At 36.9% G+C, this 62312-nt stretch overlaps 1 protein-coding gene across 1 annotated transcript; it reads left to right on the top strand.

Annotated features, from left to right (window-relative positions):
* The first annotated feature begins 10446 nt into the window (after positions 1 to 10446).
* On the top strand, positions 10447 to 46585 carry LOC103594293 (39S ribosomal protein L3, mitochondrial). The gene is made up of 10 exons (XM_008577504.1): positions 10447 to 10681; positions 11811 to 11995; positions 12994 to 13085; positions 15243 to 15341; positions 20698 to 20797; positions 22948 to 23008; positions 35428 to 35536; positions 40919 to 40996; positions 42390 to 42467; positions 46408 to 46585. The coding sequence occupies exons 1-10, from the start codon at positions 10590 to 10592 to the stop codon at positions 46558 to 46560; spliced, it is 1047 nt and encodes a 348-aa protein (XP_008575726.1). The 5' UTR covers positions 10447 to 10589; the 3' UTR covers positions 46561 to 46585.
* The last annotated feature ends 15727 nt before the right edge of the window (positions 46586 to 62312 follow it).

Below are 62312 nucleotides of genomic sequence, written 5' to 3'. Positions count from 1 at the left end.
CTCTCCCCCACCCCCACCCCCCCGTACTCTCTGTTGACCACCCCTTACTATTTCCTTCAGTGTCCATTATATGATGGCACATTACATTTTTTTTTCAAGATTTAGAATAGCATAATTCACACTTACATGCATGAAACAATGGAAACATTAAAATTAAATCTCTCATATTTTTAGAAGCAGGAAGGATATAGTGATTAAGGCATTTTCTAAATTTGCTGGAAGTTTGAGGGAGAACGGCTTTGGCTTTTTGTCCCACAGACTGGCTTCTATTTCCTCTTCAGGAAAGGCCACTCTGCTTTAGAGTCCAAGAAAGTATCCATTGTGACCAGCTCTTTCTACTGCTTGACACCTCCCAAATGTCCAGTGCTAGGACTCCCCTGTGCTCATGGAGAAAGTGCCAAGTTCAGAGGACAGGTCAATTTCCCTAAGAATCAGTTCTGATATATTTTATTTTCTTCTCTGACCAAGTCCTAAGCTTCCTTTGCAGAAGGATTTGCCTACTCACAATGACATTTTACATTTGGATATTTCCAATCTAGTTGATATTTTATTTTAAAGATCATTTTCCCCCTTTCCTGCTGGTCATAACTTAAGCAAGGAGGTATTTTATAAATAACTCCTGCTTTTATTCTTCCAAAACAGCAAACTGAAAGGCTGAGCATCATAGGAAATGAAAAAAATAAGAACAGGAATTATGGGACCTGGGTTCTAAATCAGGTCGTACTAGGTATATGGCTTTACTAGAGATGTTTACTAGATATATGGTCTTGGACAATTTACCTAACTTCTCCAGCTGCATTACTTTCCTCATAGGTTGATGTGGCAATCAAATGAAATAATATTTGCAAAACATGTAGCATAGCACCAGACACTATATAAATGGCTCAAAAAATAAATTTATTGTGAGTTTTTTCATTACCGTTATTACTACTGTTATGGTATAACAGTTGTTTCTTTGCCAGAGAACACACTTTCTCTTTCTCTCAAAAAATTACCATCATGATAGATTCACTTGAAGGAATCTGTTTTCTTTCAAGGCAAGGTCTGCAGACTCATACGTGGCATTCTCTGCGATGCTCCTGGACTGGGGATTGTGAATTCCAAAGAACAAAAAAGAGATAGAAGGAAGAGAGGGGAGTGGGCTTAGCATACTGCACCTTGTCCAAAAAAGAGTTCTGACTCCCTGGTGGTGGTGTGGACGATGATGAGGTTTTTAAACAATAGAAACACTCCTTTTGCATATTTTGTACTTTTAGAATATTAAACAGAAGTCAGCAAACAGAAATAAAAAACACTAGAGGCAAAAAGATTGACAAACGGCTCTCCTAATATCTTGTGAGGAATCTTGCATGAATGCACCAAGACAAAATGATTCATGCCAAAAATACTAATGAGAAAGTTAGAAAAGAATGAATCAAAATGTTTCATAATTATTGTAATGTCGAACAGAAAGTGAATACAAATATTTATAATAGTAGTCAGCAGTTTTTTATTTCTAAGTACCAAGTACTGTGTTAAGCACTTTAAATGCATCGTTTCATTTAATCTGTACTGCTACCTTGTGAAGGAGGTATTTTTTGATCATATTTTAAAGATGAGAAAGCTCAGAGAAACTGATTCACCGAGATGCATGGAAGGGAAGTAGTAGCAGAAACAGGATGAGAACCCAGACCTGCCCTTTTCTTTCCAATGTTCTCACACATAACCGGGAGCTGAATCCATGAACAATAAAGAGAGACAGAGAGAAAGGAAGGAAGGAAGGAAGGAAGGAAGGAAGGAAGGAAGGAAGGAAGGAAGAACAATCACAGTAACATGTTGAACTTTTAGAAAACTAGAGGTGGAAAAGGGGACACAAAGAATGATTGCATATTGTAATGCTGAATGTGCTAACTATACTGATCTAGCCACCACACATTGTACACGATTATTGAAAATCAGCATTGTACTCCACAGGTATGTATAATAAAATAAAAATAAAATTTAAAAAAAAAAAGATTGTTCCTAGCTATTACATGAGTATATCATCCTTTTAACAGGCATAGTTCAGTGATTTTTAGTATTTTCATGAAGTCGGGCAAGTATCACCACTAAGATTTCCAAGTATTTCTGAAGTTCTTATAAATGTGAGGTTTCTGGGAGAGCAGCAGAAAGATATTATATAACCCTGTTTTTAAAGAGTTTGCAGATTTATTGAGAAAACATGATTTACAAACTTGAAGCTTCTCACTACTTATAATTAAAGAGAATGTTACCATGCACAAACACATATGGTGAGTGCTAAGAGAAGACAGGAACTAACAGCCAGGACAATCCATTACAAGGGAGTCGTCGTGGAGGGGCAACCAAGGCAGGCCTTGCAGATGAGGGCAAATCGGAAGGGTGGTGTGAGCCGGGAGGGCCATCGGATGCAAGGAACTGTCAAGCCAAATGGCCCAAGTGTTAAACTCTTGCCAAGCATAACTATTTGCCTTGCTGAGAGACTGGCTGGGAATTTAGTCGGAAATAGAAAAGAGATTAGATAAAGCCCAGCGATTTCAGCTAGAGATTGCATGGTCTATTGGAAGGTAATTTATATAATAGTGATCAGCATCTTCTCTCAGAAACTCCAATGTGATGCTCACTGGCTTCAGCAGAATGCGTGCTCTGTGGAGCAAGGACACCATTTGGCCCTTGGTTGGAAATTCCTGCTTTAAAAAGCCATTTTGTTCCATTTTGAAATAAAGTGAGAGTGAAAGCCATGCCCCATGATGCTTCATGGTTAATAAAACTGCAAAGGCATTTCTGTCTGGGCATAAAAGATTATTTTAAGCATCATCTCCTGGGCTCCTCGGTTACTAAGGGAATCCTGCATCAGCTTAGCAGCGCAGACAGGCGAGTTGCCATGACGATCCTGCTAGGCTTGGTTGGAGTCTAAATACCACAGATGGAGGAACCACTGTCACCACATGACTCCTGAGCAGCCTGGCAGTGCCCTCCCTCTCCTGGCAGTCTTCCCACTTCTCCTCAGCTGTCCAGTCCTTGCCAGTGGGTGGTGCAGGCACAGTTGGAAGGGCACTTAAGGTCAGCAGCTCACCCTGTTTGATAGCAAGTCTCCCCTTCTGCCCCAGACTGTGTTTTTCATGCTGGCTCATAGGCAAGCCCCCATGTCCTCTTAGGCATGTATAGTCCTTCAAGCCTGATTTTTGTCTCTCTGAATGGTAAGGACACTAGATATATATCCAGAAGCTGCACTGGGAACAGAAGAAAATATTAAATAAATCTTATTTTCTCTCTTGTAAATCAGCCAGACATAATCTGAAGTGTGTTCACGGGGTAATTCAGCCATGGTAGTCAGCAATTGTTCAATCCCTGCAACTACCTAGATGCACCTTCATTCTTTCACATAGACATACACATGATGTTTGTGGTTCTAAAGATGGCTGCACCAAGGTCTTCTATCCTACATGCTCTATTTACAAATGTGCCTTTGCCATGTTCACATTCAGGGCTGGGTGGGTGTTTCTTCCCCTTAAATCTGGGTCCACCTGTGACTGAAATGACAGGATACTATGTAACTTCCAAGGCTAGGTTGTAAAAAGTAATACAGCTTACATCTGTTTCTCTTGAGATGCTTGCTCTTGGAACCCAACCATCACATTGTGGAGAAGCCCAAACAGCCACATGGAGAGACCACATACAGATGTTCCAGCTGACAGCCTAGCTGAAGTTCTGGTTGACAACCAGCATCTACCACCAGACATGGAGTAAATGACCATGCATACGGTTTCAGCCCCCAGCTGACATCACCCTCAGTCTTTGAGTCATCCCAGCTGAGGTCGCAGACATCATGAAGCAGAGACAAGCCATTCCCACTGTGTCCTTCCTGAATTCCTGGCCAAGAGATGCCAAGCACATAATAAAATGGTGGTTATTCTATGCCAGAAAATTTGAGGTCGTTTATTGCCTAGCAGTAGTTGCTGGAACCATGTTCCCTCTTTTTGCAATGCCCTTTCTCTACACTACTCCTGGACAATCTTACTCTTCCCTCAAGGAATAATTCAGATGTTACTTCCTCTGTGCATTTCCTTTCCAAGTCTTTGTACATACACATCTACTTTGGCACTTACCATTTTGACTGTTTACCTTCTCTGTCTTCCCCACTACACGGTGAGCTCCTCAGGAACTGAGGTTTTCTGTCTTGCTGTTTTAGAGTAGAAGCAAAATGGCAGAATAATTGGAGTTTTTAGAGCCAGACAGACCTAGTTTTGAATTCCAGCTGGGCTACCTATTAACTACGTGAGCAAGTTACTTTCTCTCTGAATTAAAAGCAATTACATATGTAAAATGGTGAACATATGAATCATTAGTGTCAGGAGCAACTATGGTGGTGTCTGTCATGAGCCAAGTATACCTGGCATAGAGAATCCCAATAAATATCAGGTATTATCATCATTGTTGTATTATTCCCTACATTTAGTACAGAATGATTCAAATTCACTTGATTATTAAACCAACATTTGATGAATACCTACTAAGAACTGTATATTTCATTGTTGATATGGATGTATAGAATAATACAACTGGCAATGCGTCTGGATTTTTAGTGGATATGAGCCTTCCTGCCAAGAATTATTCTTCTCAGAACTCAAAAAGAAACTTGAAAACAGGATAGTTTTTATTTGCTTGTTTGTTTGTTTTTAATGTCATGTCTCAAAATGTTCCAAAATCAAGGTCTGCCTGTGAGTTACCAGTATTTTGAATTTTAGGCTTGAAGGTGTATATTAGTTTTCTATTTCATCTATAACAAATTACCAAAACCTTTAAGTGGCTTAAACAGCACAAGTTTATGATAGTACAATTCTCGAGGTCAGGAGTTTGGCACAAGTCTCACTGGGCTACTATAAAGGTATCAGCAGCGTTGCATTCCTTTCTGGAGCCCTAGGGGAGAATTTATTTCCTTGCCTTTTCCTGTTTCTAGAACACACTGCATTCCTTGGCCTGTAGCCTCTTCCCTCCATCTTCCAAGCCAACAATGACAGATTGATCTTTTTACACTGCATCTATCTTACCCTTCTTCCATTGCCGCATGTCTCTCTCACTGCAGCTAGGAAGATTCTCTGATTTTAAAGACTCATGTGATTAGATTGGGCCCACCCAGATAATCCAGTATAATCTTCACATTTCAATGTCCTTAACCTTAATCACATCTGCAATGTCCCTTTTGTCATGTAATAAAGCACATTTACAGGTTCCAAGGATTAGGACATGAACATTTAGAATAATGGGACTATTACTCTACCTTCCGTAAGGAATTTCACTAAAAAGACCAGAAGGGGCTTCGGCTGGACAAACCTTACTTCTTGCTATCTCACAGATGAAGAGGCAGAGAGGTGAAGTTATAACTCAGGGTCATACTACTAGTTAAGTTTAGAGCTGAGACTGAATCCCAGATTCTTGATTCTGAGTCTATGACTCTTTCTAGAATGTTTCTACTCAAAGTATGGCCAGCATCGACGGCACCGTGAGCATGGTGGAAACATAGACTCTCAGGCCCCACCTCAGACCCAGTGAATCATGCTCTGCATTTTAGCAAGATTCCCAGGCAAGTCTTAAGCACACTTACGCTTCACACTTAGGCTTGAGAGGCACTGGCCTAGGATATCACAAGGCCTTTTGTTTCTTTCCTGAAAAGAGGTTGTATAGGAATTAAATCAGTGAATAGCTCAAGCAGTTTGATCTCATCTCTCTCTCTCTCTCTCTCTCTCTCTCTCTCTCTCTCTCTCTCTTTCTCTCTCTCTCTCGGCTCGCCAGTACAGGGATTGAACCCTGGATCTTGGCGTTATCAGCTCCACACCCTAACCAACTGAGCTGAGCTAACTGGCCAGCCCCCCTCAGTGCTCTCTCTTGAGAGCAACTGATTCTGATGTAGACTGATCAGATCCCTGAAAATACAAACTTAACAAGACAATCCTCAGTCCGTGCTTGTCTTGGCTACCTATGGATGTCAAGCTCAGTGTTTCAATATTGTGCCATTCAGGTTTCTTTTCTGGGGAGAGAGGCAGTACAGCAGAGCAGGTAAGCACTTGGACTCTGGAGCCAGCCTGCCTGGGCTCAACTTAACAAATTTAAGGTTTGTGACCTTGGATGAGCTGCTTATCCTCTCTGTGCCTCAGGTTACACATCTGTAAAATGGGGATGAGAATAAAAGTAGTTGAGTATTAAGAGAGCTAATATATGGAAAGCACTTAAAACAATGTCTATACGTAGCAAGAGCAACCAAAGTGTTATTTATTTATTATTGTTCTGGGACCTCCTAGACCTCCTCAAGTGAAATCAAAATCACAAACTCAGTCTCTAGGAATTTCTTTAGACTTTGTATCTGCAAGTCTGGAAGGCGACACCCTGACTACGGTTTCAGGTGACCAGTTTTCACTGGTCTGGAGATACACTGTAGCTGTCAAAACCACATTGACATTGGGAGGGAGACCAAGGAGGAGATGTCCTTGGCTGAGAGCATTTGAATCCCTGGCATGTGATGCCCCACTGTCTGTTGCTAACATTTTTGTTCAGTAATCAAAGAACTTTAAAGAAATGCACAGTGGTATAATTAAATTAAGTTTTAGAACCACGCTGAATTCAACAGAGGGAGGCAGGGTGCTGAGAAACTTTAAACCCACATCACTGTATGTGGGCCATGCTGCCTTTATTTTTATTTATTTATTTTTTTAATTTAGGCTTTCTCCAAGTCATATGTATTTTCATTCTGGTCATCTTTTGGAACCTTAAAGTCTGTAAGCTGACTTAGGAATTTATAAATAAAAATCGTGTTTTTGAAAGCATTATAATTAAAGTTGAAAATTGTGATTTGTTCTTGCAGAAGGACATTGAAGCAAAATTTTTCTTACTAAATGAGTATCTATGGATTTTGCAATATGGTCTTCTAGGTTTTCTATTCCAGCAAGCAATGAAATCTCAAAATTCAAAGTTTCTTAATTTCATCTATGCCCTCACTGGATGCTTGACACACCTTCATAACATCTCTACTGACTTTAAATTATGCCAAATTTTAACAACTTTGAAAAAATGAAAACAGGCCAAGGATCATTTAGTGAAAAGTCTGAACTCATTTAAAAACAGATTTTTAGTTTCAAGTATAAGACATGTTATTAACTAAAAGACAACATAAATGACTACTAAAATGCAAATTACCCAACAATGAAAAATGTATTATTCTGCAGTAAGCCAACCATAAAGGACATATCAGAAACATTATAAGAATTAGTGGTAGAGCCCAAAGGCAGGAGCACATAGAAAAAATATTTCCAATGAATCCTTGGCTTAAAACTTATTCCTTTTATTATGATTCTTTAGTTGGATATGGCTTTAGTAATTAAAAAAATTAAACTATTGCACTTATTTTATATAATACGGAGGTTTATTATATCAGCTTTTGGTCTGAATTAGTGGAGAAAGAATTATAGAATTGTGGTACTAAAAAGAGACTGTGAAGGTTACCTTTGTTCCAATGAGGAATTGATGTCCTAGAGAGGGAAACTGGTATCAGGGTTCCAGGGTCTGGAAAAGTTTCTGAAAGATGTCATCAGAAGTGATGGGAAGCTCAAGGTCAGTGCCTGAGTGCCCTCAAGGAGCCTGGGCTGGGTCCCTCGAGAACTGGGCCTGGTACTTGTCAATTAGCAGCACACTGCAGTGACTAAATCAAGTATGATAACACCTCTCAGCCCGGGCTGGCAATCAAGAGATGTGTGCTTTATGACAGCAGATAAAGCATGTTTTTCTTTGACTCAGTATAGCAGCAATGCCTGCTGAGAGTTTCATTGACTCAGGGTCCTCATTCTGGATGAGGGGAGACTTGGCACCAGGAGCAATGGTTACACTAAGTGGCTGCCCCCTCAATCCTCACAGACCACTGTGTGTGCTTTGTTTACTTACCAATTTTCTTCTCTAGCCTTAGAGGAATTCCAAGACAAGGGTGGTAAAGTATTTGCCACTGAGAGACAAAGAAACAAGATGTCTAAGGGCATAAGCTCTATGGTCACACTGCCGAGATTTAAATCTTGGCTCTACCACTTACCAGTTAGGTGACCTTATTTGAGTTATGAAATCTCTCTGTGCCTATTTTCTCAACTGTAAAATTGAGATAATTATAGTATCATCGCATGAGGTTGTTATAAGAATTAAGTGAGAAAATATACTGAGAGAGCAAAAATGAATCTTGTTAAGTGATCACACTGCAGTGTTTTTAAGAGAACATCAATATGATATTTCTAACAGACCACACTGTAGGCCACACCATTGCTAAAAAATGAATAACAATTTCTTCTTCAGTGTGATTGCTGCTTTCTTACCAACACCATCCCCAATCCCACTTTGTTCTTATTATTGAGATGCCTAATTGCTGAACTGTCCTTGCTTCTGAATAGCATCCATTCAAAAACAGGTACCTGCTTCCCTGATGCCACCTTAAAATCACCCAGCATAAGTCCAAATCTTATAACAAGCTCCTCCCAACTCACTCTTACAGAGATTTCCTCAGATATATGCTCTTTCTTACTGCATCAAGCTAATTAAACTTAACTTTGTATGAGTTAAGGTTTTCTCCTGGTGGTCTTTGGCTGATGGGCTTCCACAATACTGAGCACATATTGTAGCAAACCATATGCACAAGAAATGCTAGCTATTGGCTGTAGCAGGGAAGTCTTTTTATTTTCAGCTTCTTGCATGTAGCATACTTCAAGACATGTTTCTTCAACAAAGCATCATTCTTAAGTAACAAGAAAGCCAGGCAGCATGAAGATTCTCCTCCAAGGCCCAGTGTTACTGAGAAGTGTCAGACGTAATTGTAACAGCAATGAGTAAAATGGAAGGGCAAGCAAAGCAAAAATTTTGAGTCTACTGAAGCCCAAGTAGCAGCCATGAATTGACTATTGCCTGGACCTTTTAAGCTAAGCTAGCCAGATCTCTAATAAAAAAAAAATTTAAAAGAGGGAGGGGGTGAAATAGCTAAACTTTTAAGTTCTTATTTCTGAATTTCTACAAACACCCATCTGACAAACAACTAAGTGAACTTGTGGAGTAGTTGAATAAATATCCAAGACACATACTCATACATGGTGATGAGGCTAGATCTAGAACACAGGACAGGGTTTTGTTTGTACAGAAGGTATATTAGCTATCTGTTGCTGCATTACGAATCACCCTAAAACTTAGTGACTCAAAACAACATTAATTATTTACTTTTTCTGGCAATTGCTAACTACCAGTTAGGAATCCATGAGCTGCTTGTCTGGGTGTTTCAGGCTTAAGGTCTTTCACAAGTTGCAGTCATCTGAAGAGTTGCCTGGGGCTGGCGAACCCACTTCCTAGATGGCTCCTTCATAGCTGGCAAATTGGTTCTTCTTTATATGGACCACTCTACAGAGCTTTCTGAGCATCCACGTACATGACCGCTGGCTTTCTCCATAGGGAGCAATCCATGAGACCAAGACAGAAGCAGCAATACATTTTATGACCCAGCCCTGGAAGTCACACATATCACTTTGCCATTTTCTATTCTTAACACATGCTAGCCCTGTTTCAGTGCCAACTCTGCCAATCTACCAGATGTGTTGTTTTGGACCAGCCCCTAAACTCTGAGTCTGTGGTCCCTCATTTATAGCATAAAAATAACACTCTCCTTTCAGTACACTTTTGAGGATTAACCAATGTAATAAGATTATCAAGCCCTGCTTAGTATGATGAATTGCCCCACAGCAGGCACTATTTAGAAGTAATTTCCCTTTCCTTAGCATTAGTCCATTTTTGTTGCTTATAACAGAATGCCTGAAATTGGGTAACTTATAAGAAAACAAAATTTATTTCTTATGATTCAGAGGCTGGGGAGTCCCCAGTCCAGGGGATGCGCCTATTGAGGGCCTTCTTCTTAGTGGGAACTCTCCACAGGGTCCTATAGTGAGCAGGGTGTCACATGGCGAGAATGGGCTAAGCAAGAATGCTACCCCCATTTGCTCTCCTTTTAAAGCCATCAGAACCATGCCCATTATTCCACGAAAGGATCAATCCATTCAGGTGGCCACAGTGCTCCCAATCTAATTTCCTGTTACAAGCCCCACCTTTCAAATACCATAATTGGATTTCCCACCCTCTTAACATTGTTACAGTGGAGATTAAGTTGCCAACACATGAATTTTAGGGGGACACATCTGACAGTAGCACTTAGCTTCGGCAGGAAGCCTGTTCCTGGTTTGCCTCATTCTTCTAAAGGTTAAAAGCCGAACATCCCTTTTTTTTTTTTCCATCCCTGGTGAGGCGAGTTAGTCTCTACCCACCCTACCCCAACTCGGATTCAAAAGTAGGACCATACTGGAGGCGGAACTCTAGTTCCGGAGGGTTGACCGAAGCCGGAGCGCATTGCAAAACGGACCGGAAGTGGCTGCATCGGTTGTCCGCGTCGCGGAGGGCATTGGCAAGCCTCCAGAGCGACAGTTTCCACAGGGCTGCTGCGAGCTCCTGGCGGTGGTGTGAGGACGCTCTGAAAGCAGAGCGGCGGGGCGCCCGTAGGTGTCGCGAGCCGAGGCTTCCCTAACCACTCCATGCCTGGTTGGAGGCTGCTGGCGCAAGCCGGCCCCCATGTGCTGGGTGGAGGTGCGGGCGGCCTGGGTGCTGCCCTGAGCTCGGGGAACAGGTAGGTATGGGCAAGAGGCAGGGTGTGGGGGTGTGCCACCTGCGCAGCCGCGACCTTGAGCACCGCATAACCCGGCGCTGGGGGCCTTCCCTGCGTGGAAGAGGAAGGGGCTCTGTCCAGAGTGGGGTACAGAAGAATAAGGAGCGTTAACCTAAGGAAACAACTTCTAAAGGATTGAAAGGGTGATTTTTTTTTTTTTTTTTTTTTAATGCTTATAAGCTAGCGACTAGCAGCGAACATTATCAACAGCGATAACATCTTCCAATTAGTGAGCGTGTACTGTGTACTAACGCTCTGGTAAGTGTATTGGTGGCCTTCTTTCGTGTAGACACACGTGCGCAAACTGCTATCGTACATTTACAGATAAAACTGACGCTTAGAGAGGGGAAGTAACTTGCCCACAGTCACTCAACTAATAAATGGAAAATTGGGACTTTAGCCTGGATCTACCTGAGTACAAAAGAGGAATAGACTGCAGAAAGCCTTATTTCTATTCTGACCTTCTGTGCAAAAATCACACACTTCTTTTCCCACCTCCACCAACTAAGGTCTTTCTTGGTGTGCTCACCTGGTCAGAGGTCATGTATTTTAATGAATCTTTTGACTTTGCACACCTAGTTACTTCTCTTCTCCGAGCCTAGGCCATGTCACTACAGGGAGGAGGTGAGCTTGTCAGAAAAAGATCAGCATGTCACGTTCTGCCACCTTCACTGGATATAAAACTATTAAGGTAAACATGCAAGTGTGTTGGTGGCTTCTCATGTGGCTAGGTAGGACTACTTTGATTGGAATCTGTTTATCCCGGAGGAGAAGATGAAGAACTGTTCCTCCAGGGTAACCATTGACAATTCAAATGAGGGTCTAGCCGGTTAGCTCATTTGGTTGGAACGCAGTGCTGTAATACCAAAATCAAGGGATCAGATCCCAGTACTGGCCAGCCACCAAAAAATAAATAAATAAAATGTGAGCCCCATCATCTATCATAAGGAATGTCAGGAAAAAAACTTGTACAGAATTCAAACTCTTTCTTAGGGTCCTAGCTACACTTTCCAACACATGTATTTCCCTTTCTTACACTAAATGGGGGAAACTTTGGAATTGTGCTTTGGTTTGTTTTTTATTTTTATAGGACAAACGTCTGGCTTTTCGTTAGAAGTCTCCATGGCAAGAGTGGTACTTGGTGGGATGAGCATCTTTCTGAAGAAAGTGTCCCATTTGTTAAGCAGTTGGTGTCTGACGAAAATAAAGCCCAATTAGCAAGTAAATTATTTCCTCTGAAAGATGAACCGTGGCCTATACATCCTTGGGAACCAGGTAATTATTTTGTATTTGATGAGTTCTTATCTCCTAATTACTGTGTGGCTGGACATATTCAAAATCATAGTGACTGCTTGATAAATTTATCATCTCTTGAATTTATTTCTCATGTCTTAAATTTGTCTGTTTCATTGTGGTTTGGTTTACAAGTTTATTTCCAGCCTCCTAGTCTACTATTAGTGAACATCTGATGATAATAAAGACCTCCTTGAGAAGCTGTTTTGTAGGTGCATACATTCTCTTGATTCTTTCAGATAAGAAGAGTATAGGATAAATCAGGGAAGAAAAGCTGGAAGAGTATGATGTAAATTGTAATTTTTTGAACACATGTTTTCGGTTGGGATGCTCTATTGCTCTAGATTTGTGAAGCATAACCCTAGAATCAGCTCTTGTGTCTAGTAGGATGCTAAACCATGTGTGGCCAGACTAAGAAGAATAGCCTTTCCTATTGATTGTGTGGTCTCTGATTGGGTTTTATTGTGACATCTGAATTGTATTGTGGCCCAAAGTTCCTCGTGGAGCAACATCACCCATTTATGCAACAAACCTAGGTGTCATTTTGGAGACAGCATATTTTAACAATATGACTGCTTGTGGCATCTCTGTAGCACTAGCTGGCTTCTTAAGAGTTTGAATGGTAGATGTCTGCTAATTAATAAAGTTGGATATGAATTGATAATTATGGATTCATGCCTTCTATTACTATCATTATTTTAAAATCAGAATATATCAACTTACCTATTTTCTTTATTCTGTACAATTCTGTTATATTTGTCATTTTGCAGGTATTTATTGAGTACCAATATATTATGCCAGGCTTGGTTGAAGGTACTCACTTCTGTAAGGAACAGTCCTGTTTCACTCCGTGAATATATTAGCATATTACTCATATTCTTACTCCTTATATTGAAACCTAATTTTAGGAAAGGCTGTTGCATCATATTAACAAATATTGAAAAAGCTTTTATTAGTATTGATTTGGTTTTAATTGCCAGGTTCCTCTAGAGTTGGCCTTATTGCCCTGAAGCTGGGCATGATGCCTTTATGGACGAAGGATGGTCAAAGGCATGTGGTCACATTACTTCAGGTAAGAAAGAAACAGAAGATGTGAGGGATCTGTATATGTGCGTGATCTTTTTGTAAAAGTCTTCATGGACAATATTAGTATCCTGAAACACGTAACTGTATGGTGAAGAAAAGTTAATGTACATAAATAATATAAAGAACTTTATTTCTGATGGTTTCAGGAATGTTCTGACTCTTGTGTGAGCAGTGGCCTTCTGACACTGGTATTGGGATAACTGGGGCAATGAATTAAAAAAAAGAAAAAAGTGTACCTAGCTTCTCACAGATCTACCAGTTTAATTCATAATCGGAAAAAAATCTCAATCCCATTTTATTTTCATTTTTAGAGTTCTTTAAACTCCAAACTTATAATTTCTATCTTTTTGCTAACTATCATAATATAATACTCTCTTGTCTGGGGAGGCTGCATTATGTTCACTGGGATGAGGCATACTCTAATGGTTAAGAATGTGGGCCCTGAGATCAGAATAATTAAGTTCAAATCCTGGTTCTGCTACTTGCTAGCTGTGTTCCTTGGGGCACCGTGCCGCGTATGTAAAAGATATGAGTCTGTTCTGTAAAAGAAATAATTATGACCTACTTCCAAAGTTATTGTGAGGACTGCACATGATAAATGTCAGGTACTTAAAAACAATGTTAAATGTCCAATAAATGTTAGTTTCTGTTGTCTTTATCATTTATTATAGAAAGCTCACTAATGAAGTTAGGAGAGCATCACTCTCCAAATCACTTTGGACAACTAATCTTTGGGGCCTAATCTTAGACAAGTGACTAGATGGTGACGATGATTAAAATAAGAGCTCATGCACATAAGTGCTTAGAGTGCTGATAAGGCACAGAGAGTCTACAAACCCTTAGTAATATTTGTATTGGCTCTGAATGATCAAGTATAGGACAGTAGTTTCAAGAACTCTGAGGAACTTTGGGAGCTTTGGGGAATGGCTGTTGGGATTATAAATTGGTACGACTATTTCAGAAAACAACTTAGCAGTATGTGGTAGAATTGAGATGGGTAAGGTTCAGTTCCACTCCTGAATATTACTAGAAAATTTGAACAGGTATGCACCAGGATTCCTGTACAACAACGTTTAGAGCAGCATCACACTTAATACCCCCAAACTGGAAATAACCCAGGTGTCCCTCAATAGTAGATTGGGTAAATAAATCATAGTATATTCGGGCCGGCCCGGTGGCGCACTGCTACAGTGTGCCGCCTGGGAAGTGCGGCGGCACTCCCGCCGAGGGTTCGGATCCCATGTGCAGACCGGCGGCTCACTGGCTGAGCGAGGAGTGGGGGCAACACCGAGGGTTGCGATCCCGTTGCCGGTCCCGGTCCGGTACGGGCCCGACACTGAGGGTTGCGATCCGTTGCCGGTCACGAAAAAAGACAAAAAGACAAAAATAAAATAAAAATAAAAATAAAATAAATCATAGTATATTCACATAATGAAATGCTGTACAGCGATGAGAATAAACAGAGTAGAGCTACACACAACAGTATAGATGAATCTTACACATACAATGTTGAATGAAAGAAGTAAGACATGGAAGAGTGCATATAATCTGATTCCATTTATATAAAGTTTAAAGCAGGCAACACTAAATATATTATTAAGCAGTACTTTCAAAGGTAATAATTTTAAAGAAAAGTAAGTAAGGGCAGTGTTTCTCAAACTTTAGTGAGCCTCAGAATCAGCTGGAGGGCTTATAAAACACAGATTCTGATTCAGTAGGTGTGGATTGGGGCCTGAGAATCTTCATTTTTATCACCTTCCCAGGGGATGCTGCTGTTGCTTATCTGTGGATTACACTTTAAAAACCCCTGTTGGAGGGTAAAAAGGTGGCGAGGTGACTGGGAAGAGACACACAGGTTTTGGGGATTCTCCTTCTTGGCTGGGTAGTGGTTACATGCATATTTTCTTAATAAGTGCTCATTTTGTTGTATATTTTTGTTTTATGCACTTTTCTGTATGTTGTATTTGACAATTTTTTTAAAAGATTTATTTATATATTTTAAGATTATGGTTAGTGTTAGAGGCATGATGAGATAAGTAGTTTTAGGGAATTCCTAATTATCCTAGGGCCTCAGTGTGGTTGGTGTGTAATGTTAAAATCTCTCTTGGCACATGCTTAGTTTTTTTATTTTTTTATTTTTTAGGTACAAGACTGTCATGTCCTAAAATATACTTCAAAGGAAAACCATAATGGAAAAATGGCAGCACTAACTGTAGGAGGAAAAACTGTATCACGTTTTCGTGTAAGAATGTATTTTCATTCCTAGAATAGGTCTAAATGCTTTCATGTTTTGAGAATTTTCCATAGCCACAAACTTTCATTCATCCATGAGGTAAATTGTGTATTTGGGGGGAGGCAGTCTAGCAGATCCATTTTACCCAGGAGTCTAAGAGATTTTGAGTTTGTTTCGGTATCTCCCCCTACATCTGGAACAAGTAACTCTACCTCTCTAAACTATAGTGTTTGTATATCTGTAAAATGGGAACAAAAATACTACTTACCTAATAGGTTTGTCTTGAGGATTAATGAGGTTTTTCAAATGTGTCTGGAATGTAACAGACACTCAATAGATTTGGTTATTTTGTCATTGTTTCATGTTTTATTTCACTTTCTTTTTATGAAAAATTGTCTCAATACTTTAAATCAATAGCATATGAGGATTAATTTTGTGTATTCTAGAAGGGTGTTTCACATCAGATTTTTTTTAAGTAAAGCATTTTTTTCCTAAGTAGAATATTAATAGAATGCCGACTTCATGGTATAAATTAGAAAAATCTGCCCAATGACTGTCCTCTGTTGGATGACTAAAAACCAGGGAAAAGCTTTCTGGAAATAGTGATGGCTTTCACTAAAGGATAAGAAAACATCTTTAGGATTACTAGAACATATTGCTTATCTCTAAGAAGTTTTTCTCATTATAAATTGTTTATGAAATGAACTTGGACAGAAATTAGTATATAACCTGTGCTATCCAACTGTCAAAACTAGCAAATTTTTACCCTATGCCTACTTACTCCATTTCCTTGTCATAGTTAACTTTTATTGGACACTTATTACATGCCAGATACGTTAGTCTTTTACATTTGATATCTTATGTAACCTTTTTAGCCTCAGAGACTAAAGCAGTTAATTAATGCACTCAGAGCCATCCACTGGAAAGAGAGTGACGGACTCCAGGGCCTTATTTTCTTAACTGTGTCTTGATATCCACCCTCTGGGAATTTGCAGGCTAGTAAGGAAGATGGACAAATAAATCTGCCATCCCAATACAATATTATAAATCCAGAAAGCACAGAACTGGAGACAGCCAGTTTTGCTTGGGGAAATCCCGTGAAGATTCACAGGTAGCAGACCAGAAAGGAAAATGGGTGTTAAAGGCATGGCAGAGGGAATGAGCCATGGAAGAGCATGTGTACTTGGAAAGAGAAATGTGATATGTATGGGCATAGGCTGGTGGGTAGGGTGGTGAAGGTACAGCTATCAAGATAGAGTGCAAAGGAGTTTAGACTTCATCCTATAGACTTTGAGGAGCTTTCTGAATCCTTTACTATGGTAGTAACGTGATCAAATTGTTAATCTTGGTTAATTTAAATTAGAAGAATCTGGTTGCAGGGAGGACTTTTAGGAGGTTATTTTTTAAGTAACTAGGGGAGAGTTGATAAAAGCTTTTGAACCAAGACAGTTGCATTGGTATTGTAAAGGGCAGGGATTTATGAAGGACTGGGTGGATGTGAGTGTGTGGTGAGCGGATGCAAGCATGGAGCAGTTTCTAAGCAACTGGGTCAGTGCTGATTCCATAAACTGGAATAGGAACAAGAGAAGGGAAGTTTTAGAGGGAAGATGTGTTTGAGGTGTTCACAGAAAATCCAGGTGTAGTTGTCCTATAGATAGTGACAAATACTGATCAGTCAGTAGATGGTGGTTGAAATCATTGGAGTCCTATTGAACTGGCCTGTTTTCATAAGTATAAGAAAAGTTAACTATTTTGTGTATTATGATAGCATAGTCCATTTATTTTTGATTAAAGCTTTGTAGTAATATCTGTTCTGCTGTTCTTGACAGTTTATTGACAAACTCAGGTTCCAAATAATTATATAGTAATTAAAAACACAGTGATATATTTATGGAAACTTTTAAAAGACTATCAAGTGTTTGAATTTTTTTAATGTAGAAATATGTACCAGCCTTCATGTGAATTCTTTGGTTTGACAGATGCCTCTGTTTTCTAATTGATTGTACTTCTGTGTTTTTGTAATGACTAGCGCCGTCATCTTTATTTTCATTACTTGTAAATTCATGACTTTACGGCCTTGATATTTGTAAATCAAGCATCATGTCGGGATAATCCATTCTGCTCCAACAGATTTGTGAACATTGCTTTCTCAGAAATATGAGATAGTGGGTGTATTAGGGTTCTCCAGAAAGACAGCATTAATAGGATATGTTACAAATATATGAGAGGGGATTTATTAGGAGAATTAGCTCACACAGTTGTGAGGAAAAGTCCCACAATAGGCCATCTGCAAACCAGATGCTGATAGTATGACTCAGTTCAAGTCCAAAGGCCTCCAAGCCAGGGAAGCCAATGGTGTTCTTGATGTAAGTCCTGGAACTCAAAGTGAAGAGTCTTGAGCTCTGATGTCCACAGACAGAAGAGAAGAGTATATCTCAGCTCCAGCAGATAGAGAGCTTCATCTTTTTTCTCTGTCTTTTGTTTTCTCTGGGCCCCCAGTGGATTGGATGGTTCCTGCCCACGTTGAGGGTGGGTCTTTCCCACCCAGTCCACTCAGACTTTCATACTAATTTCTGCTGAAAACACCCTCATGGACACACCTAAAAAGATAGCTTTACCAGGTTTCTCGGCATTCCTTGATTCAATCAAGTTGACACCTAGAATTAATCTTCACAGTGGGGAAACGAGTGGATGTGGGCCAGAAGAGCTAAGTTCCAATCCCGATTTCTACCATTAGCTTCCCTTCACTCACCTTTTGAACATCCTTTTTCTTACCCACAAAAACAGGGAATAGGACTTGATGGTCCCTAAATTCTCTTCCAGTTCTGAAAGTCTCATGTTGGTTCTCTGAATATTCTGTTCTCAAGAAAAAATAAAAGTTGAAAAAAAATGAACTTGAGCTCAATTTATTCTATTTTACTTAGTGATGAAGATGTGTTACACTCATAGATAAAACTTCATGAACATAATAGTAGTAATATTAGCATAACTAACATAGTACTAATAATTAAAATATTATAGAAATGAGAGTACTGCACTTTCATACTCGAGACTGGTCCACATATTTTTTCTTATTCATACAGCTGTATTCTCTTCAATGAATATAAAATGCAGCAGGATGATTTAGATGTCATATTCTGGTGTTGCAGTGGATTTTGACCCATAGAATTTATGTAAATTTTAAAAACTATTCACTTCTCTAGCATAGGAAGCACTACAACGGCCCTTCTTATGTGATTTCTTCACAATGTGAATTTTCTAGGTCCAGAGGACATTTATTACAACATTAAGAAAAAGCTTTTTCTATAAATGATCTTTCTTCATAATGGGATGTGAAAATGAAGTTTTAGAATTTTTTATAAGTAAAGAATTTTTGTTTGAAAAGGAAAAAGATTTTGAAAACTAGAAGTATACAGACTTCCTCTCTCACATAATAGACCTCAGGGAAATTGCAAACAGATTGATTACAGAGGTGTTTTTTGTTTGTTTGTTTATTTGTTTGTTTGTTTGTTTGTTTTTAGATGAGACCTATGAATACAAAATATCAAATAGTTAAGCATCTGGAAATAAATTGATTAAATCAGTTTTATTTATGATGGGGCTTTATTTTTTTTAATCTGTAAGGAATTTATGCCTCCAAGAAGATAGACTACTTTGCCTTTGCTATTTTTGTGCCTTATTATAAATAAAAACTGATGTGGTACATAGTGTTTTTGAATAAGGAAGTTAAGTGGCCTTAAAAGTTGATTAAATCAATTCATCTTAGGAGCAGAGAAGCATTTCATTGTGGAAAGGATAATTGCAGAGAACTTTGAAGAGGGGGAAAAATTCAACCTCATAGATGGAATTATCCAAGTGTGACAATGCTGTCAGTCTTTTAAATTGCCTTTTGAAGTTATTTATTTGTAAGTTTTAAAAAGAAAAAGAAAACACGTTACACTGCTTCTGGTTTCAGCTCAACTTCAACATTTGGTTTTTCTTATGACTGAGACATAACTAGTTTTATACTATTTTGATTTTAAAAGAAAAAAATTATTCAATCTTAGTGAAGTTGGAAGATAATCAAGAAGTATGTGTTACCTTAGTTCTTTTTATGTTTTAGTCTACAGTTACTCAGGTCGAGGTGTTTATCTTGTCTATTTTGTATTACTAAAAAAGAGGATTTTTCTCAAAAGTGTAGTGTATTTCACCATGTGGAGATTGTTGGTGATCTTGACGAGCACTTTCTATTGATTGTTAGGGGCTGAAAGCACCTGATTAAAGTGGGTTCAGAGAATGGGAAGAGAAAGTAGACCCAGCAAGTCTTTCAAGGAGCTTTGCTGTAAGAACAGAATAATTAGCTAAAGCATATGTGGTCAAGGAAAAGTTTTGTTTTAACATGTGAGTTATTGTGACATGTTTATATACTGATAGGAAAGTTCATTAGAAAGGGAGAAATCGATGATTTAGAAGAGAGTAGGGACAATTTCAGGAGTAAAGCCATTGAATAGATGAGAGCGGGGGTAGGAACCAATGCTTTTAATAAAAGCATGAACAATTCATCTATCAATGTGATTCCCAGCTCTAGTTTGACGTTGGAATCATCTGGGATACTTTAAAAAATTGCTAATGCCTGGGTTCCACCCTCAACCAGGGAAGTTACAATCTCAAAGCAGAGGGCCGTTGGCATTGGCATTTTGTAGAAGCTCCCCATGTGCATCTCATATGCAACATGGAGCGGGATGGCAGGATAAGAGTATATGAGTGCGGGTACCAGCAGTTTGATTTGTTGATAAGATCGTGGAGTAGTTCTTTTGACTCTTTTTGATCAGCTCAAAGGGAAGTGGAAACAGTGCTGGAGGTATTAGAAGAGGCTGCAACAGAGTTGCCTCAGAGAGCATGAGGATTTAACCAGAGAAATGTAGGTTAGCCAGGCCATATTTGAGACTCATTTTGAAGTTTGTGGTCCTAACATTTAATTGTGACTCATCATGTTTTCTTCAGTCTCTTCAGAATAGGTGCAAAGTAGGCAGGGAGTTGATTTCCTGGGGTTGGGGTTCTTGATACAGTCTGCAGTCAGAATTCAAATATGAGCACAGCTCTGTTTCTTTTCCTACGGAATAAAGATCTTTCCCAGTATGCTGTATTTGAAACACTATGCACACAGTTGGATCCTAAGCAGTAAGGTTATTTATTCATAAAAATGTAATAGATAGGGATGTAAATCTCACCTCACTAAAGTAAGGGGAATTGGATGCTCTTAGTTCAATAGGTGAATAGGGCACACCTTGATTTGTTTTCTGCGTTGTTAATAACTTGGTTTAGATCTGTATGCATTCAACTCTAGTATTTAATGTTCTTCTTATATATGCTGCTTTTCCTCTAGAAACCTACATCTGTGTTGGAATTTTACCGAGAACTTGGATTGCCGCCAAAACAGAAAGTTAAAATCTTTCATGTAACAGATAATGCTGTAATTAAGCCAGGTAATGTGAGGTCTGGGAGAAGAGGGAGGTAAAAATACCCAAATATGTGATTTGTTTAATGTCAGCCCTTTCAATAAAGCTGAATCCAAAATACAAAGGCCCAAACACTTATTTTTAAATATAAAACTGTATCTGATTAATCACTAGGTACAAATAAGTCTTTGTCTTTTTTAAGTGGAAAAAGCTGTAGGGAACTCTTTGTTTGCTGTAAGAGAAGGAGGAAACCTTTTGTTTTTAATGTAGAAAGAGTTTCACATTTGAAAAACCTACTCCAAATAAATACACTAACTTTTAAATTTTGAGTTTATTGTTTGCAGGCTGGCATTCTGTTAAGTGGAGAATAGCTAGACTCTCACAAGAACTTGAGAAACTATAAAGCCTGAAACGGGAGAGTGACTAACCATAGCACCTCAATGTGAAGATTCTTACTTTACCAAATACAGCATTTTGATGTCTTTGAACTTCAGACAAGCTCCCTGATCTTTTGAACTTGAGTTCAAACAAGACACTAGAATGATGTTTTAAAACTTAGTATTTTAATATCTGTACTGAATTTCTTGAAGTAAAATACAATTGCAGTAGGCCTTATTAGTTGGGTGACAGAGGGTCACCTTAATATAAGCTAAAATTAAAAGTATTTTCTGAAGTTTAAGTTTTGCAACTTTAAGGCAAACTAAATGGAATTAGACTATCAAGTATAAAAATTTGTAGAGGTGCTTGGATTGTATATTAGGATGGTTTATAATGATATATTCCACTTTAAATATAAAAGGATACTTTGAAAATATTTGGTTGTGTGGACAGTTTGTTCTGAAGCAATTTTAAATATTCTGTTTGGTATTAACATATCTAACTTTCTTAATCCCTTTGTTCATGCTTAGGATAGAGATAAAAATTGAGTCCACATTAATATTTGCTGTAGCTCAACCATAAGAAATTGTTTTTGTGGGTTAAAATGGTCATGCATCAGCAGTTCAAGACGTTCAACCTCATGGAAGTGCAGTCACTTTTAATCTCCCCTATTTTTCCTTTTTTTATTAATATTTTTGATTGACAAATCATAATCGCATATATTTATGGGGTACATTGTGATGTTTTTATATATGTAGGCAGTGTGGAAAAAATTCCCATTTTTTCTGAATTCAAGGTTTTTCTCTGCCATACAAATCCAAGTTGGGTTCTATCTTAAAGGAAACTACCCTCTGAAATCTCACCCCACTTTACTGCCTGGGTTAAATACACTAGCTAAAATCAGCTTTCATGTTTAAATGTGATGCATCGTGTTGTCTTTACTCTCTTCAAAATAGGTGCAGAATAAGCAGGGAGTTGATTTTCCTTCACAGAATATTATGAAGGGGTTTGATTTATCATGAAATTTTAAATGTTTTAAATAACATGTTTCCCAAGTATATTTAAAGTAAGACTTTATTTACATGAAACTAGTTTTATAAATGTTTATATAAAATTAGGGGTATCTATAATGGCAGTTTTTTGCTATTCCAAATATCTGGGCACATACTAGAACTATATGTTATTGGTACAGTGACTAGTCCACCAAAAATCTGATATGTGTGGCGGGGCTTTATATGGATATCATACCATAATCATTACCCAGCATATGAGGGACCTGCGTTCAAGTAATTAAATTTCCTGTTTCTCTCCAATGGGTGAAAAATGATTTGATCAGTCCTCAGCATTTTTTGGTTTTTCTTTTGCTTTTGTTTTCTTTATGTGAAATAGGAAATAAATACTAATTCTGTATATTGTTAATTACCAAAAAGCAAGCAAGAATCGTTAAACTTGTGTGTTTACCAGCAAAAGCATGGTTGTCACAGGAATCACTCACTTCAGCCAGCATCACATTGGCCTCTGTGAAGGCACCAGCACATTAGTCGGGGATAGTGTTCACTCCAGCACCATGTACCCCGTACTGGGCCACATCATTCTTCAGCCCACACGTAGTCAATCAAAAGACATGTTTATTAAATAATTTCATTGTTTGGATGTTTCTAATGTTTATAATTGCAGAAAAGAATCTCCTGCCATTTTTGAAATCTGATAGCTAGGCTTCTTAGATGTAGTTTATGTTTAATAAAGTTGTTTCTGTGCTGACAAATTTCATATTGATTTTTTGTTTTCTTTTCATAAAGGCACTCCTCTTTATGCTGCTCACTTTCGTCCAGGACAGTATGTGGATGTCACAGCCAAAACGTAGGTTCTCACAGCAGGTTCTCTTTTCCTTTTGTTTTCCTCATATATTAAAAAAGAACAGAATGAGTAAAAGTACAGTCTTTGCAGTCAGTACATAAAGGATACATATTATTCTCACTCATAATTCTAATCTTTAATGCTACTGACTGTACTGGTTTTAAAATTTTATTGAATTAGTTATATGGGAAGAGTTCTCATCAGGTTACAACTTTTATTTTTTTATTTTTTTATTTTATTTTTTAAAATTTTTAATTAATCAATTAATTTTTTATTTTCATTTTACTTCTCAATATACATTGTAGTTGGTTTTCACAACTTTTAAATTGAGCTGTATGCTTCTTGAAATGGGTCTACAAGAAAGATCACATTACTTAGGTTTTTAGCGGGTTGGGCCAACATCTATTTTGAAGATCGAAGACAACATACAGTTTGGTGAAATACAAAGGTACTTCAAAAAGTTTGTGAAAAAATAGAATTAAAAGGTAATGCAATCTTTCCATGAACTTTTTGAAGTACCCACATAAACATGAGCAATGATATATGATGGAGTTCCTTTACGATTGTATAGTTTAGTTATTGTCTGTTCTTTCCAATTCTAGGAAACAATTAAATTAGGAAACATTTTCTACTATTCGTGACAGTGGTGGTTGTGTTTAAGGTTCCCCTAAAGTAACCATAAAACATTTTTTGTAACTGTTAAAACCCTATCAGAGGCTGGAAGAAGAAATAGCATCACACCTTAGGTGTCTTCAGTAGCGTGACATTATTCCTCAGTACTACATAAGTTAGATGTCTTCCATAAAAGCAAAAATTTTTTTATACTTAAACAAAGGTTTAATTTGATAGAAATGAACATTTAATTATCACTTTAACAAAAATGCTGACTTTGACTCATATTTAGACTGGGCATTGGTATTTTTGGTAGTGTAGCTTTTTTATAGCTTACCATTTGTATCAAATGGCTTAGGATAGTTCAGTTCTGGCTAGATGATCTCCAGGAAACATTTATATCTTAGAGAAATAGTTTTTCAAAAATTTGTTGAGGTTACCTCACTATAGAATAAAATAACCAAGACCTTACGTATGCATATATAGGAATTGTTCAGTGTAGGTTATTGGGATTCACATGACCTAGGTTAAACAAAACTCCAAATTATCCATTCCTTTTGTTTTCTCAACATAGATGATAATTTCATTTCTCTTTTTGCCTCTTTTCTCTTTTTTTGTCATATGACAATGTATACAGGCATATTCTGACAAGTAAACCTTTTAAAATAAACAATTGTTCACAGGTATTGTTTTTTTTTTGTTTTTTTTGTTTTTTTTAAAAAAGATGACCGGTAAGGGGATCTCAACCCTTGGCTTGGTGTTGTCAGCACCACGCTCAGCCAGTGAGCGAACCGGCCATCCCTATAGAGGATCCGAACCCGTGGCCTTGGTGTTATCAGCACCACACTCTACCGAGTGAGCCACGGGCTGGCCTGTGTTCACAGGTTGTCCACAGTTGTCCTCTGGGGTAGTTTTATGATCACAGTGACTAAGCCAGAGTGGCTTTTATCCAAGGAAACCAGATGAATGCCAGTGCCAGTTTTCTTAACACAGTTAGATATATTCTTCATTTCCACACCATATTCACCTAGTTTCAAATATAGGCCATTGAAAAAGCTGCTAGATGCCTTTACCTTTGTTTAGCTAGTTAGAAATAGAATGAGATAAATTGGTACTAGGGTGGGTCCTCTTTTTAGAGATTATGAACCTGTTCCTTTTTTTTCCTGCTTCCTGATAGTTGTGGACTCATGGACCCTAGTTGCCAGGGCCCCTACTCTGTTTGTTCTGCTTTCCTTTTGTCAAGCCCTCAAAATATTGGAGCTTTAAAGCTTTGATTTGGTTAGTTGAGGAGGTATGTGTGTTGTGAGTCATATTACTTTACTTTTTCATTTCTGAATTAATTAGTATATATAATAAACTACTACACAGTAACTGTGTTAATTTATACAAAGGTAATGTGTGAATTCCGTTATATATTTTACAGGATATATGGGACATTCTGAGAGGCCACTGTTAGTAGATGCATTGTAGCTAGACTTGTGACTAGCTTGGATTAGAGCCTAGCTTTTCAAATATGTGTTATGCAGTAAATGCTTTCATCTCATATGCTGCTGTTGAGTTTCTTTGGTTTCTTAAAAGTTATTTTTAAGCCTTCAGCCTTCTTCTTGTGAATATTAAGGGTAAGGGGAAGTTGTTCTGTTTATTTTTTAAGGTCGTGTTCCTAAAAAACAAGATTCTGTAAAAATCATGTGCCAGCCTCAGGACTCAGTAGCTATTAAGAGTTGGGAGAATAACTAGCCCTTCAATTTAAAATAGTGACAGGTGTTTCTGGAGAAGGGAGGACCTCCGTTTGAGAAGATCCCCACTAGTGTATGGGCTGCAGTACAGTATTCTGATTGATTTTCTCTGTGTAACAGTGAGGGGGTTACCCCACATGTGTATGTGCTATATTCTGGTGTACGTAACTTATGGTGTTACCTGAGATCAGAATGAATTGGACTTTATTTGACCCTTTGCTAATGTATAATCTGCTGGCTATAGCTCTAGTAGCTGGCATATTGTTATGGCCTTAAGACCAACAGTAACAGCCTCTTCTTGAATACATCCTTAAAAGTGTTCCTTTTAAAAATAATTTTAATAATTGCAATAGGAAATCTGCTTACATTGAAAAATACATTGTTTACCTGTGCTGATTTTGGTTATAATTTTCTGTATCAATAGGTAAATTTACTAGTATCACTTTGGAATGTGAGGTGAATATATATTTACCAGTTTATTTTATTTTTACTTTTATACCAGAAATAGTTTTTCATCTAAAGGCTCTGAGAATACAAATTCAATTTTGATTGTATGGGAAAGATTTTTACATCTGATACATAAAACTGTCTAGCAATATACTTTTACACAGTTTCATTACGTTGTTAATAGGTAATAAAACCCAGTCTTTGAAATATGGCAGTTGTATTTAATTCATTCTAAATAAAATTTTTAAACTAGCGTATATAATGATATTTCTTCTCTCTACTCTACACCGGTATACCTTTTAAAGTTTATATTCTTGTTCTTAAGTAGCAATTATATTCCATTTTAACTTCTAGTAGATGATGGTTTAGGGTCTAACATTTTTCCCTTTTTCTTTGGTCTCAATTTTGAGGAGGAGACGGCTATAAATAATTAATAAGTATAAATAGTGAGTGAGATGAGGTATGACTGTTGAGTGTATCCTCAGCATAGGATGTTTAGCCATTCGTTTTTGTTGAATGCTAGAATTGCTTATTATAATTTGTAGTAAAAAAAAAAAAAGAAGAAGAAGAAATGAGAAAAGAATTAAACTAAGAACAGACAAAAGAAAACTGTAAAAATGCATTCTGCCACATTTAGGGGAAAATGTTAGGTCTCTGACTCAAAGGAATTTAAGGACAGATGATAGTAGTATATCCATAACAGTGGGCACAGAGGGATACTTTCCTGCCAAGTGTCGGATTGAACTTGGGGGGGGGGGGGGGGGATGGAAATCAGCTTTAATTCATAAATACCAGTGACCTGAAGCACATAATAAGTTTTTTGTTTATTTCTTGTTTTTTGGAGGGGCTGGGTGGCATGGGGTTGTGAACTCTTGATCTTTGGTTACAAGGCGGCACTCTAACCAGCTGAGCTAACCGGCCAGCCCTTACTGAACTTTGAATTCATGACAGTGGCATACCTGAAGTAATTTTTTTTTCTGGTTATCTGGAATTTGTTTATTTATTATTTAAATTTTGAAGCCCATATTGAAGTTATAAGACAACTCATTCAGGTACCTAAAAGAATTTTTCTTTCTGGAAGAAAGATAATCTAAAAATCTTGTCTACAGGTCTGGGCCCATTAAAACAACACATGTATTTTCAGGCATAATCTTACTATTTTAATAGCAATTTTGAACATAATCTTATTACTTAAAAGTTGTCAGTGCCCTTTAAATTCTTATTGCCCTTTTGTCTCAAAATGGAAAATAGTCACTTATCTTGATAATGTTGTCGTAGTAGTAAAAATCAAGGGGAGTGTGGTGGGGGAGATTAGGTAATTGTTAGAACACCTCTGCACATTTGCTGATATTCAGTTAGTTTGAGTTAGTTTGGGTTCTTCCATTAAAATATCAAATTGTGTAAAGAAGTATTATTTCCCATCAAAGTCTTAAAGGTGGTTAGAAAGCCAGGGGTATTCCAATAGCCAAGATATGGAAACAACCTAAGTGTTCATCAATGGGTGAATGGATTTTTAAAATGTGACTTATATACCCAGTGGAATACTATTCAGTCTTAAATTCTGCCATGTGCAACATCATGGATGAACCTAGAGGACATTATATTAAGTGAAACGAGTCAGAAACATATACCAAATGATCTCACTTATATGATCTCACTTATTCATAGAAGTAGAGTGTTGCTTTGCGTTGCTTCGCCCCCCACGGATTTGTCACCCCACTTCCCCTGGGTGACGGAGATGAAAGGATTACTCAAAGCCCATCTCTTCTGAGCAGTGAGAGGCCCCGAAGTGGTTAATCTCCTGGAACCCTCAAAAGAGAGGGATCCCTTCCTTGGGAAATTAACACTGAATTGGGGTTCTCTTCCTGCATTTATTTTCCAGACCAGGAAGTTACAGGAAGAGAAGAAAGGTGGAATTATAGTTTAACAATATAGGCTGGTAACTTTCAGTGAAACAAACCAGATGACATTCCAGTAAGGCAATTAAGGGGTCCTATCAGCAACAGTTTGATCTTAGCAAACATTCCTTCTTAACAGCAGTTTCTCAGTATCTTTACATAACAATCAGTAACTAGTCTGTCTTTGAGCCAGCAACCTGCTGTGCCACAATCCTTATCTTGCAACAGAGACATACCCTGAGGGAAATTTCCAGTCCTCCTCAAGGTCAATATTTGAAACTGCAAGGCTTTGGAAAACTAGGCCCTGTGAAGTACATATGCTTTATAGTATATTCCACAGCAGAGAATAGAATGGTGGTTACCAGATGATGTTTGAGGGGGGCTATGGGGGGTGATGCAGGTAGACAGAAAAGGTAGATGTTGGTCAAAAGGTAGATGTTGGGTATAAAGATTCAGTTAGATAGGAGGAATGAGTTCAGGTGGTCTATTGCACAGCATAGTGACTGTAGTTAAAATAATGTATTGTATATTTCCAAATAGCTAAAAGAAAGGATTTTAAATGTTCTTACCACAAAGAAATGATAAACATTTGAGGTGATGGATATGCTAGTTTGCCTGGTTTGATCATTTTACAATGTATATATATCAAAACAGCACATTGGTACCCTATAAACATATACAATTCTTATTTTTTCAATTAAAAATACAATTTTTTTTAAAATAAAATTAATTTTTAAAAAATAATTATGAAGAAATTAAACAGGATGCATGATAAAGAATACCTGAGTGAAACAAGATAAGGAACCTTAAAAAAAGAAAAGAAAAAAAAATAAAGGCCAGGTACATCCTTAAAAGAGCAAAGACCGTGGGCTCTATATCTAGTTCTCCACGTTATTCAGTAAAGGGTGCCTGTGAACTGCCAGAAACCCTCTCCACCAGCTTGTTCTTCTGACTGGGGAAAACAAGATATGTGCTGTCTTCACAATATAATTGCTGTCCAGCCCGGTATCTTTTTGGATTTATTTCATTTTGGAGTGCGGGGGGAGCAGGGGCTGGCCAGTACAGGGATCCAAACCTGTGATCTTGGTGTTGTAAGGCTGCACTCTAACCAGCTGAACTAACCTGCCAGCTTATAGTTCATTTTTAATAACCTTATTTACTGGTTCTTCAAAGCAGTATATTCTTAAGCATATTAATAAAACAATATACAAAATGAGTGATTAGACTATAGAGGTAAATTATCTCTGAAAAAGTAATCCCTTTTAAATCAAAGTGAATGTCTGTTTTAAGATAAAGGCTAAGTTTGGAGGGTGGTGTTTTAGGGTTATATTTATTGTTTTCTTGCTTTCAAATTTTTTTATAGTAGGCATCTATAATTACCTCCCTATTTAACTCTACCAGGTAGCTTTTTTTTTGACCCAAGGTCAGCAAAATTAAGGCCTAAAAGAGGCGATCTAGGTTGGTGGCTGAAAGCATGGGCCTCTCCATAATTTGTGATCTAGACAGCTTTCTTAACCTCTTTGTTGCTTCATCTTTAACATAAGAATAATTATAGCACCTACCTCATAGCCATATTGTAAAGACTGAATGAGATAATGCATGGAAGGCCCTTAGCCAAAGGCCTGGCACATAATAAATTCTCAAGAGTATTGGTTATTATAACTATTGTTGATATCACCGATTTCTAATTTGTTTAAATTTGAAAAGGAAAGATCTATGTTTTCCTTAATAGGAAATGCCTTTTAAAATAAACAGAAAACATGAAGTCATTAGGAATCAGTCCTGGTATTTTCTAGTACATTAAGTTATCACTTTCTTTAGATTATCTCTTATATAGTAAAGTAGCTGTACAAAACACTAAGTAATTTTAAAATTACTTACTGACTGCTACATCTAGAATTTACAGAGTAGTGAAGATGCTGTTGATATAGCTTCCTACCTCTCATTTGCTAGGGTATTTTTATATTTTTGCTCTATTCTGTTTCTCAAGAGGCAGTATGACCTGGGTTGAAAGCATGGCCAGGTGCTTGTATTTATTTACCAGAAATTTGACCTTGGGCAAGTGGCTTGACCTGTCTGGATTTAGATTTCAATATCTTTAACATGAGGGTATAGAATTAAATGGTTTCTAAGATCTCTTTCAGTTCTAAAAATCTGTTTCCAAAAAGTTATCTCAGTTTTCCAAGTGGCATAACTCACCCTTATCTATATTAACGAAGAAATAAAACATGACAGTAGATTCACAGCATGTGGCAATGTAGTCTTCTAATCTGCTGGAGAATGTTATATGGCTAAAGACCTTCAGAAAACTGTTATGTCCTTTCATGATATTGTAGAATTGGTTATTTGAGTTTTCTTTTTTGAGAAGAGTACAATGCACTCAGAACAGCAGATGTGATGCTCTGGGTTTATTTAGGACAGCCAGGGAATGGAAGGAATCATTGCATATTTGACTCTTTATACTATTGAATGAGGTAGATTTGATGTCAGAAAAGCTAGAAGCAGTGCACTGTTAACAGTCTTCATGTTAATAAAAATGTTCCCAGATATCGATGGGAGGTTTATGCATAGTTTTTAGACAGAAGCCAAATACCTGTATTTCAGGTCATGCAGTCACAAACGTCCTAGGGAGTTACAGCTATACGGACATTCCATGCCAGCTTCTAACTATATGTGAATGGAACACAAAGCAACTAGAAAGTTCCACTGTGACTGACTTGAGGGCTCAGGAGCTGTTCATCATTAAACAAGTAGGTTTAGACAGTAACACTGAGTCAGGTAGAAATGGACTCCCAAATTTTACTGAGATCTTCAGTAGAGACCTTTGAAGTGTGTGAAGATGACAGTGAGTAGATAACACCTGGAAGAGTTTGTTGAAATGAGGAGCAACTGTAATTAAAGAGTAAAATGTTTGTGTCATATTAGTTCATCATGAGTTAAAAGTTAATTCTGAGGTAGATAGTGAATTAGCTAATAAACCTTTTATATAATGTAATTTATTTTGCAAAAATCATCCTTTTTTATTGGAATTTTTACGTTTGTTTTAAAACTAAGAGCATTTAGATAGTTTAAATCTAAAACATAGCGAAGTAGTTATATCCTACAAGAAATTCTTTAATGGTGGTTTAGACATTTGTCTTTTATATTCCTCAGTACTTTTTCACAGTTAAAGATTTCATCTTAGCTCTAATCTGTTCTTGGTGGTTCAATTTCAGAAAGAAGAAGCCCAGTAGTGATTTTGGCTAGGAACTGAGGTGAGCCTCCATTTCCCTGTATTCAAATGTTAACCGTACATAGAGAAGCTAATTTTAAACCTGTGGTTTCCTCACCATCCCATCCCTGCCTCTATATTTATTAAATATAAAAATATATCCTGATCTTGGAGCATCCTTAGGGAAGTCAAGAGTCCTCTCTTCATTTAATACCCATTTACTGGTTTTCTGAGAGATTATGTGCAAGGCATTTAAACTTACAGCATAAATCAATTAAAGAAGGAAGGTTAAAATTTAATTTGGAAATGATTCTGATCAAAAAACCTCTAGTATGGATTTTTATATTTTTAATAAAGAGAAACCAGTAATTTGCAGGTGATGTAACGCTGGATGATAAACACTTTCAGTTCTGTCTTCATGGCAATGGTAGAAAGATAGTGCTGTAAGAAGGTGTTTGAGACAGGGGAACAGAGTGAGCAAAGGCATGAAAGACTGGCATATTTAGGCGTTCTTGGAGTAATGTGCTATGACTAGGATTTGTGGTGGACAGTGTTTGAAAGGTAGGTTGGATCTGGTTATTAAAGGCCTTAATGCTCTAAGCTAAAAAAAGTTATGAGGAACCATCTAAGGTTGTGGTTTAGTTAGTTTGCATGTTTTTTTGCTGTTGTTCTTTTGTTTTTTAAAGTAGGGGACTTGTGTGATAAGATTATCATCTTGGGAATTTCACTCTAGTGGCCATAAAGGGGGATAGCTTAAGGGGGGTGATGTTCTGTCTCTGTTTCTGAAGTACTGTAATTGAACGGATGGGGCACTTCTGATTGGATATGGTTGGTACATCTGTGGAATGGGATGACAGCAGAATTCTTGCCAGAGGGCAGGGTTTGCAGAACTCGAGCTTATTAGTAATAACTTCAAGGGGTCAACATACTTTTTCTCAAAGAGCAGATAGTAAATATTTCCGGTTTATTTTAGAGCATTATTGTCCATGTTGCAACTATTTAATCTGCTATTATAGCTTTAAAGCAGACAGAAGTAATATGTAATGAATGTGCATGGCTGTATTCCATTAAAACTTTATATATAAAAATAGGTGGCCAGTGCAGGCCATAGTTCGTCAACCCTGCTGTAAACAATAGGGAGAGGAGAGAGAACCAGAGGCAGGACTCTGAGACCATCTTTTCGTGTAGCAGCAAGGGGAAGGGGACTTCTCAGAGCATTAGGGAAACAGGAAAATAGGGAGGAAATGATGACAGCTGTGGGCTGGTGCTGGGGAGTGGGGTGAAGGAGGGGTAGAGGCCATAGAAATCTGGACAGTGACTGAACATTTCATATCAAAGTATTACTAATTTTTTTAGGTTGTTATAATGGTATTATAGTTTTCTTTAAAAGGATCTTTATCTTTTAGAGATCCATACTGAAATATTTGTGAATGAAATGATAGGATATCTGGAGTTTGCTTCAAAGTAATCTATTGGAGTTGCAAGGGGAGAGGAATAGATGAAACAAAATAGGCCTGGAGTCAATAAATGTTTGACACTGGGTATTGGATACATGGGTTCCTTGTACTAGTCTCCGTGCTCTTGAATATGTCTTAAAACTTCCACAATAGAAAGTCATTTTAATAAAAAACTTTTGGATTTGAGATTAGGGGATTAACTTCAGCATGCGTTCCAAAGAGTAATTGGAAAGGAAAATGGATTGCAAAGGGTGGATGGTGGATGAGAGAAGGAGAAACAGTTTGCTTCCCAAAGAGTCAGGTAGAAAGAGGAGGAGAAAGATAGAGAGGAGAGAGACGTAGGAGAAACCAGTGGCAAGGGAGAGACTCGGGGGATGGAAATTTTGGAGAAAGTTCTCAGAGGAGTCAGAATGGATGGGTTTAAGAGAAGGTGCAATTTCAGAAGCCTTTTAGGGTCTGTTGCTCATACCTCTGCATTCCCCTAGCCCAGAATTCTTCACAGATCATCAGTGTCAAATTATGTCCCTCCTTCTTCAGAATGCTGCCAGAAATTATCTCCTAAACTAACCCCATATGGCTCTGCTCAACCAAATCACTTCAACAATCCTGCTTGCGCATTGACAGAAGAAATCTCTTAGGAAAATCGTTTTCATATTCTGCAGATGTTTTAATTTTTTCAATGATTCCTCTGCTTCTGTTTGTTCTTTCATTTGCAAAATCTTTCTTTTTGTCCTTATTTAAAATTAAAGTTCCTTGTGGGTATGGGCGTTAAAAAAAAAAAAAAGAAAAAGCAGGTGTATGGTCATTCCTTACCTCACAGACATTTTGTTTTGTCCCCATATAAAATTATACCCAGAATCATGCAATGAAAGGCAATTTCCCACAAAGTAAAGAAATACATGATGGATTTGTTTTAAAACCTGTGTGTCTGCTGTTAGACATTTGAACATTTGTCACAATGTAGCAAGGGAATGAAATTCCCATGGTAGTAATCTCGAGAGATTTATAGATTGCAGTGGGAAACACTAAATTATGCATTCCCTTCTGCAAGATTCTTATATTCAAACCTTAAAGGCCCCCACCCCCCTTCCTTTTCTTTATACCATCTTTTTAAACTAAAAGAAATGCTCATTATAAACATTTGGAAACTAGGATGGAAGAAAGGAAACTAATCCTCTTTCTTCCCATGATGCCAGTAACAAATTTTACTGACTTGTCTAGGCACTAGGGCTAAATAATGCATAATCCCTGCCCATCATGCACTTAAAGTCTCCTAAATTAAATGGTTCCTCTGAATTTTTTGATGAATTTTTGGTTTAACAAGTTTTTTTTCTGCTGTCATTAATTAAAAACTACAGCCGAAAGGGGGTGAGGGATATAAAGCATGCATATTATGTGCTGTATATCATTTTTAGTAAAATGAAGATTTTATTTTATGTGAACTGTGAAAACTTTGTATTTGAAATGTGCCTGGGTATTCTATGTATAGATTAGTTCATTATTTGCTTTTGTTCTATTTTTGTTCTCAAGTGGGTGACAGCTGTGGGAACTAATAGTATAGATACCTGTACCACCCATGAGTCAACAGGTGCACTCTGTTCTCCCTAATTTTAATTAAGCCAATAATTTGTCATGTCATTTGTGTTTTATCCTTTTGTTTAAAGGTTACTTTTTGAAGAGGTTCTCCTTGTACACAGTATAACCACATGGTGTATTCTAAAGCTAGTTTGAAAAACAGTTTCTGTAATTAACGGACAGATAATTAGCACTTTCAGGATACCACTATTCATCTTATAATCATTTACTCTTAAAATGAGCTAAATTGTCTTCTGTAACTTACCTGGCATGTGTTTTATTGGTGCATGTGCTCACACTCTCTCTTTTTAAGTAAGAGATGAATCATTTTGAGAACACAAAAGGTACAAGTAAACTTTTTACCAAGAACGGCCAGTGTTAAAATGTGGTATTTTAAAAACGTGTTCATTTTATATTAGTGTTGCCAGTCCTTCTCTCCTTTTTTAAGTGTTATTTGCCAAATGATATGATAGATTCAAATGATTCTTTCGGTGTTTCTTTTTTATTTTTAAATTTCCAAGCTCTTTATTTTCCAAGTATCTTCTAAAATTTATCGTTAAGTGGAAATACTTATTAAATTTTTGAAGCATGATTTCAGTAATATTTGATTATCATAGATTCTCTTCTTAGATGTTAATTTATTTACAAAATTATATAATGACTTTTTATTTAATATGTTAAATTTCTACTTCAGCTCTTTGATCAAAAATAAGAATTAATTTGATTTTACAAGGCAAAAAAATTATGTACACACCATAAATGTTGCAATCAGGGCATCAATCAGGGCTGCAGCCATCTCAGAGTTCATCTCTAGCAGAATCTGTCTCCGGGCTCACTAACGTGGCCATAGGTAGGCTGTAGGTCCTTGGTTGTTGGCCGAAGACATCCTTGCCACATGCCTATCCATAGGACAGTTACATTATGGCAGCTGGCTTCCTTCAGAGTCTAGCAAGCAAGAGAGTACCAAGTTGGAAACTAGTCTCTCTGTAGCCAGATCTTGGAAATGACATATCATCACTTTTGCCATATTGTTTCTTTTAGAAGTGAGTCACTAGGTCCACCCAGATTCAAGGGGAGGAAATTAAGCAAGAGCATGAATACCAGGAAGTAAGGATCTCTGGAGTCCATCTTAGTGGCTGCCTGCCATATCTGAGTACTTTGAAACTTCTAGAACTTTACCTCTTTTACTGCATCATCTCCACAGGATTATAATGATAAAACTCCCTGTTCAGATAAAACTCCCTCCGCCTCACTTGCTGTTGCCTCACAATCTTGAATTAATCGTTTTATATAGTCAGACTGCAGGAAGGGGTGCAAACTAGAACAGAGATAAAGGGTTTTCATTTGCAGTTTTGCTCTTCCAGCCTTTTCTAGTTATTTAGATAAGAAGCTTTGTTAAAACTCTAAGGTGCTATCAGGAAAGCATACAGTTGGGAATATTGTGTGCTCTGTTCATTATGTAAATTTTAATGTTTGTTTTGTTCAGTATTGGTAAAGGTTTTCAAGGCGTCATGAAAAGATGGGGATTTAAAGGCCAGCCTGCTAGTCATGGTCAAACAAAAACCCACAGGAGACCTGGAGCTATTTCAACTGGTGTGAGTATAACTAATGGTGCTTTTTTTAATGCTGAATATTCAACTTATTCACATATAGTGCTCAGCCTGTCTTTGAGATCAAGTCATTTTAATCTGACTCTAAGTGGGTCCCAGTAGTTGTCACACTTTCATGGGTACTGGCCTCACTCATTTTCCAGAGCCAAACTTGAATCATTTAATTATATCCCACATACTTATGAGAAGTATTTTCGACACTGTTCTGCCTTCTTTCCCATTCCCTTCTCTGTCTCCCATCCTATTCTCTGAAGTCGACTGCAGAAATAAGGAGTTAGAATGCTCTTCTATCTAGCTTTACTGGTTCCTTCACAGATTTCTTTTTGCATTAAAGGAAATAGTTGAGAAAGATTGTCCAGGTCAATGCCATGGTGCAGGGGAAAAGTGATAGAAAAGAAATGGAGAAATAAATAATAAGAGCATAAGAAATTGAGAAAGGACCCTTTGTATTGCTAATTGAGTCCTACTCTCCCAGAGATATAACATAAAGAGCATAGAAGAGTTTTATACTTTGGAGCATGCATTCTATTTCTCTCTTAATAAGAGAAATACAGATTATAGCTACTCTGAGATACTAATTTGTTATGTAGCAGATTGTGTTATTAAGCTGTTTAATTTTTGTCACTCTGTTGGCAAGAATATAGGGAAACAGTCACTCTCATGCGTTATTGATGAGAATATAAAATAGTGCAGCCTTTATGAAGGGGGAATGTGACAATATCTAACAGAACTACACATGCATTTACTTTTGACATAACAATTATGTTTCTGAGAATTTACCCTGAAGATATTCTCCCAAAAATGCATTTGTACCAAATTAAGAAATGCATTGCAACGTCATTCATAATTACAAGTGTAAATGTCCATACCTGGGAGTTGATTAATCAACTGCAATATATCTACTCAATAAAATACTATGCAGCTGAAAAAACAATAAGAATATCATTATGAAACAATTAAGTGATTTGCAGGGTTTTAGGAAATGTATATATTTTCTGCTTATTCTTAAAAGAAGGACCAGAAAGATAAATCAGAAACTAATGAGATTGGTTACCTATAAGGGATGGATGGAAACAGTGTGGAAGGGCTTAGGAGTGGCAGGAGTGACACTTCCCCCGGTATACCCTTTTGTTATACTTTTTACTTTTTGAACCATGTTAATGTTGTACATATTCAAAATAAAAACAGTGTCAAGGGGGAAAATCTAAAATGGAATATAATTAAGTAATAAACTTAACTGTTTCAAATGAATAACATGACCACACTGAAGAGGGAGGAAAGAAACTAACTCAAGTGACTTGAACACAATAGTTTGGCTGCGTACCCTGAGTCTAAATTAAAGATGTACTTTGCACAAATGTTGAATTCTAGTTTGGTTTGGTTTGCAGTGTTGTCAGTTAGCAATTCTGAAATAATTTTATGTGAATTGTCAGATTGAGTGGATAAGTAAATATATTGGTAATGGAAGCCAGGTTTCTCTGTATTGGAGAAGGGCATTAAGGTATGAAAAAGGGGAAATTAGAATGAACTGTCTATTATTGAATTTGAATTGTAGGTATCAGTATGCATGTGTGTGTATGTACAAGAAAGAGAAGTGATATAGATATGTATGTTATGTGTATGTTTATTTGTATTTATGTCTTAGCTCTTCTGCTTGAAGGACCTAAAATTAAAGATACTCCATAGCAATGAGCACACCTAGAGCTCAGATCTTGGTTTGTAAACATCATTCCTCACTGAAAGGAGCTAGAGTTCCTTGGATATTTGGCTTATTTGATGCATGGGGCTGGAAGAATACAAGATGAATCCAAAACATCATGTGCAAGAAAGCAAGGTGCTTAAACAATGATGGGCATGTGAAAAGAACACAGAAGCCAACTTAAACAGGCTCCCATTTGCGAAAACTGGGAGCTTTTAAGTTTGAGCTTAAAAAATGATAGTAACAGAATTTATGGAGTAAAATTAGAATCCATGAGTTTATACAGATATAAATAAATAAAATTGATGAATAGGTAAATAAGTAAATGAGAGAAAAGAAAATGCTCTTGCTTACAGTATAATCCCAACTAATAAATGTAGAAGGAATGGTAGAATTAGAATATCACTGTGTGGTCATAGGAATCATTAGATCAGGCAGGAATTATCAGATGCTAAAACAAGTGATAAAAGCTTGATGAGGACTACATATTTACATAGTCTCAAACAAATTGTCTATTAATTACAAAGGGAAAAATAATAACCTTAGAGGGGATTAACCTAGTAAACACATCCTCACCACATTAATCAAAGTTATACATCACCAAAATAGTTGGGCAAGCACACATAATGTGCCTCCTGATATGATTCCTAGAAAAGAAAACACCATACTTCACTGGGATTCCTGCCAAAAATGCATCACCTGAATCTAAGCATAGGGAAACATCAGACAAGCCCAAAATGAGCCATATTCTTCAAAATAATTGGCTCGTACCCTTCAAAAATGTCCAAGGTCATGAAAGAAGGAAAGGCTGAGGAGCTATTTCAGATTTAAGGAGACTAAAGAGACATGACAGCTAAATGCAATTTGTAATTCTGAAGTGGACCTCAGACTTGAGAAAAAAATAGCTTGTAAAGAACATTATTGGGGCAGTCGACAAAGTTAGAATATGGACTGTGGATTAGGTAATAGTTCATTATATCTTCTGAGTTTTATATTTGTACTGCGGTTATATAAGAGAATATCCTTGTTCTTGGGAAATATACACTGAAATACTGACAAGTAAAGGAGCATTATATCTGCCACCTAATTATAAATGATACAGCAGAAGATGGTACATATATAAGGAAAGTGAATGGTAAAGCAAATGAGCAGAATGTAAACAACTATTGAATTTGGGTAAAGAGTCTGAGAGTTCTTTATGTTATTTTTGTAACTTTTATGAATGTGAAAGTATATAGTTCTAACTTATGTAAAAATAAGCTATGAAGATTAGATATAGATATAAATTTAATAGCTATAAAACTCTTTAAAAAAACATAGTAGTAAATCTTCATGACCTTAGATACAACACCATAAATACAAACAATAAAACACTATATAGATAAATTAGACTTCATTAAAAATTTTAAATTTTGTGGTGCAAATGATACCATCAAGAAAATGAAAAGACAGCTCACAGAATGGAGGAAAATATTTGTAAATCATATTTCTGATAAGACTTGTATTCAGAATATATAAAGAACTCTTACAACCAATAGTACAAATATAACCCAATTAAAAAATGGGCAAAGGACTTGAATAGAAATTTTTCCAAAGAAGATATTCAAATGGCAAATAAGCACATAAAAAGATGCTTAATATCTTTAACCATTGCCATTAGGAAATACAAATCAAAACCACAGTGAGATAGCACTTCGAAGACACACCCTGACATGGATGTAATTAAAAAGGTGGATGATAACAAATGTTAGCAAGGATGTATGTGAAGAAACTGCAACCCTCACACATTGCTGACAGGAAGGTAGGATGGTGCAGCTGCTTTAAAAAAGTTTGGCTGTTGCTAAAATGTAAAGTGTAAAGTTAGATGCTTAATATCTTTAACCATTGCCATTAGGAAATACAAATCAAAACCACAGTGAGATAGCACTTCGAAGACACACCCTGACATGGATGTAATTAAAAAGGTGGATGATAACAAATGTTAGCAAGGATGTATGTGAAGAAACTGCAACCCTCACACATTGCTGACAGGAAGGTAAGATGGTGCAGCTGCTTTAAAAAAGTTTGGCTGTTGCTAAAATGTAAAGTGTAAAGTTATCACATGACCCAGTAATTCCACTCCTAGATCATACCCAAGAGAGATGAAAACATGCACATAAAAGCTTATATGTGAATATTCAGAGCATCAATATTCATGTTAGCCAAAAAGTAGAAATAACCCAAATGTTCATCAGTTGATGAAAGATAATTAAAATGTGGTATATTTATGCAATGGAATATTATTTAGCAGTGAAATGGAATGAGATATCAATAAGTGCTGCAACATGAGTGCACCTTGAAAACATGCTAAGTGAAAGAAACCAGTCATAGTATACCACATATTTTATGACTCCATTTATATGAAATGTCCAACCTAGGCAAATCTGTAGAAATGAAAGTTGATTAATGATTGCACAGGGCTGTGGTGGTTGGGGGGAGTGGCCAGTAATGGGTATGGAATTTCTGTCTTGAGTTGATGAAAGTGTTATAAAGTTGATTATGTAATGCACAACCCTCTCAATATACTAAAAACATTAATTGTACACTTTAAAAGAGTGAAATATGTGGTATATGAATTATATCTCAATAAAGCTCTTTTTAAAAAAATTAAGCTTGTAGAAGAATCTATTCTCATGACTTGGGTTAGTTATTAATCATGAAATATACTGTTCTGTGTTTGTGTAATACTTTCATTAAAGATTGACTAGTAAATGCCTTTATAATCCAAAGAATTAGGGTTGTATTAGAGAGTGTAAATTTGACAAGGGAGGCAGAGTTAGTCTTTTCTTTAATTCTCTTAATCACAGTGCTTATAACAATATATTTGTAGAATGAATAAGAGTGATACATAGTCTATAATACTCAGAATTGTCTTTTGAGGTGTGGTGGTTACATAGTAACCAGTTCTGATACTATGATGAGCCACTTCCACTGGGAGTTTCACTTGTTAATGTGGGAGTAGCTGATAGAAAAGTGTTTATATTCTAAGAATTCATGCATCATGAGAAACTTTCCCATTTTAAGTGTAGTTCAAATTTGCTTTTTTAAATGTAGGATTATTGTCCATTATCAAAGTGAAAGTCAGAAATTGTGTGAAGCTATTTGATTTATGTGAATCAGAGACAACCAGGACTAAACGAACTCAAATATTCTAATAACTAACTCTGTCTTTTAATCGTTTTGGCCAAGGAAAGTAACATCAAAAGCAAGGAGGAATAGGACCATTACAGCAGCAGTGGTGTGGATGGAGTCCATTATGTCAGTTAATACAGAAGATTAGTTGAAAACAGCCCAGGCAGTCCATTTTTTGCTTTGAATGTGGTGTGACTTGTATGTGTCCTTTATTTTTCTTTTTTTTTTACTTCTTAACCAGTATTGTCAGTTCCTGCTCTTTTGCTACTGAGTTTTTCTCCTAAATCTGTATTTATTTTGTCAGTCTAATTTAGAAAGGAAATCTTCTAGGGGTAAATGTGTCTAAATCCATATTTAGTCCTTTTTGGGGCCTGGCAGAATAGGGGGAAAAAATAAAACATTTTAGTAATTCCTGCTCTTAGTTTGCATTGTGGTTTGATCAATATTGTTTGAAATTGAGAGTATCTAAAAGTGTTGTCTTTGGTTCTCTCATTTAGGATATTGCCAGAGTCTGGCCTGGAACTAAAATGCCTGGACAAATGGGAAACATAAATAGGACAGAATATGGACTGAAAGTAAGTTTCTGAAGTGGCTCTTTTTAGCAACTGTTAAATTGCCTAATAAATGCAAAGGCACCAGAACATATATTTAATTTGTCTGTGTATAATGGTTCTAATAAACTTTACAGTTAGGGTGGAGGAAACGTGAATTGTGAGTGTGTGTGTTGTAGTCATAGTTATAGTGATAGTAGTAGTAGTATATATTTCACTTAATATCTAAGCTGTAGGATGTGCAGTCATTAAAAAGAAAAAATTTGTGTTCTACTATTTGAACTGGAAGATTTCCACAAGATATTGTTGCATGAAAAAGAATCAGAACATTAGGTATAATACTCTCTTTTTATGAAACAATGAACAAAAGCTCCCTGTATGTGTATATTGCTATGCTGTTATATAATCACAGAGAAAAGTGGAAGGTTATCTTGTATTATATGTCAAATATATGGGTGGATGGAAGTGGATGTGGTAAGGAGGAGAAAGGAAGACAATCAAAATGGGGATTATAGCACTAAAAAAAGGATTGTAATAAACATCTATTCTTACCAAAATATATATGTATTTAAAAGAGAGGAAGTTAAGTTCAATCTCAAGTTGAGGAATGTATGTAATGTCTAAGTGAAAGTGAGTTGTACTAAAATGAGTGCTATATAATTATATTTTTATTAAACCAAACAACTATTTTATATATATATGCATGTATGTTTCAAAGTGTAGAGAGTACAAAGAAGAAAAAAGCCACCTATAAGAACAACACCCAAAGATAATCATTGGTAAAATTTGATGCATGTTCTACTGTCTCTGTTCTAAATATATTTTATTTATAGATTTTGACCAGCAGAAGTTTTTCAAATTTGATATAATTAAATCTAAGATTTTTTTCTCCTATTACGTTTTCACTTTCCAGAGACCATCTTTCTGTCTTCATTTTCTCTGTGTGTATGTGTGTGAGTGAGTGTGAGAGAGATTTCAATTTCTGTAATATAACACTTCGCCATTATTAGAATGAGCTGTGGGTCAGAGATGATTTCTCCTAAGAGTATTTTCTTTTGTCAGTGCCATTTCTTGACCAGTCATTCTCTCCCATTTATGTAAGTTTTTTCACCACATGAAGATCTGTTTAGGGCGATCTGCTCAGCCCACATACTTTAGAAATTAGATCCATGAAGCTGTGGCTTCCCTAGTTTCTAGTTGCAGCAAACTAGTATTAACTAGCAATAAAATAAAGTTGAATTTGCATTTGTTATTAATACTGTTATCAGAGTCCATTGAGATATCCAAGTAGTCTTAATCATCCAGTCACATTTTTATTTAAAATGAGTTTTCAACCACTTCCATAAGACATATCTCTTATGGTTGTATATTACAGTTCATCCTAACTCTTAAAATTTGATTTCATTTTGTGCTTTAGGTGTGGAGAATAAACACAAAGCACAATATCATCTATGTAAATGGGTCTGTACCTGGACATAAAAATTGCTTAGTAAAGGTATGTATAACTGTCTTTATTTTCTATTGTTCATTTATGTGGATATGTGCCATAAATTCTCCTTTAACACATATACAGACAGTTCCTGACTTATGATGGCTTGTCTTATGATTTTTCAACTTTATCACGGTGCAAAGACAATACGCATTCAGCAGAATATCAATAAATTACATGAGATATTCAACACTTCATTATAAAAAAGGTTTTGTGTTACATGATTTTGCCCACCTGTAGGCTAATGTATGTTTTCTGAATATGTTTAAGGTAGGCTAGGCCAAGCTATGATATTCATCAGGTTAGGCATATTAAATGTGTTTTTGACTTAAGATATTTTCAACTTATGGTTCATCTGGATGTAACCCCATCGTAAGTCTGTGGTTTGAAAATAAGTAACTGTTTTTCTTATGTTCTCTGCTGAATTTTTCAGCTTTTTAGTAGTACCTGAGTAAAAAAATGCACAAAATAACCTATAATCTATGTCCGTAAAACCAAGAACCTGTAAAAAAAGGGTAGGACCAATAAGCAGAAGCATTTTCAGGAATATAAGAAGGATATTAGGATAAGTATTGCTGAAATATCAATATATCTCTGTCCTTCCAAAAAAGAATGCTTTATTTTTTTAAGAGTTACTTTGACAAAGGAACCAGGAATGCGTGAGGCAGAAATTAGAGTCAATATTGATTTGATCATCACATACTGTACACAAATACTGATAGTCAACTCTGTACACCGTAAATATTTATAATCAAAAATAAATAAATTTTTTAGAGAAAAAAAAGGTGGGTTAAAGGTAGATATTTTAGGAAGAAATTTTTGTTACTATTGCTAGCATTACTATAATTATACCTTTAAGTGTTTTTCTTAAAAATATGTATTTTCATTTTAGAAAAATTCAAAAGCAAAGTAAAAGGGAAAAAAGTACACATAGATTTGAAGAGAAACTCTTAAGCACTAAGAGATTTAGTTGTACCACATAAAATACAAAATAAGTATTCTACCTAGGATTTAAGCCAACATAATACAAATTCTCTCACTTCTGAGTTTTGAATCTTCCATTCTGAAAATAAATTTGTGGTAGAAGTGATATTAGCTATTTCCAGAAATATATTCTTTATTGATTTAACTGGGTCGTTATAATTTTTCTTAAAGAAAAAATGCATTTGGTGGATTTTTGCAAGTTCTTTTTTTGTTGTTTTTAAGTTTGCAAGTTTTTAAGTAGATTTTCAGTCCCCAAGTTCCCCAGTAATACCTATGGTAGACAGTTAGTTGAAGCCAGCAGGTTGTCGTTGTACTTCTCATAACATTTTGGCTTCATGATTCAATGTATCCCTAGGTCCACACTCCAGATCTATTACAGGTTATGAATATCATAACATAATAAAAGAGAAAAAGGGAGAATTATATTCCGTAATAAAATTATACTGGATAGAAGATGGTTTTTAAATGTCCAATCCTCCTTTTCTGCCTGCATTACTGCATATAGTGTGCTGGGCTGGCTTTCTAGTTGAACCTTAGCTGTGCTGTGACTTCTCAAGTACCACCTCAGCAGCATCTTCAGCACCAGCAGGAATGAGTAGGTCTACTATCTTGTAAAACCATAGTACATTCAGTGATATTCTCATCTGGATGTTATAGTTTATAACCAGCAACATTTATTACTCAGATTTACCACCAATTTCAATAAAAGATTGCTTGCAAAAACTCAGTCCACTCTCTTAACTGATGATGGTTTGCTATATTCAGAAGGTGCACCAAAGGCAGTTTGGAAAGAGGAGTCTAAATAGACTTTGAGAAACTGTAGCATCAGAGAAATGTCTCATCTACTTTGAACTGTTAACACACTTGTGAATACATTTTCAACAAACATTTGGTAAAAAAGAACTCATCCTAAAAAAAAAACTTTGAAATATGGTGCCTACATAACTGTCTTTTGTAACCTTAAACAAATGTCTGTCCCAAACATTAGGGTGTGGATTTGGGGGGTGTTTCATGAGTGTATGCTTTAAATGTCAAAAGCTTGCTGTGTCTTCTCCTGCCATTGTTTCCATTATTCCAGTGGTTCCATAGCAGGTAAATGAGCTCCCCCTTGCCCATGGAGCAAGTCATTCCTAGAAGGCAGGCAACTTCATTAATATCCACTCACCTGTCAAGAGCTTTTGCCCTCTCACAGTACAGGACTACCAGTAACTTTTCCTTTTTTTAAATTCTAAAGTTAGTAAGGATAGCCTTAGGGATGCCCAACCTGTTTAGTTAAGTGTAAGCTTTTTTTGTTGCTGTTTGGATTCACTAAGTGTGTTTGGAGAGCTTAAAGAACTGTTGTTTATAGCATAATGTAGTGTATGTTATTAAATACTATTCATTTGTGTTTGTCCCTATGTCCTAAGATGTAATTTAAATTTTCTTTTCAGATTTGCTGGGTTTTTTGTCTGTCTTTCCCCCACCTTAAAGGGTTTGGACTGGTTTGCCAATAGACAAAAAGAATGAGGTAGATACCTGAGGGAGTGTTGGTAAAGGCAGGGAAATAATAAAGGCAGAAGTAAGATTAATTACACAAAAACACATATCATACAGTCTTACACATTTGTTAAAGATGGGCTGCAGACTTTTGGCCCTCAACTTTAGAGCCACCAAGAAAAAAAAGAGAGATGAGATGTCATCGTTTATGTAATTGATGAATTATATTACTGTACCATTTACCCTTAGAATATATAAACAGTACTTCTGCTATCTGGAATATTTCTCAGATATAATCTATAAATGTGTAAAAGAAACAGAATTAACTGGGTCATTTATGACTAAATATTTATCAGATTAGCACAGAAAGTTTTGTTTATTTGCATGAGTTTACTTTCAGTCCTAAATAGTGAGGAAGTTTAAATTTGTAAGAATATGATTTTTTTTTTCCTAGTTAAGGTTCAACCCAAGATTAGTGAATTGGGGGAAAAAACTGAAGTTTATTTTCTTCTGGGCAACTTACTGATAATTGCTTGAAACAATTTTAGTGAGGGATTAAAATAGATCTGTTTTTCTGTACTTAGCTGTTTCTAGCAGCTGTGTACTTATTTCAACCAAATTATTCATTTCTTATTGCCAAAATGATTATGCCTTATTTTACTCTGTGTATATAATTATATGTAATTTTTTCTCTCTGAATGAAGGCTGTGGAATGAATCAGAAGAGAAACTTTTAAGAACCCAGTAATGTTTTCCAAAAATAAAACTCAGCATTTTAGTTTAAATCAATATCTATACTAAATTTCCTTGGTTTATGAATTCACAGATATAATTAGAATTTTGTAGAACATAAAGAGTTAACAGCTCTTACAAAGACCTATAGGTTTATTGTTTGTGTTGTGCCAAATATTATTCTTGATAAGAATGCTGTTTACTAAATATAAGCTAATTTTCTTAATAAAATGTGATATTTTTGGTTATGTGCTCTTAGTGTTAAGACTGACAAAAATGCCTAGTAACTTTTTTTTTACTTCAGTTCAAAAAGTTTATGTATAAAAATTAGAAAATAATAACAATAAACAATGAGTAGATAATAAAATAGATAATTATTAGGTGTATAGTTTATGTCATATATTTGAAAAATAAATCTGGATATAATTGATACTTGAGTAGTAATTTTAGAATATCATTTATGATTTATTATGCAGTTCTAGAGATTTCTATGTTATAATAAGATAAAAAGTAATAATTGGTGATTTTATTCTTATGAGATAGCTGATGAACTTGAGGGAGATTGTTTCTGTCATTGGATTAGTCAAATTTATTGGAATAAAAAGAATGCATTGACAGGTCATTTTACAATATACATGTAACTGTTGTGTTATTCACATTAGAAAATGTAGGAACAGATATTTTTTGATTACTCATAATAGGTGAAACAGGTTACCTTTAAATTACTTAATAAGATTTTTGCCTTTTCTCCCTAGGTCAGAGATTCTAAGTTGCCTGCCTATAAGGATTTCTGTAAAAACCTACCATTTCCTACATATTTTCCTGACGGAGATGAAGAGGAATTACCAGAAGATTTATATGATGAAAACGTTTGCCAGCCCAGTGCACCTTCTATTATGTTTGCCTGACATCATTGGACATGGAAGAGCTTTACATATTTTGTGAGCTTTGATGAGTCAGAACAATAATATAGCCAGGAATTATATCCTCCTTTCTTGGTCACAATACCACATTTCTCATCTTTGTCAAGGGCATAAATATATCACTCATCCCCTAATTAAATTTTTTTAGAAAAATTACTACATTAAACAAATCAGTTAAGTAGACTGGATTTGCTAGAATTGGCAGTTTGCATATAAGCAAAATATTTGTAATTTGTGGACTTCATTCTTTTTTATTACACATTCCCAAAGTTATCTTAATGTTTTTATAAATTTAACTTTTATTAAAGATTTGTCAGTCTTTGTGAAGGGGTGATTGTGGAACAGTAGAAAACCATATGGGTACTATGGTGCAACCTTTTTGGATTAAAAAAAAAAAAAACATTTCCTGAAATCTGTTTTCATTATTCTTCTACATTTTAGAACCTTAAAGGGAGAAAGTGAGATTTTTATTTAAATTATAGAAACATATATGCTATAGTTAAAGGCCTGATAAAGGAAGGGCGATAAAATCATAAATTATGGGTTCTGTTTACACTTTCATTGGGAGGTATAATTATTTTTTAGTTTGATCACTCAATTATAAGATTGGTATAATCATTTTTCCTTGATGCCTTCCAAAGAGGATTTAAAATGACCTGAGATTATGCATTCAACAAACTTTTATTAGTCGCATATTACTCAAAATGTTAATGGACTCTGAGTTTCTCTTCATTATATGAAATTAAGATGTATAAGGGTACTTCAAAAAACTCATGGAAAGAGTTATATAATTTTTCAATTCTATTTTCCATCAACTTTTTGAAGTACTCTCGTATTTGCTAATGGCTACTTATAACAAAAATAGTTAAGCTTAACAATGTAAGTATATAAGCAAGCCTCATTGAACTGATGGATTTCCTCTAGATTTGTTATTTCCTTCAGATTTGTGATTCGTAAACTTAAGAGGCTTATTAACTATAGAGTTCATGTGATTTTCTTATAATTAATGGGTTTGTATTAAAAGGTCCAATAGTACTTTCCCGGCCATATTGCATTTTTCTTCATTTTAAATCCAAATGTAGCCACATCTTTTTTAAAGTTTTCATTTATACTTCATCTTATTCCTTTAAGTATTTATGGTAATTGACAGGAAATCCACACAATAAAATAGTAAAGAAAAAACATCTAGGATAATATAAATTAGAATAGGTGGAGTTTGAGAGGGAGCGGTGCCAATATAATATAGATGAGCAGGCTATGATATTCAGAGTTGTACTCAAATGGTTTGGTTCTGAGTTTCCTGGGTGCCAAAGTAAAACATATAACATTGATCTGTTACATATTTCTCTTTAATCAGTTAGATATTTCTAATTAATTATGAGTTCTTCAGGGTTATTTATATGCCCTAGTAGCATATGTTTGAAAGTAGTACTAAGACTTAATCTGTAATTGAATATTGTCTTGATTTTTATAAGCTTTTGGACAGTGAAAATAGTAGTCTGTATTTGTCTTTAACTAGAATAGGTCCCATTTAAAGTCACCACACCATGTTTGGTTAAAAACAAAAATAACTATCAAACCAGAAATCCCTTAACTTGTTAAAAGTTATCTCAAGCAATCATCACACTAAAGGGTAAAGTGCTAGAAGAATTCTTCTCAGAGATCAAGCAAGGGCATCCTCAACTACTACTACTCAACAGCATTCTTAGAGGTTCTAGCCAGGGCAGTAAGACAAGTAAAAGTAATCAGATAAATTGGAATATGAGAACAGATCTCATTATTTGTAAGAACTACCTAGAAGATCAAAGACAGTCAACTGACAGGCTATCAGAACCAATAAAGAGAGTTAAGAAGGAACTGAATATAATGTTAATATATAAAAATATAATAGCAATATTTTATATTTATTATAAAAAATGGAAATCATTTACAATAGCAGTTTTAAAAAGTTACCTAGGAAAAGCCTAACAAGAAATGCACTAGGGTTTTATGTTCTTTATTGAAGGACATAAAAGAAAACTTGAATAATGGAGAATATCATGGTTATGAATTGGAAGGCTTAATATTGTAAATAATTCAATTCTGTTTTAAAAATCTCAACAAGACTTACCACAGGACTATTCAAATTGATTCTAAAATTCATGTGAAAGTGTAAATTTAAGAATAGCCAACACTTAAAATGGTACCCATTAGTTACGTATGCCCCATACTATGCTTAGGGACTTACTTCACTTTGAAATTCAGAATACTATATGCCTTAATTAAATTCTTTTAGCTGCATTTGACAAAAAGATTTTAATGAACTTTTACATGCATCAAGTTTGCTGATAAACCAGTGTAAAGAAGCTGTTAGTTCACAAGACAAATGAACCATTTTTGCTGAGAGAACAAAATCTTTTTTTTGCATTGAGTATTTGCAGAGGTAGAGAGAAAGGCATCATAGCATATGAAGGTAGCCAAATGACAGAAGAGGAGCAAAGGAGTAGTGTGGGATCCCTTTGCCCAGATACATGATATTTTAAACAAGGTAGGGAGCTCTCTCCACTGGAGAACCTGTCCCAAACCCCCCACCATCTGTCACTGGAGTCAATAAGTGGTCAGTGGATCTGTGTTTGAGTTTTAAGGAGAAATTTTCTGATCACTTTTGGGATCACAAGTGTGAACCTTGTCTTTCAGAGACAGGGAGCAAAGTATTCACTCCCACCTCCCAAACCCTACCCACTCCCCACTGCCAGCACCTTCCTTGTATAGCTGTCTATCTACTGGAGAGGATCTTGACCCCATTCTTGCAAAATTTGGGTGGCCCAGAAAAAGTGGCCAGAGTTGTGTCCTACTAAGCCAGGTGGAAAAGGAGGATGCCTTCTCTCCATTTATGGAATACGTAAGCCAGAGTCTACCTGGTCCAACACTAACTAAGCAAAACACATGATTTGCCAAGAACCTTGAGTCATTATTTGTGGCTACCACACAAGTTCCTTGCCTATGCATCTGTCCTCCAATGTTCAACTCAAAAGTGGAACTCTGGGGAGTAGATTGCCCCAACAATTGTGTCCTCACCTCTCTGTAGCCCAGGCAATTCCAGAGGTGTACTGAGCAGTGTTGACCACTGGACAGATGTGGAGGAAATTCAGTTCTCAGCAGTGAAGCCCTCTCAGGTCCTGATTTAAGCTTGAACTTGACTTACTCTTTTAGATTTTAACTTGAAGTAGGGGACCTTTTGGTAACTACACTTCATTCAAATTAGACATTTATTTCATCTTGGAACTAACTATTAGTAATGAAATAGGGAAATACTAAAACTTACATAGTTCTGTAGGCCTTTGAAAGGCCAACTGATCAAGGGATACCTACTCTAAGAGTTACACTAAGTACTGGTCATCTTCCTTTCTTTCCAGAACCCTTACCCTATCTGCTAGAGTAGCTGAAGCTGAACTGCTAATGTTGATTAGTTCTGTCTCCACAGTGGGCCATGGCATGGGTAAAATGGATGATGCCATCTGTTACAAACACTCAACTATCAATGAAAGCATTTCTTACACACAGCAAGTGTAAGGATATAATTAACATGGGTATTAAGTATTTCAGAGTCAATAATACAGCTCTTTGCACCTTTTAATGCTGAGGTACAGACATGCTTTTTAACTTTTCACAAGGGGTGGAATATAAGGATGATTTTACAGCTTATTTTCAAAGGTAAATTCGTAAATGGAACCTGACCATGTCTCAGAATATATAACGAAATGTATACAGAGATATAGTCTGTTCTTCTTAGTGTAAAACCATTAACACAATCTCACATATACACACACGTGTGCACAAGCTAAATCAGTGCTTCAGGCTCTTGATACTGCAAGGTGAAGTCCACCAGTCTGCAGGAGTACTTGCTTTACAAAATTCAGCAGCTTATTTTGTTCAATTGTTTTAGCAATCAGAAAAAGCCGTCTTTGAGAAAGTGTGTCAAAGTGAGAGTTGTTTCCAGCAAAACTGGACCTTCATCCTAAGTCACTGCTCACAGAGATACTGTCGTCTGTGTCACAGTGAAGACCAACTACAGAAGGAGAGAGTAGTATTCAAATCTGATCTTTGGACCACTGAGATGAATACCCTACTGTGAATACCTTTAAATGTTTTCATTACTTCTCATTCTTGGAGTAGAAATCCAGTGTGCAAAATTGTCTCCTCTTTGTGGTATTGAGTCTCGCAAAATTGTCTCTTAGCCTGCAGTGTGGTGTCCTACCAGCTACTTTGTTTGCTCTTCCATTGCTGTCCTTTCTGGTAGGAAGTGCATTACTCTAAAAATGACCATTTTGCCTGTTTTGCCTGAAGATCACCACTTTGGAAGTTCTCCCTACTTTTGCAGGAAACGTGGCAGGAAGAATGAACTTGTACTGCTTATTGTGCTTTTATAAATAGTTTGATAGTGGAGGGCTTCAGCGATGAGGGAGGGCATGTTACTGATACCCATTTTACTGTAACTACGTAACCAAGACAGGCTGACAGAAGTAAGCTACCATGCTGTGAGGCCACCTTGGGCAAACATCTGCAGGAGCTTTATAATATATGTGTCACTTCATGGCTACCTGTTTTCTATATAGGAAGAAGTTCTTCACATAAGAGTTTACTTGACTAATATTGGATAAAGTTTTTACTGCCTTCAGGAATTTTCCATAAAGCTGACTTTAACAACAGACATTTCTCCTTCAGTTTCCAGATTTACTGCTGTTATCTGCTATAAGGCTTCGTCTACCAGCTTAGCACCATAAATGACAGTGGTGTCTCCAGACAAAATGACGACTGCCATTCAGATTCTGCCTCCCGCAATTGCCTAGGATTCTCTGAAATGTGTCATTGTTCCCTCCAAAAAACAGCCAGAGTCCTGAGTGTGCCGGGTTGCCAGACTCAATTTCATCATTTGCTGTTTTGCTTTTTAAATGTTGTTTGCAAAGAACTTACAGCAGTCCGTGTCACACATTATTTTTCATTCTTTTTAGATTAATGAGGTGGCCTGTTCAAGTTAGACGGGCCAAATTAATCTCGAATGAATGCAGTTTGTAGCACCATAAATGATTTTAACTCAACTGGCCAAAGCATCTCCTTGGCATGCAAGGTGCATAATTGTTCTTTCTTGGCATTTGACTGGGAGAGCAAAAGTGACAGTTTTGATCTCAATTCTCCAAAAGCAGACTTTATATGAGCACCAAGTATGTTTTAGGGCATTTAGAAAGTTTGTTGTTTTAAAGAAAAAGGATAAGACATCCATCAAGGTCTGACACTGCACCAAATTTGCTTTATTCAGGAAGGAACTAACAAAACACTCCATCACAAAAGTCCTGACAAAGATGCATGGATGACTGTATTAATGGGACTGTATCAGCATGAACAATAATAAATGGCTTTCTTGGGAATCCAACATACATTTCCTTATCTGAATTAGTGTTGCATTTAAGTGATAAAGCTAAGATGGCATCAGAGCTGTTGGCTGACTGTCTATTTTACTCTGCTAACTGCAGAAGCACTGAATCTGATCTTCAACTCGAGGAGTACTGGTGTGCTTACCTCCCCCTCCTCAAACAGAGAGTTTGACAAGTTGCTAATAACAGCGAGCCTGCTGCTAAAATATCACCATCAATGACAGAACAAAGGTGAGGATATCCACAAAGGAAATGGATATTTAAGAAAACATGAATGGAAGCTGAGGTAGTAGACAAAAAAGTACTGATAGAAAACAAGTAAGGAAAAGATCTGTTATATAAAAACTCTAGACTTTTCTACCTGTAAAATTAGAGCAGACAGTATCTTCTCCCTTCTTACGTGGTTCATTTCTCTAGCCAGTAACTGAGGACCTCTGCTATAGGAAGAAGGCTGTGATTTAATGATTCAAAGCCCTTTTTTTAGAGAACACTTATCACAAAGAGAGGCTCAAAGTTCTGTGGCCCAGGAGCCATTGAGATAAGCTTTTTTAACAGATCCACCCAAACAAGAGGACATAGGAAGGGAGTGGGTCAGGCACAGGTAATTCCCACAGTGGTTCACAAAGGCAATTTTTACCTTCACTTAATATGGTAGTCCTGCACCCTGGCTGCATGTTAGCACCTCACAGGGAGCTTTTAAAACCCCAGTCCAGTATTCTCAGAATCTCAAGGGAGGCAGGAGGACCCAGATATCAGTGGTTTTTAAAGCTCCCAGGTAATGTACCAATGTACAGCCAAGGTTAAGAACCGCTGACCTAAAACAACATGATGTATAGACAGGCGAGTCATTTGTGGAACCCAGGCCAGTTAATTGGGAATCTTCTTAAAGCAATTCAAATTGGAGACAATTTTATTAAAGTGTAATAATAATAATGTTTTATGTGCATAGTACTTCATATTTTAAGATGTTTTATGTTCATGTGAGAGTATTCTCTTGGGAAAATGCTTAGTATCATGTAAAATTGTACAGATGTTAAGATATCATCAACCCTGTCTTTTAATTGAGAAAATAAGCAGAGTAAGAGGTCTAGGACATGTTTAGGGTCTTACTAAACAAGTGGCTGGCAGAACTTGTACTAAAATCTGGGTGCTGGATTTTCCTATATCCCTCTACACAACAACCTGGAAATCTTGATTTTTCTTTGTAAAATGTTGATCTGCTTAGATTTCTGTGTTATGAACTGTGATTTATCCTCACACACAAATATGTATTGAATTGTTTTAGGTTTCTTTAGAAATGTGTTACTCCAATATCTCGAATCAACAGTAAAATCACAAGTGAAACAAGCTGTCAATCTTGGCTTGTCTGAAGTCTTCAAAGTTAATGTTGTTGTCAATATTTGCCCTTTTATTTATTTTCCTTGTCCTGCCCCTGCAGCAAGTATCAAAGGTTTAGGAAAAATTAGTGAGAGGAAAGATTGAAAATGAAGAAAATTTTATTCATTGACTTAGTTCTTTTTCCGCAATATGGGATAGATCAAGACTTCTCTTCATGGCTGAATGCTTTAGTACAACTCCAGGGAAGCTGGCATGGAGATGGAGAATCTCAGGTGTAGGGTGAAGTTACACCAGCAAATTCCTAAGGGTTGACTTATTAATCAGTGAATCCTCCCTCACAGGCCACATCAGGACCCTTCTCCCTAATGACTTTAGGGTAAGAGTCAAAACTACATGGCATTTGTTGGACACCCACAAAGTCTCTCATTTAATCCTCAGCCACTCTGCCAGGTAGTTATTTCTGCTTTACAGATGAGCACATTGAGACTCAGAGATTATGTAACTTTTTCAAATCAAATACCTATTGAGTGGCTGATCTAAGACAAGATCTGAAGGTCACCTCTGTACTCCAAGTCATTCATTCTGGACAGTGCCCCAACTCACACTCACCCAAGTGTCCTCACCATCCTGGTGAATAGCACCGAATAAGCGCTCTCTTCAGCTGCGTGAGATATGAGTCCCTTCCGCTGTGCTACACCTCTAGACATGACTTACACAGATTTTCTGGGACTGAAAGAAGGTGTGTATCATGTCTCTTAAGTTCTCCACTTCTCACCTCTCCTCCCATCACTTAAGATGGGAAGGGGGTGGAAAGAATTTTGGTTTGCCAGAGCTAGGCCTAGTGAGAGGAAGAGCTGGGCTTGAATGTGGGATAATTTACCACTGGACTGTGGAACTCTGGTGGGTTCATTCCTATTTACAGATGAGTGAAATTGCTCTATTTGTCAGGACTGTACCATCCTCAAAGGGGAAGAGAGGTGAGTGTATATTTGAGGGGTTGAATGCCATTGATGGTGAATAGAAAATAAGGATGAAAACTGCCATTTCACTCTAGGTTGCTGGACAAAACAGTCAGATTACCCTTTCAGCCAGCTCCAAAATTAGACCTGAACAAGGGTCTTGAGCCTAGTACATATTGATTAGACCTGCAAGACAGCTTCAGGCTGCAAAACACTATAAGACTTTAAGAAAACAAACCCTGGGCTGATGGGGCAGTTCAGTTGGTTAGAGCATGGTGTTATTTAAAAAAAAGTTTGGATTCCAATAAGGAGCAGCCACCAAAAAAAAATTCTGAGGTTCCAGGTTTCAGAATATCAAAGAAGTCGTACTGGTTAAAACTGCTGAGCTTTTTCTACAATAAACACTGATTCAAAATTTAATTGAATCAGAGTATACCTGAAGCTTTTTAAGGGCAATGTCCCAATTTTCTCTCCACCTAACAAGTGGTAAGGTGCATTGGGACAGGACAGATAGGCACACTTGGCCTCTGTGTGTCTCTTCATGGACAGGCAGGCCTAGGAAGAACATCTGTCCTATTTATTTGATAAATTAGGTTAACCTAATCATCCTAATTAGGTTGATCTGGCTGACCTTAAGAAATCTTCTAGTGATTGTTTTCTTTCACCATCAAGCGAAAAAGTATCTGAACTTTTCACGATCTTTGTGCTTCCAGGCATGGAGACTCCAACATTTCTTATTTCTAATTTGTCTCTGTGTGTTTGTCTGGCTGAGGTACATGTTCTCTTTGTTACCTCCTTGGCCCTTAGTTTGTTGATTCTTTGTTGATCCAAGGGTAGTTTCGTATTTTCACTAAAGTAATAAAAAGAGAAATTCAGAGAACCCATTGAATAAGTAAAATTTATGAAAATATCATTATATATGGGTCAGTCACCCAGTTTGATTTTAAGAGAACACTAAAGAAAAGGAGTAACCAGATTTTTAAAAATTAAAAATAAACTTTGTTGAGCTGGCTGGGTAAGTCAGTTTGTTAGAGCACCATGTTATAACACCAAGATCAAAGGTTCGGATCCCTGTAGCAGCCAGCCGCAAATAAATAAATAAATAAACTTTATTTTTGTAATATAAAGGTAATTTTATTATAGAAAATTAGAAAACATAGGCTTTAAAAAAATTAAAACTTTGATATCCCATTTTGCCGAGTTACTAATAACTGTTGACATCTTTTAGACCTGTAGGCCTATATATGTATATGTATGTGTAGTGAATAGGATTATACTGTGCATGCTGTTTTGTGGTCTTGTTCAGTTGGTAATATATATGCTTAATGTCATTCAAGTTTGTTTTTTGGGGGTGGGGTTTTGTTTTGCTTTTGCAATTAGAAACAATGTTGTGATGAAGGTCATTATAGCTTCTTTATAAATCTTAGTGGACAGCATTATTTTCTTAAGTAAATTCCTAGAAGTGAAATGACTGGATCAAAGGATATGAAATGCTATATTGCCCCTCAGAAAGATTGTACCAAGTTAAATGTGTTCAAAGTCTCCCTTATTGAGACAAAATTTTTGGTCCCTCTTTCCCTGGCATGACACGTGCATGGGCTTTCTCCGTAAACAACCGCCCACTTACCAGTTCCCAAGTTCCCAAGTTCCCGGGGCAGCAATGTCTATCCTTCCCTTATTTCACTTTTCTATGTCCACTCCTAGGATTGGATTTATCTCCCTAGTGAGTCAAGCATAGCCCCTTATACCAACTTGGATCTTTCAGAATCTCTGGAAAGAGCTAAGGGTGAAGTTATTAGGGCACTGAGTGGAAAGCAGGAAGGAACGCAAAAGCACGTATCACCCCAGCCCGTGGATATTGAATGAGTCCAAGTATGTGCATCAGGAGATGTTCAGAGCCTCAGGAAGAGTGTGTCGTTGCACGGCAAGGAAGGAAGGAGGCTAGATTCACATGGCCTGCCTCACAAAAGGTGATGTGTAGGCTGGCAGTATGGGAGCAGCATTAACACTTGACAGCCATAACTGTGTGTATCTCCAGTAAAACATCTCTGTGGTCAAAAGAGGGCAGGTGTTCTCACAAGCCCTGCTGTGAAGGACACTGTCCGCATCCCTTACACAGGGGGCTGCATGATACAGTCCTCTCAGACAGTAATGTTAGGAATATCTGTGTCCCTCCTGTCAAAAAAGAGTATGATTCTTCGAATAAGGTAAAGGAAGGTATTGAATTCTTTATGTGTGTCTGCTTTGACTCCCCCAAAGTGGGGTAAAACTATATGTTCAAGTGAACCAACTATTCTTAGCCTGGTTTCTGGGGTAATGATCTCTTCCCACTTCATCTTTCCTATCCATGTTGCATGGCAGTTAATATTTAGGTATATATTTTCAGGTATATACAATTTTGCTCTGTATGCATCTTTTATGAACACAAGTCATACCACCTTTAAAGGAAAGAAGGATGGGAGGAAGAGGGGCAGAGGTCACCTGGAGGATCTGTGAGTGACTAATATGAAACTGGAGCTGTGAGTGTTAGGTCCCATTTTAATTTACTTAAGCGTATCCCCTTCCATTTATCCAGAATGAGTTGGACATCACAAATATTCATTAAATTCTTGTTTACTAAAGACTTAAGCTCAGGAGTTAGGGAAACACTTGAGGTATTGTTTCCCAAATAAGTGTGGGAAGGAGGGAAGGCGAGAAGAAAGGAAGGGTGAAGAACGAAGAAGAGGAGGAAATGGAAACAAGTAGTGGCCTGGGAGCATCTCTGTAAACCACAGATAGAGCCGAAGCCTGGAGTTAGCACCACAGAGCAGTTGCACAGGCCATTTCTCCCCACCAGATGTATGATGCTTTCATCTGAGGGCTCGAGCCTAATCTGACAGACAAGTGACGCAGGCCACACCCCAGGGTGTCTGATTCTGTCAGTACTTTCAGTAACAAACCAAAACTTCTAAATGGTTGACAGACTCCTAAAAGGTGCCGAGAAGCTGATTAAGGCTAAAGAAAGGAGCAAAGTGCATCTTAGACCCATTTATTGTAATTACCAGTGATGTCTTATGATCTTAATTGCTTATTGCAAAGCACAAGAAGCAGAGGTCTGCATGCTGTCATGTGATGCCACTGGAAGTCCCTGCCCTTTCCAGGCAGTTCTGTCCTCTGGGGCAGGATGTAGAGTGAAACTCTCAGGAACAGTTGTCAGATTTTAAATTATATTTTTTTTCAAGAAAATGTTTTTTAAAATGTCAGATGTACTCATCTTTTTTTCTGCTCCATGTGCTCTTATTAAGCATGTGTACGATTTCCTCAGACTGTAAGTTAACACAATAGCAATTAATCATATAACATTTCATCAAATCTCATCATCAAACTATTGATAATTTTCCAACAAGCATTTTACTACTTGCTGTGTTAAGCAGGGCTTCCTATTGTCAATCCTTCCAACTACCTGATTATTTTATTTGCATTTCTCTGGTGTGGTTTCCCCTCTGCGTCCCCATGTTTAGCACAGTGCCTAGCAGGTGACATGTAGAACCTCCAGAAGGTTTATTTGGTAAATGAATGAAATGAACATTTTGAAGGTGCAGCTTTTTTTTTTTTTTTTGTCTTTCCATTTCACTGTTTATTTGCTTTTCTCTTGGTTGACTCCAGCAGCAGTGCCATTCTTATAAAGGTTTAAAATCATTCTAGAATCCCACACAGCAGCAGCACATCTGTAAACCCTATGCCTATTAGTGAAGATATGCTCATTAGAAATGTTATTGGTCAGATTACAACGTGAATAAGTGGAGGACAGACTTGTTGCTGATGAAAAGACTACATATCATAAACTTGCCTGTAATTTCTAAGTTAGTTTGTAGGTTCAGTGCAGTTCCATCATAATTCCACCCGGGTTGAGGGGAGCAGAGAGGAGAAAAAACATGGGGGGTACAATTTTGTAAAAGTGGTTCTAAATTTATCAAAAATAATAAAGTAATGGGGGAAAGATTTGTCTTTTCAGACTCTAAACCATAGACACTGCTTTAAGAATGAACAAAGTTCATGTGGTCCTGGAACAAGAATAATTAGGTGTAAAAAAAAAAAAAGTACAGAAAAATAGTTTTAAAAGTCAGTCTGTTAATTTTAAACAATTGGAAAACACAGAAATCCATGAGTCCGTATCAATAAGAAATAAAAAATAAATAAATGAGAGAGAAGGGAAGATTGTTGATTACAATAGAATGTTGAGTGCCAATGATAAGAATGGAAGGAGTGCTAGGGCTGAAAAATCAGACTTTAAGATTAATTTTAATATTATAATTTTGCAACCATCACAGCAAAGATTGGTTCAGTCAAGAATTTTAGTGTCATCAGCTGTACTGGCCAGGTGCCAAAAAAATAAAAAAGGATTTTAGCGTCATCAATGGATACTAAATCAAGGGGGAGGAATAGATTTTGCTGGGGAACGGGATAATCGTATTGTCTTAACGTGTCTCTTCACAGATTGCTTATTAGTCGAAGGGGAAAATACCAACCATACAGTGGTAACCAGGGGATCAAAGTTAAGATGACTGATGAAGAACAGATGAACATTATGAGTCACCAGATTTGATACACTGATGACATCACATCACTTATGTCACACCCCCACTGGGAATGCATAACCTGAATCTGATCCTTAAGAAACATCAGGCATTCTGACCGAAAGAAAAAAGAGAATGTATTCTTCAAAAATATCAAATGCCAAAAAAGCCAAAGAAAAGAAAAAAGACTAACTATATAGACCAGATTAAAAGAGATTAAAGAGACTAACTGTAACACCTGATATTAGAGTGAATTCTGAATTTGGCCAATTGGTAAAATTGGAATATGGACATTAGATTAGATAAAAAATATTGTGTTAATGTTAAATTACTTAAATTGATGACCCTACTCTGGTTATTAAAAGTAAGTTCTTATTTTTTAGGAAATGCACACTGAGTATCTAGAGGTAAAGAGCCATGGAATATGCAACTTACTCTCAAATGTTCAAGAAAAGGTTCAGAAAAAAAAAAAAGCTCTATTTAAATAGATGATAGAATAATAGAAAGAAAAAAATTTTAAATAAAAAAGAAAGAAAAAATAGATGATAGAGACGGATGATAGTTAGGCAGATTAAATAATTACGAAAATGAGGGCAAAATATTACCTATAGGTAAAAGGCACATGAATGCTCTTTGTACTGTTATTGCAACTTGTCTGTAAGTTTGAAGTTATCTTAAAATAGGGGTTTTTTAAAAGAATACATACAATTATGGCTCCATTTATATGAAGTTTAAGAATAGGCAAAACTAATATATGGTACTGGAGATCAGAATTGAGATTGGCAGGTTACCTTCATAGAGGAAAGAAGAGTAAATTGACTGGGAAGGAGCTCACAGGAGCCATCCGTGATGTTGGAAATGTTTTATATCAGTCTGGGTAAGGGTTACATGAGTTGGCAGAGGAGTTGGTTAGAAAGATCTCCAGAAGGCTTGAGCTGGGGCTTGAAAGGAAATGTAGGGGTTGGAAAGGAAGAGGAACATACAACATACTTAATTTTTCTTCTTTGAGCATTTATGTAAGCTTTTAGGTTTGTGGGGCTTTTGTTTGAGACTAATTTGGTCCTTTTTTAACACACAAATATAGAACTATAAAAAGTCATATCTATGTAAGAAATAAATGAGCATATATTATCTCTCTGAGGAGCAGTCTTTAAAAAGGACTGCGGTGATAGATTCTCAAAATGTGAGGGTTCAAGAGAAGGCTGGCCCCTACCAAATCAACATACTCAACTAAATCAACATTTACTGTGCTAACTCTGGGGAAACCGAGATGTGTAGCTCACAGCCCCTGTTCTCAAGGGCTCATACACTTGTGGGGTTACATAACAAAAAGTTATATTTAAAATGGCGAGTTGGGGGCCAGCCTGGTGGTGCACTGGATAGTGCGCCGCTTGGGAAGCGCGGCGGCGCTCCCGCCCGAGGGTTCAGATCCCACATACAGACCGGTTCCCGCTCACTGGCTGAGCGAGGCACGGGAGCAACACTGAGGGTTGCGATCCTGTTGCCGGTCCCCGGTCCGGTACGGGGGCAACACTGAGGGTTGCGATCCGTTGCCGGACACGGAAAAAGACAAAAGACAAAAAAAAAAAAAAAAATGGCGAGTTGGGACTTCTGGTCAAGAAAGTGAAATGAGATCACAATGTTTGCACCTTCTCTGCTTCAAAATTTAGCAGTGATAGATGAAATATGGAAATAGACATAGTTATGTTTCACAAGATAATTCAAAAAAGGAAAAGAAAACAAAACAAGAAAACCAAACATAAATCAGGACAAATTGAAGCACAGGACTCTTAGGACATGCATAAGAAAGAAAACAGTAGCAGTGGGGCTTAAGGGGACCAAAATGCTTCACCCAAGGGGAGAAACCAAAGCCAAACTTGTTGCACGAAGCCAGAGGTTAAGGAAAGGTTTTACTACTCCAATATCTGCATCAAATGAAAACAAGGAAGAAAAACTGTGCTGCTGCCTTCGGCATTTTCTGGCCTGGCAATGTCAGGGATCACAGTCTAAATTTTATGACCAATAGATAAACCAAGTTTCCACTGCCTCAGTACCTGGATTTGCAAAGTATTATAAGAGATCAGGATCTTTTGAGACCATTCTGGAATGAGGGCCCAGGTGCCAGGCAGAAGCAACTATGAAAACATTAGATGAGGACAGATAAGCATTGAGGTAAAAAGACAAAGAGAAGATACATTTTTAAGAGTAAATAAAATATCTCCCATTCAAAACCAAAATTCTAAAACACAAGAAGTCAAATGCTGAGAAAGAGCCAATGCAATCAACAATCAGAATGAATAGCCTCTCTATAAAAGTAAAGTTATAGGGGCCGGCCCGGTGGCGCACTGGATAAGTGCGCCGCTTGGGAAGCGCGGCGGCGCTCCCACCCGAGGGTTCGGATCCCACATACAGACCGGTTCCTGCTCACTGGCTGAGCGAGGCCCGGGAGCGACACCGAGGGTTGCAATCCCGTTGCCGGTCCCCGGTCCGGTACGGGGGCAACACTGAGGGTTGCGATCCGTTGCCGGACACGGAAAAAGACAAAAGACAAAAAAAAAAAAAAGAAAAGTTATACAACAGTTCAATAAAAATCTTAAAAAAAATGTGTTTAGAACGTTGTTATGGTCTGAATGCGTCCCCCAAAATTTATACATTGAAACAATTGCCAATGTGATAGTATTAAGAGGTGGAGCCTTTAGGAGGTGATTAGGTCAGGAAGGCACAGCCCTCATGTATGAGATCAGCGCCTTAATAAAAGAGAGAGCTGTTCACCCCTTTTGCAATGTGAACGTACAACGAGAGGCATGCTCTTGGAAGCAGAGAGTAGCCCTTACCAGACATCAAATATTCTGGCACCTTGATCTTGGACTTCCCAGCCTCCAGAACTGTGAGAAAATAAATTTCTGTTTTTTATAAATCACTCAGCCTCAGGTATTTTATTATAGCAGCAGGAGCAGAGTAAGATGCTCAAAGAGGTTAATAAAACTGTAAATTTTATTCAACACTACAAGAAATTACAGAATAAAACAGGCAGGAAAGAAACAAAAATGGATTGCTATATAGAGTTAATTTAAAATGCTAGAAATTAAAAAGTTCAATATCTGATTCAAAATTTAGAGGATTGAAAGAATTAACAAATCAGAAGATAGTACTGAGAAAGTTATGCAAACTATGATAAATGCAAATGATTAAATTTACCTATAAAAGATAGAGATTATGAGGTTAAAGGAAACCCAGTTGTATGTCATTTATATAAGATCTCTTAAAACCACAAAGAAAGAAAGGCTTGACATCTTTTTAAAGAAAAAAAATATATACCAAGAAAACATTAGCAAGGGCCGGCCCGGTGGCGCACTGCGCTAGTGCGCCGCTTAGGAAGCGCAGCAGCGCTCCCGCCGAGGGTTTGGATCCCACATACAGACCTGTTCCCGCTCACTGGCTGAGCGAGGCGCGGGGGGCAACACCGAGGGTTG

The sequence above is a fragment of the Galeopterus variegatus genome, unplaced genomic scaffold, assembly GCF_000696425.1.
Source record: "Galeopterus variegatus unplaced genomic scaffold, G_variegatus-3.0.2 Scaffold1524, whole genome shotgun sequence".
NCBI classification, from domain to species: Eukaryota; Metazoa; Chordata; class Mammalia; order Dermoptera; family Cynocephalidae; genus Galeopterus; species Galeopterus variegatus.
The sequence above is the reverse complement of the archived record's forward strand: the minus strand, read 5'-3'. Positions and strand labels throughout refer to the sequence as shown.

What these genes read in the sequence shown, in the direction of transcription:
- LOC103594293 (XM_008577504.1), top strand. Translation starts at nt 10,590, where the DNA reads ATGCCTGGTTGGAGGCTGCTGGCGCAAGCCGGCCCCCATGTGCTGGGT. An exon ending in TATACATCCTTGGGAACCAG is followed by an intron (nt 11,996 to 12,993) that starts GTAATTATTTTG and finishes TTTAATTGCCAG; the next exon opens with GTTCCTCTAGAGTTGGCCTT. An exon ending in CTGGAGCTATTTCAACTGGT is followed by an intron (nt 35,537 to 40,918) that starts GTGAGTATAACT and finishes TCTCTCATTTAG; the next exon opens with GATATTGCCAGAGTCTGGCC.